This window comes from Perissodus microlepis, chromosome 17 (assembly GCF_051167445.1).
Source record: "Perissodus microlepis isolate ML-2025 ecotype Zambia chromosome 17, ASM5116744v1, whole genome shotgun sequence".
Taxonomy (NCBI): Eukaryota; Metazoa; Chordata; class Actinopteri; order Cichliformes; family Cichlidae; genus Perissodus; species Perissodus microlepis.
The window spans coordinates 18,229,581-18,290,528 of record NC_140477.1 but is presented as its reverse complement, the minus strand read 5'-3'; the positions used below and the strand labels follow the sequence as shown (position 1 = coordinate 18,290,528).

The 60,948-nt window shown below is 39.5% G+C and overlaps 2 long non-coding RNA genes across 2 annotated transcripts; one reads left to right on the top strand and one right to left on the bottom strand.

Annotated features, from left to right (window-relative positions):
* Nucleotides 1-10,113: 10,113 nt before the first annotated feature.
* LOC146369471 (uncharacterized) lies at nt 10,114-15,596 on the bottom strand. The gene is made up of 3 exons (XR_014797442.1): nt 14,914-15,596; nt 14,563-14,766; nt 10,114-12,968 (listed from the first exon to the last, which is right to left on the bottom strand). It is a non-coding gene; the product is annotated as an uncharacterized LOC146369471 (long non-coding RNA).
* LOC146369470 (uncharacterized) lies at nt 14,581-20,557 on the top strand. The gene is made up of 2 exons (XR_014797443.1): nt 14,581-14,666; nt 18,457-20,557. It is a non-coding gene; the product is annotated as an uncharacterized LOC146369470 (long non-coding RNA).
* The last annotated feature ends 40,391 nt before the right edge of the window (nt 20,558-60,948 follow it).

Here is a 60,948-nt window from a genome sequence, read left to right as displayed (position 1 = left end):
ACAATTTAAGTGTTTAGCAAGTTGAATTCTCAAAGAGGCTACAATTACAGATTACAAACACATTGTCCAGCTTCACTTCCATTAGGTTATAGACTGTTGAACAAAAACACTACTACCTCCCAAAGGTGCACTTAAATATTTCTGTCAATGCTAAAAGAAAAAAAAGAAAACAGTTCAATGCACTGAGCCTGATGAAATCGTACAGTCGTCTGTTAAAGGCAAATTAAACCAGCGTGGTATCTATACAGGCCTCCATTGATTCAACTACTTTTAAACTGTTGAACAGTAATATCACTTTATGGCCATCTTTTTTAAGCTTTATGCTTTTTTATGCATGGTGCCAATGTGTTTTAAAGGTAAAATTACCACTTACATCAGCAGCAGCAAGACACTTAAAATCACCACACTTGAATCAGGTCATGAGTACGAGCCAAAATGTCCCCACTTTAGAAAATTTCTCATCTTTCTAATCTTGTTAGGACATTTGGTGCTCGCTGGATAGAATTATAACAGTACACACATTTACTGAGTGCACATGCGAAGCGGGATTCACAAATGCGATTTGGACCAAATTAAAATGCCAGCACTGCCTGAGCACCTCAGTGCGTAGTACACAGTATGTATTTCAGAGAACGAGATAGGCAAACGATAAAAAAAAAAAACGACTTTGAGAGAGGAGTAAAGAGAGCGTAGGAGTTTGTGTGAAGGAGAGAGCTTCATCTGTGCTGTGAAAACATGGCACAGAGAAAAGGAACAGCAAAAAAGAAAACAAGAGCGCGGAGGAAGAGGAGAAGGGGGGACAGGGCGGAGGACGAAGGGCGTACTGGGATATGCGAGTGAATGCCAACCGGACAGTTTTCGTTATTATACTCTACTAGCAGAGGCTGCCAAAACACCACCTACACACACACACACACACTCACACAGATAGGCTCGCATACACATGAGGCACAAACAGTCTCGTACTTTGAGCATGTGTGTGTGAGTGTGCGAAGAGGAGAATTTGAAAGAGCGAGAAGTAGCTTGGGAGAAAAGGGGGAGGGATGAAGACGCCGAGGCCAGATTGCAGGAGCAGCTTTCCGAGCATATCTCAATTCGCCGGCTATATTGACGGCAGCGCACGCCACCGCACACTCCGTCTCTGTCACATTCTCCCTGCCTCTGTTCATCTCCCCCTCTGTCTCCATCTCACACGCACTCACATGCAAAAGATGGACCTCCGGCAATGTGGTGGGAAATGAAAAAGGCGGGACAACTGTGACCTTCGGTGGTCATTATTGAGCAACACAAATCCCAGTATAAGGGAAAAATCATCTTATTGGATGTTTTTAGTCCTTACTTTGAAATGGAGCTGCTCTACAAGCGGACATAAGCTCATTGGCTAAGTTAAAGCTTGACGCAGAGTCAGAGATGTACAGTAGATTGGGCAGAGTATATAAGTATGTATGTTTTTCCGCTTTTAAGTTGAAATAAAAGGCAATTTTGCTTAGCATATGTGAAAGTACAGTGAAGGATGGCTAGACTCAGTAGGAATCAAACAACTTAAATAAATGGACACATCAAATGTGCCTTCTGAATTAGCTTATGGAAGCCTCTGCTGAATAACAAATCCCTCTCCACTCCTACTCAAACCAAGCAGGTCTGAGCATCACTGCTTTATTTTTAGCTAGGCTAGTGAGCAGGTAGCTTTTAGTATGTATTAGCTGGTGTGTTTACTATGAACTTGGGAAACCAGCTTTTTTTTGATGTGTGATAGTCTTTTTCATGTAACTGGTTTATTTTATAACTGGTCACAGCTGCTGTTTGCCCTGAAGAAAGGAATCTTTTACCAGGCATCTTTCAAACCTACAGGTGGTGAGTGATACTTTTAAAAACCTACCTAATTAAATGTCATTCTAGCCTTATCCGAGTTTCTGTTTATTTGAGACACTATCTCTGTGAATCCTCATAAATACAAAATTACTTGCACTCAGACAAGCACAAGCACACCAAGGATATGTTGTCCAGTTGTCAGGAAGAAGCTACAATTTGTCACACAGGGAACAGAGAATAGGACCTGGGAGAGATGGACATCTGGAATGAAAACAGAGAGAGGGAGGGGGAACAAAAGAGGGAAGGAAAATAGCGAGAAAGAGCATGACAGGAAATGAACACCTAGCTATAACACAGGCCCAGAGGGCATATAGCATTTAGCCATTTGTAATGTAAGCACAGAGACTCTCACTATCTGTGCAATGCAACAAGCTTGGCTGCATTCATTATTACAAACAACAAGGTGGTTTAGAGTATGACCAAGGCTGCTGGAGGGAGATTTTCACCTGCAACGAGCTAGTGTCGCAAGAAGCAGTGCAGCTGGGAATGTGCTTTATTCACGTGAATGCCACTTTGAACGAGGGGCAGTGATAGCAAAACATTATTAGTCCATATCGAATAAAGATAAGAAGCCTAAGTTACATCATTCTTTATACAGTAGCACACATTACTGAATTGTACACTTGCAATTTTAAGTTTAGTTTAACACTAGGTGGCAAAAAATTGCTGTTTTTTGGTTAAAATCCAAACATAAAAATTAACTTTGTAGCATTTAGAAAACATAAATATGCAAATTACCTACCAACTTGCACATTACACACAAAGGATTGTCATACAGCTTGTTCTGTCGAAGGCATCTTCCTGTTTAAAGGGAGTTCTTCCTCCTCACTTTTGCCAAATGTTTGCTGGTAGGGAATACTTGGGATCTTTCTCTGGGTCTGAGATATACACGTAAGATTTAATTGATGTATATTAAACATATAGTAAAAAGTTTAAATGTATAATGCTATAGAAGAAACATTATCAACATTTAATCTTTCCAGTAAGGAAAAACAGAAGAAGTGGGCTGTCGAAAAGAAATATAGACAGCCTTAGCTTGGATCATAAAATGTCTAAGCGAATATGCTTATTTTGAGATGTATACAGTCTTGTGCAAAAGTCTCAAGTCTTTTTTTTACCAACAGCCTGTTCCAAAAAACACATAATTTGTTCAAAATTCTTTCGCAACTCTCAGAAAAATGCCAGGGATGACACAGTTTGACAGACATAAAATAGCATTTCTGCACCAACACGATGATTCCCAAACAGGTATTAGTCGAAAACTTGGCATATCTCAGCATGGTGTGTAGTGTGTGCTTAAAAATTTTGACAAATGGACAAGCAGAGGGCAAAATAAGTGGCAGGCCTGAAAAGCTCCTTACAGCAGATGAACAGCATCTGAAAGTCGTGTCCTCAAAACAAAAAAAATGCTCAAAGTGGACCGGAGTGACGCAGATGGTCCTTTAGCTCAGCGGTCCCCAACCTTTTTTGCGCCACGGACCGGATAACAAGACTTTTGCACAGTCTTGAGATAGGTCAAACACACACCTATACAGATAGGTCAAAGACAAGTGTAAATTGGCTAACTGGTGAATGTAATGGCAGCTTACAGCAACTTTGCAGAATAAAATTTTTAAAAATGGTTGCCGCCAGTGCTACCCCTCAGCCTGCTGGCTATAGAGTCTGTAGGTGGGACAAATCCCAGGTCTCTGTAGATCTTAATGGAGTGCACATGAGCCTTAGTGACTTTATTAACCATATCATTTCAAAAATAAATGTCTAAGTAAGAACAAGCAATAAGACATGCTAAAAATCATAAGTAAGATAAACTACTGAGAATACTTTTATGTTTTATGTTTGTTATTATTATGGTAAGAATTACAGTTAGACATTCCTTCATGATCATAGGGTTTTTCGATTAACAGTCTACTCAACTAGAAATCATGTTAGCTTTTATAAGTTACATCAGTGGTCCCCAACCCTGGGGGCATTGACCTGTCTGTGAGTCGTTTAGCACCAGGCCGTGAGAGTTGAGGCTCGGGTGTGAAATTCATGGTTTTCAGGGTTTTTATTGGTTTTTAGCGTCATTTTTTAAATCCTTTTTATCGTTAACTTGGTTTCCCTGGGTCTTTTCCTGTGTATTACGAATAAATCTTCTTTTTTTTGTACTGGTACTGGTTTTATTTTGTTTGTTTTTTTATCTGCGACACCTTGTTTACGTCCAACGAAAATATTGTTGGACGTAAACCGGTCCGTGACGCAAAAGGACTGCTGAGTTACATGCTATGGAAAAAACATTCAAAGGTGAGTCACGACTGTGACTAATTAGATGAGCTATTATATGTATATTCATCAATTCTTAGACCCATTTTACTTATCCCAAGAAAGGCCTGAAGGTTCGTACGTGAAACACCTTTTTAATGTTATTTTTGCTGTGTGGTCATAAAATGAAAAGACATATTACTGGTATATTAGCCGTGTGTCATTTTACCTTAAACAACAGTTCTCGAGTTCTTGTGTTCACAAATTTGGATTTCCACGCTGCCCACTGAGCAGGATGACAGCAATACCTCAAGTCTGTCAGGATGAGGAGTAAAAAGTATTTATTCTCAGTTGTATTTATTAATTCTGACTAGTATCAGCACAACACAGCGCTTCAGTAGATTAGTTGATGGAACCTTGACTCAAAGGTCAGGGCACTGACAAAATAGCTAGCTATCATTTTTCTGTATAATGAGTATCGATGTCTAATTTAGCAATTTTTAATCTATTGGCCTAAGTCCAAACAGAAACTCAACCAAATTCCAGGGCTCAGTGTTCACTTAATTTTCTTTGTTTCACCCCGAGGCAAGATCTGAAGTTACAAAAAAAAAAAACTAGGATAGAAAACGGTGTAATAAAAAAGCATACTTGGAGGCAGTCCAATCAAAATGGATGACTAATTGCATTAATCAGCCTGTTAACAGAAAATGACCGAATGCAATGGTTTTAGCTGAATGTAATAATGAAACCCTTTAAATGTGCATACAGTAGCTCCACTGATTCAACCAGCAGAACAGTTAATCTGCTGCAGCACAGTTACTGTATGGCCTAGTTAGATAATATTTCAACCCATGTCAGGATCCACAGAGTGTTAAAATGTTCCGAACGTCTGTGTTAATATTTACAAAATGAAACTGTGTCACTGCTAAAAGGCATGTAATCTACTGCTTTTGCAGAATACTTCAAGCTGAACCATGACAAAGCTTGAGGGGGCGTGAGTGTTTCAAACCTTAACTTGTTCAGCAGTGTAAATCAACTTCTTTTTTTCTGTATGACTTTGCTTAAATTCATTTCTCATATGGCACGAGGACTCGAATTATGAAGCTGAACTGTTATTACTCTCGCATAAGAAGAAAGGACCAGAGGCAAAGTACAATGTAGATGAAATAAATTTAATTTAATTAAACTGTGGCCCGGTACAGAAACTGTACTCTAGAGCTTACACAAAGTACAACTCTGAGGAAACTTGGTTCAGAAAAAGGTCCGCTGTGTGTTTGAGTCACATTTGTAAAAACTGAAAAAAATAAAAATAACCTTTTACCCAACTGTAGTAGCGGGCATTTGGCTGGCATGGTCTGGCTTCCCTACTCATGCGTTACTACTCCCCAGTCACATTTATATGGGTTATATTATTTTTTTGGCCTACCACTTGATGTCTGAGTCTCATTTAGTAGTGAGTAAATTTCACAGCTGAACTTGTTGCACAGGTGGCATCTTATCACGGTGTCACGCTGGAATTCACTGAGGTGCAGAGAGTGACCTGTTCTTTCACAAATGTTTGCAGAAGCAGTCTGCATACCGAGTGCTTGATTTTATACACCTGTGGCCATGTAAGTGCCTACTGTATTATACTGTACTCAAATGTAACACTGGACCAGTACTAGAGATCCATATATGCCGGCTTTTAGACCCATCTTACAGGCGTATAGTTAACTCGAGGTGAAAATAATCAAGTTGATTAAACCAACTCTGATTAGCTTTTCTGGAACTCAAAACTCAGATTTTCTCATCTCAGAATTTACAGCTATACTAACTGTTTGTTAAACCTGCTAACCAGAACTCTATTTTTCTAGTTGTCCACGAATTTGCAGTATGTAAAAAACATAGATGTAGCTTCTGTATCAGAAAAATGAAGCAGATGTGGAATTGCCTTTCATCCTTCCCTCTTAAAGATGAGATTTGATGACCTCCCTGTACCCCTTGATGACGACTTCTGACACCTCAGTATCTATTTATTTTCAGTATTCTTCCAAGGCTAGCCCTTGAAAGCTTAACCCCAATTCCTTTTCCTTTCCTCCAGCGACTTCATGTGTAAGAAAATGAGTAAATGTAGCGTGTTTTACTTTAAATTTAGCATGAATGCTAAAAAGACACGAAAACTACCTTGTGATCAGGTCTACCATAAAAAATAAGTAACGTGCCCTTTTGACTATGCTTTGCACATCAAGATGATACAAATAACTACCTTCATGTCAGAACCCTGCCCACACTCTCTTCAAACCACTATTCTTGTTTTTCAGTGGAGAAGGAAACGTGCATCAGAAAGGCTCGGCAGTCTATTTGGCTTTCCTTTGGTGTCAACACAACATGCTGCTCCTGTGCTAGATAAATGTACAGAGTTGTGGCAGGCTGCAGATTTGGCAGAGAATATCTCATGGCTTTAGATAAAAATAAATAACAGTAGAAATACAGGGTGCATTTACTGCTGCTCTGAGTCTAAAGATGCTAGGGACACAAAAAAAGCGAAAGAGTGAAAATATGGCCCCGGGGAGAGGAAAGTGAGCAATATACGGGAGCTCAGTGGAGCCTGCTGTTAGAGCCACAACCTTTACACCGTCCTCCCCTGGGACTGGTCAGGTGATGCCTGGTATCAATATTTAACACGCTACATCCTGACTGGACTTATGGCCGCATCAGAGGGAGACAAATGCACAAAGGCACAAAGACACACAGGTAATGGCACACATGAAAGTGCATTACAAAAGGTTTGCACGTACGCATACACATAGTGGTGCTAAAAGGTCACAGTGAGGCTCCACATTTATCCTTTTGAACCAAGTTAACCGAGTCGCAACTGTAACGGGAAAACAGACATATTAATGCAACAATTTACTAAAAAAATTTTAAAAAATAAAATAAGATCAACATGAAATCTTTTAGGCAGCTGGAGGAATGATTTGTGATTTTTCTTTTTCATTTTTCACCACATAACAGTTGAACTGTTTAAAAAAAAAAAGCATCTATTAAATTTTTTTTGTCATTTTAATTTGGTAATTTCTATCAAGTCTTACCCAAAGGTCCATTCGGTGGCTATTTATGGTCATTTTACATGACTGTTCACTGGAACATCTCTGTGCTCATGTAGTAAGGAATGTGGTCTTTTTAAAAATTTATTTGTTTTTTAAACGTTATTTCTGTCTGATCATAGCAACAAGGGCAGTATTTGGATAAAAAGGTAGAATAAGTTACCAACTAATACTAGCTTGATGTAAGTTGCATCATAAATGGTAGAGGTACAATGCACGGACATATATCAGGTAATTAGATTATCCATAAAGGCCAAAAACATTTTTTTTAACAGACTACAATTATGCCTGTAATGCTGTAACACTGGCCATTTTAACATGAGACTCTACAGAGTTGACTCACTATTTGAAGAAGCCTCAAGTGGCTAATAGAAGAACTGCAGGTTTTCCTCACTTAAACATGAAGCTCATTTTTCATCTCTGGAGGCTGCTGCTTAGCTAAACCTTTTCCCCCCTGTTCTGCATTCCTATTCACAATCATGAGCTTGATTTGTCTTTATATTAGTCAACACTGCTCTCACTGTGAATTCAGACCAGGTCTCCCTATCGTGCTGCATACCCTGTCTAAAGTTGAGTAATGAGTAATCCTGTTAAATAACAGTGATCTCAATGCTGATTAAAATAATCGTGATTTTCATGATTAGGACTTTTGCCATAACAGAGCTGCCCTATTTTAATGCAAAAAAAAAAGGATAAAATCCCAATTAAGTGTTAAATTTTAGCAGAGACGGTGAATTAGAATAAGGACAAATCGTTTCTTTGCTGATAAAGATCAGATAATAAGACAGGAATCTTGAGAAGTGCTTTTAAAAGGAAAAACAACAACAGACTGACATCATCGTTCTGGCCTGTAGACATACGCAAACTGCTGCATTTTTTCATTATAAAAATGGGTAGAAGTGACAGTGGAAATGATCATTAGTTGTAGTCATGCTTATGATTTGTCATTCTGATTTTCATGCTGGTTATTACATAATTAATCTTGTTGTTTAACTAAATGAGTCACTGATGTGGAAAAATATTTAGTTTTATAGCCTCTAGCAAAAGTAAAAAGTCCAGTTAAGTGCTGTCACCCAGTTCTTTGTGATCCTGAATTTCTCTGACTCCCATCCCTTCTGTAATTTGTGCAATCAGCCATGCCTGTCCCATCAAAACGGCATCACACTCAGCTGCGCATTACTGTCCTGTTGGACTGTTTGCTCAGTCAAAGCAGGACTTTGAAGGCTTCCTCTTAAGTTAATGGCCCAGTTAAGGAAGCGACGCCTGCTGTTTTTAGATGCTGTCCAGAAAACGATGCTGACAGGAGCCTTGTTTTACCTCATTTCATCTCATTTGAAGCTCATGTCCTCATTATGTCAGCGCTGCGATGGAGCTGTAAATAAAGGTGGAGGAACAGACAACAAGAGACAGAGGTAAAAGAAGAGACTTTGTGTCCTGTGGCTTTCAAAATACAAAGGCTTCAATCAGGATATGAGCTCTAATTTGCCAGGACCTGTCAAGCTGGTGCAATCGCTCACACTCTGAAATGCACACACAAACACACACACGCCATCTATAAAAACACAAGGATGCACAAAGACGGAGCCAAGAATGCAAGTACCCCAGGGCACTGCTGTACATATATATATATATATATATATATATATATATATATATATATATATATATAAGTAAGTATATATAAGTATATATAAAAGTGTGAGGGTTTTGTTATGTTTCAGTGCCTTGTTCCCGTGCCATGGCTTCGTTGTTTTAAATCTCTCAGTGTGTTAGCCCGTGTGTCTTCTAACCATTCTGATTTCCACTGTTTTCATTGCCTCACTAAGCTCCAGCAGATGTTTCTCTGCTTTTCTAAAGACCTTCTCAGCAGCCTGGGCGGAATATCAGAATACCTCTTCCTAATCCACTTTACCCACTAATCCCTGCTCCGTAGACCTGTTGGCTTGCTTTTTATACAACACTAGTTCTTTCTCGCTCTCTCCACCATTCACCGGGGGTCTTAGTGAGATCACTATCGAGGAAACCGGCAGAATTAGTTTGCGTCAACGGGCCAGGGGAGGGATCTTGCTGAAGCTTGATTTACTGATATTCAGAGGAAGTGGAATTGATCGGAGGCTGAGGGGCCCGGTCCACTGTCTGCTGGGGCTTTACAGGAGTGAGTTAACGTTTCCCATTCCACTGTTGGCCCACCGAAGGGATGGGGACTGGATTTAGCTGCCTGACAAAAGCTTGAGAGGGCTGTGATATGTCATCTGCTGCTGTGGGATACAAGGGGATATTCACAGACACAGTGTAAATAAATGCAAAAGGAACAGCTAGTGCTGGAGACGCAGCACAGACAACCCACATCCCACAAGGCTGAATGAATGAATGACTGGAGGGTGAGATTTGATTCAGGTGACTGGCAGTGGGACATCTGCAGGAGGAGAGGGACAGAATTAAGCTAACTGGTGCATTTCAGTGCTTGTATTCTCCGAGCACATGTAGTCAGGGGGGCAGAATCTACGGACTGAATCACTCAGTAGAGGTTGACAAATGGCCAACCTAATTTTTCTGGTCAAGTGTCCTAACTGCTGCAGCCTGAGGAGGACTTGGCTGGACTCCACCCAAAAGTGTTTGTAGCACTCATTTAAACACCATTATTTCCTGTAGTGCAGCGGTAGCAGACTCATTGTAGTTCATGGGCTCAGTTTGTCTCAAGTAAGCCAGACCAGAAAAAACATCACCAAGAAACGCTCCTTTCATGTTTCCTAAAATCGGACCTTTTATGCCTGTCTGGATTTTCTATTTCTGTCTCACTTTGTCTGCTAGGTTTCCTACATTTTCTACTTTCTCTAACAAATGTCCGTGATGCTGGTTATGAACAATAAAAATGAAACACTAGACCAGAAAACAGGACCCAGGCAAGTTTTCCAGATTTAATATGATTCAGTTTTATTCATACAGTTCCAAATCACAGCAGCGATTACCTCAAGGTGGTTAATGTTGTAAGGTAAAGACAAAAATGCAGATAATTCCACATGTCAGGATGATATGGTGGCCCTGAGAGGCCAAACGGACTGCAACTTAAGAAAACACCAGCAATAAGAAAAACACTGCAAAAGCACACAAACACAACGGAAATAGGAAAAACGACAATGGAAATAGGAAAAAACAAAAGAAATAGGAAAAATGAAAACAGAAATAGGAAAAAACAGATTTCCAAAAGCACAAGGGAAGTGTTTCTGGGGGACAATAACCCGACGGACCAGTTGCAGGAACCCAAAACATAGAAGGTGTGTTTCTATCATGATTCATATAATACTGATGACGGATTTTTGGGCTAATAGGCTAACACACTTACCTCTCATCTTTTCTTTCCTCACAAAGATAGATCCTCCACTTCTTTTAAGTGTCTCCCAGCGCAATTCTTCGCATATTTTGGTTCCTGCAACTCGTCCGTCGGGTTATTGTCTCCCCAGAAACACTTCCCTTGTGCTTTTGGAAATCAGTTTTTTCCTATTTCTGTTTTCGTTTTTTCTGCTCAGTTCTCACACAGCGGCTCAGCTACGCTCCAATCCCTCCATATTGTGGCCAATCACATGCGAGGATATAGGATAATATCATTATGTGAAAACAGAGAGGGTGAGAGATGCGACAGTCAAGTGGAGCGTGCGTCTGTCCTCTCATTAAGTGAGTGAGACAGTAGACAGCGGTGAGGAGGGCTGTGTGAGTGCATCGCAAAAACACATAAACATGCCTGACACTGGTCTCGATACCCTCTGGTCTTGGTATTGTCTAGGTCTTGGTTTAGACAGTCTTAACTACAAGTGTAGCAGGTGGGTGATAACTGAAGAGGAGCAGGTGGGTCAGCCAGGTATCACACTCCAGAGAACTACTGGCTGTGTCCATTCATACACGGGGCCTTTTTAAAACAGGAATTTTCTGCTTTGGTTTTGAGGAATAGTTCTCATGAAAATGCAAAGAAAAATCTCAACAAAGTCTGGCTCAGACTGGTGACTCCTTCTTCATGCCGTAACTAAATGGACTGGTTCTTATGTAGAGCTGTTCTACTCTAGTTGAGAAATCAAACCACTTTATTCAACATGCCTCATTTACCCAAGCACTTTTTTCTATATCTAAATGCTTTCTAACATTCACACTCCAATGATGGGAGCAACTCAGGACACAGTATCTTGTTCAGGGAAACTCTGGCATGCAGACTGGAGCAGCCAGTCTGACCTCCTGAGCCACAGCTTCCCCACTGTAGTGGGGACATGCACCGTCAGGTTTTTTTTTTTAATTCTCATGTTTAGTTGTGAGCAATAGTGATCATTTGTTGTCTCACAACCATTTGAATGTAATTTATGTGAAACCTGGAATAAAAGAGCTGCTGAACCTGGAGCAAAAAAACTGAATTTCTGTTACATTTGTTCCCCAAGCAATTTGGCGTCCTTCTTTGCGTGCTTTAAACATCACATGGGTTTGCTCATTGAGCCATATTGTGTTATCATGAGGTTAAATCCTGAGCTGGCTCTGCCATACTTGTTATGGTTGACTGCAACATAGGAATATGTTATTGTTGTTGTTTTTAACAATCAAATTTTATATCCAATGATGACACATTACACATTACATTTTTACCTGTTTTTTGTCCTCAACTTACAAACTGATCACAACTGAGATGTAGACGGTTGTTTGGTTTAACAGGTGGCCTCCATCTGTTACATACTAAAACTAGTGATGAGGACTACTTTGAGAGAATTTGAGGTTTGGGACACCCTCAGCTCACACAAGGAAACTATGAGGTTTAGAAAATAAATGGAAAAAACAAGTTAATAATTCAAGGCCAACAAGCACAAAGTTAAATTCAAGTACTAAATTTTGTATTGCATGTTCTAGTCAAGTCATTTATTAACTGGCTGCCCTGCCAAAGACATTTATACTATAGCTTTACCTAATAGTTTTGGATCTAGTTGAGATTGGGGAGGATAGAAACATGTTACCAGTAAAAAGTCCAGGCAAAACCTTGTGACAGATTCATGGTTGGGCCCCACTTGTCCTGAGAGAGAAATCAATCAGAAGGTCAAGTCAGTAATAAATTGTTATGAATAATAAGCTGAATCCTGTGAGGGAGCATTTCTGTCCTGTAGAGCTGTCTGTCAGGACGTGACCCGAGGACACAGGGGCTCACTAAATGGTTTGCTAAGTATGAAAATCATCTGAATTATATTCCACGGTCTTCACAATCAATAGAGTATCAACCAAAACTGAACTACCTGCTGCCCTACACAACCGTCTTTCTGGGAATACTTTTTGAAATAGTAGCACTCATTCCTCCAGTGGAGTTACACAAACTCGGCAAATGAATTACAAAGCACTTTAAAGCTCGTCTCATGGCACAAGGTAGACTAACAATTTACCAACACACTTTACACTGGTTTTCCTTTTATTGACTCACCACTCTGTAGATTTAAGTTAGTGTTGACTTGTTACCTTTTTTGTTTTGTTGTTGACCCTTGAGTTCTTGCTTCTGATGACACAGCTTTCAGGAACATTAGCTGAGTACTTGAGGTTTCTATATTTGCTTGTCTTTTACTGATTGCCTGAAAATAGCTGCTTTTCATAGTTACCTTTTGTGACATGTGGCAAATAAGTGATTTACAGTAACACAGCCTAGCAACAGTGATGGGGGCAAAAGCGAGGGCAGTTGCTGCCTAAATTTTCATCTTCTGCCTGTTTCCTCAGGTCCTTCGGGAGAAATTGCATTCAGATGTTTCCAAACTTCCCCTGCAGAATAAATGCAACGCAATCAAATGTAAATGTTAACATCTCATAGCAATTAGCCACAGTATATTTCTGCTCAAATTTGAGCAATGAAAGATGAATGGTTCAACTAAATTTATCCCATCTTTTGTCGAAATTAAGCAGAATGAGATATCAAAACAGCCGATAGCTGGAACTTCAGGGTTTAAATGCCAGTATGTTCTGCATATCAGAGTAATCTGTAGGTTTTCTGTTTGTACCATGCTATTTTCTCACTTGTCTCTTAGCAACAGGCACTTTGTCAGCCGTGTCAAAGCATTCAGTATGAGGTGTTACGACAAGGTGTGGGCAGCCGACATGTCTTTAACGGAGGAAGTTTGATTCTCTGAGGTTTTAATCCTCATTAGAGATCAAAAACAAGCAAGACAACACTCCCAGTTAACTTCATCACCAGCTGACACGGGCTTCTTTCCAGCAGAGTTGCTTATGAGTCACAGAAGTCCATTTTTGATTTAAGGTTCTGAGGAAGTTACCGTGGTTCAAACCAACATCATTATGCTCATTTCTAGATGTATTACTCATGATAAATTACGGGATAGTATGCTACTTAGTAATTTATGGTAGCATAGATTCATAGTGTACCTGCCACGATCTCCCATGACTGAATAATAATTATTCATTTTATTGCCGTATAAAATAAAGCAATGAATCACATTTATCTCAGTCTCAGTCAACAAAAGATGGTAACAATTATACCTACATACATTTTGGGGGAAATTCACAGTTAATAATAACTACATCAATAGCTACATCAATGTTTTCAAGAACTAAAATGTACAAATTGCACTTTAAGGTTGTTCAAGTTTTCCAGGCAGCTACATTCAGTCCACAAACTGGCCCGTATAACGCTGACCCTCATACAGATGTTTATGCATGACCCCTGATTCGTTAAGAACTACCAACAAATGGCTAATCTAGCACCAGTGATGGACTAGGCCAACCCCAAATTACTGATATACTTGTCCAGTTGCCCAGTATTTCACCTCCTAGTGCTGTCTCTCTTCTAAAGTCATAGAAAAAAAGAGCAGGGGCAAAAAACATGACAGATGAATTGCAGAGAACCACCTGAGAGTAGTGTTGAAGCAATCAGGCTTTCATGGAAACACGTATAGGCGGTTTTTGATATACCAATTTCCAAAGGCTCATATATTCAAAGTGTCCATTGTACCCCTCCATCCTGACAGTAAGGAAATTGGCAAGTGACTGAATAAAACTGGAAACTTCCTTCGATCCTAAAGTACTCCTTGAAATCACTTTACTACAATATTCTGAAAAATACCACCCATTTTGTTCTCAAACACAAGCCGAATGGCAGTCTAACTTTAAGAAAAAAAATGTGTGCAAAGAAAGTTATGTAAGTTAGCGGAAATTTAAATTGTTAAGTGTAGAAATGTTGTCGAACAATGCAAAAGAAAGGAATCTGATAACCTTCCTTGCAGTTCTATACATAACTTTTTCATGTGGATACTTTTTTACTCTGAAACAATGCTTACTTCAAGCCAACCATTGCAAGGACACCTTTTTCATATTTCAGTCTTTCCATTCATTTGAAACTCACTCAAAATTTCATTTGACAGTTGGACCGAGGCAGAACTGGTGAGAGGGACAGAGACTGGCATCTGACAGGCGGTGATGGACCAAGATCCCAGAGAGAGGCAGAGGGTGAGGAGGAAAAGAAGGGTGGAGGGATGACGAAGCTGAGAGGCAGATGGAGACTCAGCTCTTGCGCTCTCTCCCTGGGGAGACAAACAGCCGATCTGAACTACAGAGAGAAAGTGATGGAAATAAAACAGAGGGAGAGGGAATATAAAGAAATGCCAAGTGATTTTTTTCTCTTTTTTTTGAGTCCCCGGTATCTTATACTAAACATTTATACTAAACATTTCAGCAAACTACAATAGTTTTCTACCTGTAAAATAGTCACTCAGAAGATAAAAGGTGAAAGAAAGATCCAAAGATTAGTTGTGCTGTTTTTAATAAAATATGGTGCTATGGCTCTCAGGCATCTCCGAAAACGTTAGAGCACTTATGCAAATATGTGATGTCTTGATGAATCGAGCAGATATTTGAAGTTTACACAGCACCATTCTCGCATGAAAATATCTTAAAAGTTTATTTTGTGATCCAGAAAGAGTAATATTTCAAACTCCGCCACTCTGTGTTCCTCCGCCACTGCCTCATTTGAGTTTTGGACGAAATGGATTCTGGGATATTGCATTTTGTCATTTCGAGCTGATTGGAGACAAGAACAGCCAATCAGATTTTTTTGCATCCAAGTCTGTGATTGGCTGGTTTTGTGGCACAAATATAACGGTGTAGAGAAAGAGTTGAGCGCGCACGGGCAGAAATGTTGAGAGCGCGAGCAACACATTGCGAGCGAGCGCAAATGAAAAAACTGAGCGAGAGGGGCTGCGAGAGGGGCTGCTGTTGTGTGTGTGTGGATAATAGCAAACACTGAAATACATTTTTTGCACGCAGGAATGAATTTTGTTCACTCAAATTCAGCTTTTCTTCGCTCAAAATAAATTTCTCCTCAAAATACAACACTTGCACCTGCAAACTTTTTTTTACGTGCGCTCAGAATAGTGGCACAAAAATAACGCCATAGTTGGGGAATACACATCTTTCCTGAAGACTTATTGAAGGTTGCCAACCGGGCTCTAGAGCCCATGTGACTGAGGCATTATAGGGATTCCTGTAAAATGTGTAAAAATAACAATTTGTTTGACCTCACAGCAACACAGTGAATCTTCACAGAGCTGCTAACATGGCATAACTCTTAGTCTCGTTCTGTTGTTTGACTAAATTTGCCCCTTTAAGGTATTTTTGGGGCTTCTGTAAGAGTGGAATTTGAGAGAGGACACACATGTGGAAAATAATGAAAAGCAATGATGTGTTTTACAACTGCAAGCAAAGGGAGAAAAGATGAAAAAAATATGAGGACAGAAACTGACAATATAAAGGAAAAGAGAACTAAAAGAAGACACAAAGGAAAAACAAAGCAAAGGCAAAGAAAGAGGAGGGTTGAGCACAGGCTTCCACTGAATGGTAATTAAAGGGGAAAATGTCATTAATTAGCAAACAGGCCAGCTGTGGCGCTCTTTAAAGCTCTGCTTCCTAACATTAAATATAGATTACAGGACATGCAGAACACACACACACATACGTAGAGACAAAATAACAGTGATGCACAGATCTAATTAGTGGGATTGATTTTCTCTAACCCCAGTGGAGAGACAGCAATAGGAGAGTGAGATTCTCCAAATGCCACTCCTCTGCAGGAATCCTCTCACTCTGGGGGTATGAAATGAAAGACAAACTGACAGAAAAAAAGAAAGAAATGGGAGAATGGTGAGAAGGAAAAGGGGAAGATAGGCAGGCAGCTGTCGGTAGACAGAAAAAGCAGTAAGGAAATAAATAAAACCAAGAGGGAAGAAAGTTGGGAGGGGAGAGCAGGAGGAAGACTCAGAGTGCCCTTTAGATTACATGAGTGCGGGGAATAGACCTCACAGCCATGACTTATCAGTGATTTGGCCAAAAGTTTTACATGATACTCCAAATTATTATTTCTCAGTCATCAAGGTAAGGTTTTAATCAACGGTAAGATATATCCTTATCCCTAAAAGCCAAGTCTTTACCCTCCAGCTATCTGTTAAAATGATATCGTCATAACCATCAGATGTCCTCAGAGTGATGGTTGTCAAACTAGGATAGTAAAATACTCCCCCTCACACACAAACATATCATCACAATGAAAGGAATGGTGGCTGGTAAACACAAAATTTGGAGTTCTGCAGCACTTTCTGAATTTATTTTTTTTACTAAACTCTAACAGCCACTAAAGATAATTTGACCTTTTAAGCTTACTAAGGTGAATACTAAAGTGAATACTTACTAAAGTGTGTTAAATGAGATGCAGAAAATCTACAAGAACAAAGACATCTTTTTTCTTTTACCAACTTTCTGTATATTATTTGCACAAACAGCAACAAAAGTGTTTACAATGAGAACTTTTTCCTCTGAGTCATCCCAGGCCGCTCCCTTCTTGTTGTCTGTCAATGCGATGGGATGCTAAACAACCTCCCCTTTCCCCTCTGCAGCATAACAATCTGCTGAAAATAGCCTCCTATTTACAACGGTATTAATAGTATTTCCACTGCTCTCATACAGTTGAAGGGCATTTGTTTGTGTTATTAATAGTTAGGCCTTTGCTGGTTCTGCTTAGATGCTTGGTAAATAAACCCAATCTCTGTGTTAACTGCTGTGAGACTTTGTATGTTCAAACAAATACACGCTGTGCCCAATTTTTTGCACTGTGTGCTCAAAATCCAGCAGCCAATTGTGTGTGTGTTATCAACACAGCATTTCAGTCCATTCAGGGACTTTCAAATGACACCAAAAATATTGCTGAAGACATCTATCAGTCATTAAATGAATAGTGACATGAAGTACGTGGAAAACAAAAAGCAGACATAGACACATTATAAATGGCAGCTTTTGTAGATGTAGATGAAAACCTGTGACACTGGGTTTTACCTTTTATGTACGTGCATTAACACATACATAAAAGGGAATGAAGACAGAACACGTTTTTTCTTGGTTTCTATAAAAAATAATGGTGAAAAATGGCAGGAATGGCATCATTTGGCAAAAGAGATGTACTAGAAATGATCTTGAGCACAAAGAAACTTTTTCTGTTTTACTGTTTGTCCAACACATGGTAGATAAATATAGATATAGAATGGTACAGGAACATAGCAGCAGTTCAGTGTTGCTGTATTTTCACATAGCAGAGCTCAAGATCAGATAAATGACTAACATGCAGATGTTTAGCAGGTATAATATTAAAATTAAGCATGTTAGCACGCTAATATTTGGTAATTAGCATAAGTGATGCGTTTGCTAAACAGCTGAGGCACATTGGAATGTCATAAATCTTGCAGGTATTTTCACAACAATAGTATCACATACACATTCAAATTTTGACTAATGGGTTGATCCGGGGTTACAAGATTAAACCAGTGTAAAAAATTACCCTTAAGAAAAATCCAATAAAAACAAAGCTACGTATATAAAAGATGGGCATAGGGTCTGTGTTTGCAGCCAGTGCATATATTTACCTGCAAAATACCCAGACTATGGCCTCACTGAGCTACAGTCATAATTGCTAATTTTAACTTTTATTTAATGCAGCATAGACTTGTTTGTTTTGTTTTTTCAAATTTGTCATTTGTCAAGTCATCATCATATGCATGCAGTGTCTTTACTTATGAAGTGTGGGTTTAAAAAAGAAACTAAAATAGCACCTATCTAGTTCAGTCATGTGACTGTTTCAACATTTAGTTATGGTTTTCACTTCCTGCTTTATATTATGATAGTTTGTTGTCTCTAGTGTCTTGTGTTTATTTTTCCCCCTCTGTTTTATTTTCTTTGATTATCTTTACCTATCCAGCGCCCGGGGAGCAGTGTGTAGGGACAGCATTGCTCAGAGGTACCTCAGAGCAGCCGTTCAGTGGATTCGACCCCCGACCTTCTGATCATGGGGCAACCACTCTACCATGTGAGCTATCCGCAAAATGCACGAGTCAACATTGTATTCTTTATGATTTGACTGGTCATCACTGATCACTCACAGAAAACACACAGGACAATAGTTACCAGAAGTTACAAGTTACACTCCTATCAGTGGTTGCTTTTGATATGCTAAGTGTTTTCACAGATCTAGAGAAAACAGTTTTCCTACAACGCACCCTGAATGTGCAATAATTTGCAGAAAGACCTAAACTGAAACATACCTATATCTCTTGGTGAATTTACAACCATCATAAGCAATGTGGTGAAGGACACATTCTTGAAAAGCCACTAGAGTATTATGTTGTGGGTATTTGTATGTATTTTATGCATTTTATGTTATATTGAGGACATTTTTGAGATTTGTTTCTGGTTGTTAGCTTGGTCAGGTTTCTTTTGTAAAAGAAATTTGATATCAATGGGGCTTATTGCTTAAAAAAATGGACAAATAATGAAATAAAGACAAGTTTCAAACATACGCATGGATCATCTCTACAAACACCTGAAAAAAACCCAAACCTTCAGCGTGGGCATTAAGGTGAAGCATCAAGTAAGTTTTGCAGTGTGCCATAGGACATAAGGAATAAAGATTAATCCCTCATACGTGGAGATCTTAGGCACTACAGAATAAAATTACTCCTCCCTCAGTTAAAGTATGTTTTCACTCCCAGAAACATTATTGACAATTCCTGGGTACAAGATAATTCTTTCTTTAATATGCTACTCAAACCAGGTGATTGCATGCAAGTGTTTCTGTATGTGTGAGAGTGTGAGAGAGTGTTGGTGGTAGCGCAGTAGCTCCCAGGCTAACAGACTCTGGTGCACTGTGGGAAAACAGGAGGCTTTTGTCTTCTTTCATGGTTTACAGCACTCTTTCGCTGCTCTATCGATCCTTCCCTCCATCTCTCCCACACACTTGGCCCCATCCCCATACCACCACGGTGATGTGTGTGAGTGTGTGGGAGAGGTACAACTCGGTTTTTTCCATCTCTTGCATGCTCGCTGCTATTTACCTCTCAGAAATAGTTTCCCATTGAACAAGATAGCACTCAGTAATGTGCAGGCTTAAACAAAGAATAAAACTTTGCTCATTAATCTTTAATATCACAGTTTATATGTGTGTTATTACAAAGAAGCTGGCGCTAGGGTAATGATCACAAGGTTCACAAAGTCAGTATGGTGTTTTATTTTTCTTTTATTACCACATTACCAATATCTCTGGTGTTATAGTCTAATAGGTCACCAAAATGATTGTGCTTTTAGCACCTTGAAGCATGACTGTGCACAAAATATTCTAGGCCAATCCATTTATCCATTTAGGAGAAAATGTGTTAAACAATTGAACAGAGAGATAAATAGAAGAGGAAACATTATGTCCTCTGCAGGCAGTAAATAAGAGAGAAAAACAAGCTACTGGTGGTCAAGGTTATTTAACAAACAAAATGGGAAAGTACACATGTAAACATTACTTGTCAACTATGATGCTGTGAGATTATTATATTATCTTATGCCATGTTATACCCCTGATTAAGATTGTGAAATTATTATGTAGTTTTAGTTTGCATTATTCTCCTGAATTAGAAGAAGGTGATAACTATTACATTTGTTAAACTGATTTGTATTAAATTAGACTGCTGATTTATTGTGAATGGATGATATTGTTTTATGATGCATTATACTGCTGAGTTATAAGAAATACTGTTTTCAGAGAGTCATCGCCTTATTTGTCTGATTAGAAAAGAACAGAACATACTGCATAGGAAGGCAAGGTCATAACTTGGGCTCACTGAGAGAGAGAAAGAATGTGGATGTTTGGGTTTTTACGATTAGGTGGGGGCCACTAGAGGCTATAAGAGTCTGAGTAACCCTCCACCATTTGTAGATTTGCTGTGACCCTCTGCATGCATGTCTCCCCATCCGGATGGTTTATGCTCATAAAGTGTTGAATTGTATGGAATAAAGGTTTGTTGATTGAGCATTTATACACCGAGTATTGCCCTTCCTTCAGCCCAAAGATCAAAAGAATTGGGAGGATTTAACAATGCTTATATTGAACATCCGTTGCTTATGAAAAGCATAATCTTAGCGAAAGACAGTTATGTAAGTTCAATATTTAACCTGTTTCTCTCCACCGAGAAGTATTTTGGGGGTTATAAGATTCACTTTAGTATTTATGTACCCAAATTAGTCCCTCAGTTTCAACAAATGTATTTTTTAAAAACAGAAATGCACGTGAAACTGATTTTTTATTGAATTTCCTCTTTCAACGTGTGTGCGTCAATTGCTGTAAAAAGTGTGTTTATTTCTATGCATACAAAACCACATACATTGAAGGTCATGAAGGAAGAAAATACTTCCACTACTTTCAAATGCAAAATACTAACCACAGTACTTCCACAACTGCAGTGAACTCTGTCCAATAAAATCTTTATAGAATTCCAACATTTTCTATATGAATCGTTAACAAAAAGGGAGTTTGTCCTATAAATACTGGTACTGTGTTTTCATCAGCTACTTCATTAAATAGGACTGGCTTATAATGTCATTTCCTTGGCCTCAAAATATGAAACATTTTAAATAAAAACAGAAACTTATCGCTAACTAGCCAACTCCATCTAAAAACTAAATGGAAGCAAAATGAAAGTGAAATCATAATTAGAAATAAAAGTGACTGTGAACGACCATGAAGTTTGCGAAATGTGTGTAATTGTGGTTCACATGAGGAGAAGGAAAGAGAATTTTAGCGATTTAGCAAAAGACCGTCTTCAATATTTAAGTTCTTGCACACACACATGCATCCGCACAAACATGGCAAACCCTGATCTTCTTGTGCTTGATGTAGGAATTGACGTTTTTCCCTAAGACCCTCTCTCTAATCTGGCTGATTTGATAAGGAATCTCATTCTCCTTTGCGAAGCCACGCTGAGGGACCATCCGACAGATCTGACTCCACTTCATACTGCCCTGTCAATGCTATCTCCCATTGCTCACGGCAACCAGACAGGAAATAGAGCCCGGACACTGGGGGAGGGAGCGGTGCTGTTGTAGCTATTGCTGCTGCAACACTGGCCCCTCCGGGACCCTCTCTGGGAAGGGGTCTGTGAGACCGAAGACGATCGATTCTTATCGACAAAGGTGGTAATTACATTTCATTAGCTTTCAGTGCTAATCCACATGGCCCTGCTGGGGATGAAGCGGGAGACAAAGAGAATGAGAGAAAGAAAAGAATAATGAAAGGTAAAAAAAAATAGGAGCAAGACAATGATGTCATAAGGTTTAATCACTGGTTGTTTCAAAATGTGTTAAGATGCTCATGCAATTAAAAGTCGTACAATACTGTGAAAAGTCTCGACCCAACCCTTTGGGTTTCGTTATATTTTGCTAAGTAAATAGCTGCAGTGATTTATTGAAATGGGAAAAGTAAATGGAAAAGTTTATACAAGACAAAATATTTGGCATGAACCCTTTATTCTTCCAGATTGACTCAGCTCCCTTATCCAAATTTACTAGTTTTGAGGATTAGTTCTCCAGGTTTCTGGAAGGACATTCAAAGCTCTTCTTTGGATGTTGGCTTCTCTATTACTCTGTTCTCTGTCAAGATGATTTGCTTCAATAATCTTAAGGTTCAGCTCTGGGGAGGCCAATCCATGACTGATACTGTTCAACTGTGTTTTTCCTTAAGAATGGCTTCCTGACAGCCACCATTCCAATGAGACCATCTAAAGAGGCTTCGGTGAACAGCAGATGGGAAGCCAAGAGCTGGGGGAGTGACACTCTAGGCAACTCTCAACCACAAAACACAAGTGTAGGCCAATCTTTTGAACTTTCATCACTTTCATCTCTGGTTATTTTTGTTTTCATTTTCCGTATGATTGGGTGTAGGAACCAAAACTACTAAAGATCATGGTTTTACCAAATGCACTCTGTCGCAACATTTGCTTTGAGGGGTTTATGTGCACCTTTTCCAACAGCTAGATGCCTTCCACTTAATCTGTAATTACACTCTACTTATCCTTGAATGGTTAACAAAAGCCCACCAAGATTGCTAGAAGGTAAAAGAGATTGCGTACTGATAACATGTATTTGACTGATAACAAGTGATAGTGGCCTTTCACTGGGCAGATAATAGAAACGCGTGCCAAAGCTCTAGTTGAGTCGCCAAGTGGATTGGCATGCAAGTTATGCAGGTATTTAGTAGAAGGAGAAGGGATCTTATCGGGGCCCCAGATGGATTGAGGTCAGCTCTTCCAGGACTTGACTTATTAAAACCTTTAAAAACAGAAATATAACGAAGTGAAACCTTCTCAGCCATTTTAATGTACTGAATTATGCAGCTCTGTGGAGTATTAATTTCCAAAGTCTGCATATTCACTTCAAGCTTCTTAAATTTAGTTGTTGCAGGCTTGACTGACAAAATTTTGACATTTCAATTCAATTCAATTTTATTTATATAGCGCCAAATCACAACAAAAGTCGCCTCAAGGCGCTTCATAGATACAGAGAAAAACCCAACAATCATATGACCCCCTATGAGCAAGCACTTTGGCGACAGTGGGAAGGAAAAACTCCCTTTTAACAGGAAGAAACCTCCGGCAGAACCAGGCTCAGGGAGGGGCGGCCATCTGCTGCGACCGGTTGGGGTGAGAGAAGGAAGACAGGATAAAAGACATGCTGTGGAAGAGAGACAGAGGTTAATAACAGATATGATTCAATGCAGAGAGGTCTATTAATACATAGTGAGTGAGAAAGGTGACTGGAAAGGAAAAACTCAATGCATCTTGGGAATCCCCCGGCAGCCTACGTCTATTGCAGCATAACTAAGGGAGGATTCAGGGTCACCTGGTCCAGCCCTAACTATATGCTTTAGCAAAAAGGAAAGTTTTAAGCCTAATCTTAAAAGTAGAGATAGTTTCTGTCTCCCGAATCCAAACTGGAAGCTGGTTCCACAGAAGAGGGGCCTGAAAACTGAAGGCTCTGCCTCCCATTCTACTTTTAAATACTCTAGGAACAACAAGTAGGCCTGCAGAGCGAGAGCGAAGTGCTCTAATAGGGTGATATGGTACTACAAGGTCATTAAGATAAGATGGGGCCTGATTATTTAAGACCTTGTATGTGAGGAGCAGAATTTTGAATTCAATTCTGGATTTAACAGGAAGCCAATGAAGGGAAGCCAAAACAGGAGAAATATGCTCTCTCTTTCTAGTCCCTGTCAGTACTCTTGCTGCAGCATTTTGGATTAGCTGAAGGCTTTTCAGTGAGTTTTTTGGACATCCTAATAATAATGAATTACAGTAGTCCAGCCTGGAAGTAATAAATGCATGAACTAGTTTTTCAGCGTCACTCTGAGACAGGATATTTCTAATTTTAGAGATGTTGCGCAAATGGAAGAAAGCAGTCTTACATATTTGTTTAATATGTGCGTTGAAGGACATGTCCTGGTCAAAAATGACTCCAAGGTTCCTCACAGCGTTACTGGAGGCCAAGGTAATGCCATCCAGAGTATGAATCTGGTTAGATACCATATTTCTAAGATTTTCAGGGCCGAGTACAATAACCTCAGTTTTATCTGAATTAAGAAGCAGAAAGTTAGCGGCCATCCAGGTCTTTATGTCTTTAAGACATTCCTGCAGTTTAACTAATTGGTGTGTGTTATCTGGCTTCATGGACAGATAGAGCTGGGTGTCATCTGCATAGCAGTGAAAATGTATGCTATATCTTCTAATGATGCTGCCTAAGGGAAGCATGTATAATGTAAACAGAATTGGTCCTAGCACTGAACCCTGTGGAGTGGCATTTGAGAATGCACTTTAAAAAAAAAAGTCGATCTGAACCAATTAAATATGAAATCTGCTCTCAGAGGTTGGTGGTCATGTCTCCTGTCATCTTGGCTTGCTGTGTCTGCTTTTTTGCTTTGTGTTTTTTTAAGACTTCTCAACCTGTAGGAGTACAGAAGATGGTTAGCTCCACTGCACTTAACCCTTGGACTAAATATTCTACAATACAGAATTAAATACTAATTCATCTTCTTTTTCCTATCTCCTGTACATCCTCCCTCCCTCCTCTTCTTTTCTCTTATCCCCTCTTCACTTTTTCTCAACCCCTGAGGAGCATGTCAAAATGTTAATTTCCCTTAAATTACTAGCCATTACAGTGCAGATATGGGCAGTGAGGAAGAAAAAGAGTTATTTCTCTGTAAAGGTGAAGTAGTGAAAGAGCTGTAAGTGATTTTTCTTTTCCTCCAGTGTCCTCTTAGATAAAGCTTGTTTTTGCTGCTGCATTCATTTTTTTTTAAAATTTCGCTCATTAGCAGGAAGCTAGGTAATAAGTTCAAGAGCATCGGCAAGCTTTTAATTAACATGCCTGCCCGTGCAGGATGAGCTGTGGAAATAAATTCATTCATCAGCCCAACAAAGAATTTGTGATCTCTCAATCACTACAAACATGGCTCACTCACTCAAGGTTGTGGCTTTTCTTTGGTGAGCACTTTCAAAGCAATTAGTGTTGCTTTTTCAGAAGGATAACTGATGACATTTTCTCTTGGTCAAAGTTGAACTGCTCAGCTTGTTGACAGATGCATATATTAGACTTAAATATATTCAGAGAATGCTCGGACTAAAGTGTTTTTGATTCTTTTAAATTGAAGATTTAAAACAATTACATTATTAAAACTCTAGATTGCATAGTTTGAATTCCTGGACCAATTTTCTCATTTCATTTTGCAATTTTATGGTCACAGTACTTAAAAAAGGGACAACATTATGTCAAATCAAGCTATTCCCAGTACAGTTTTAAATGAACCATAGCGAACATCATGATTTGGTATCGGAGAAAAACAAACTAAAATATTTCTTTATTTCAAAAGCTAGAAACCTTCAGTGATATATCATCCATCTGAGTTCACCTCCAAATGTTTTTGGCAGATTTTATGCCTTAGCTGAAAAGAGTTTGAACTTGACCTCATTTTTTCCCCATACAGGACCTTTTGAGGATTTGCAGCAGTTTCTCTTTTTCTTACAGTGGCTAGTAATCACGCAATACCACACATGCTCGGTGTACAACGGTGAGGGCCAAACTGCTTCTAAGCGCATTACCACCACCATCTGGGAGTAGTAATGTCCATCCATCTTATCCAGTTCAGGGTTGCACGAGCACTGGAGCCTGTCCCAGTTGTCATAGCATGAAATCCGGAGTACACTCTGGACAGGGCGCCAGTCTGTCGCAGGGAGAGAGGCAGACATTCCTACCTATGGGCAATTTTGGATTACCACTTAATCTAATCCACGCATGTGTTTAGACTGTGGGAGGAAGCTTGAGTACCAGGACTTCACACTGAAAGGCCTCCCCTGGCTAGTGCATCTGAACCCAGGACCTTCTTGCTGTGAGAAATTTGCACAGTGCTAACCATTGCCTAGTAATACTGTAATTTCTTTTTCCTTCTTTTTTGCTAATTTATTAAAATATTCTAAAATCACGACTATCCCTATATGCGTTGCTTGGGTCTAGTGGCCTAATACAGACAGTACCCATATGTGACTATGGTCGCACTGCAGACCCTAGTGGCTCTGGCCTGAGTTTATTTTTTTCTCCACAAGAGCACAAATCAAAAGAAAGCTGATCATGTATGATCTTTTGTATATAATGACATTTCTTTGATAATATCAGCGATTCCTCAAACATTTTGATTCAACTGCTCCTACATCCAGCTCTGTATCAGCAGACTGTAAACATGCACACAGAACTGGAAGTCATTGCTCTGCAAAGGGAAGAAGAAGAAAAAAAACACATTATTGATAGACTGTCTTATTATTGTTATCTAGTAAAAATGTTACTAACATCTACTGCAGATCTCAGAAATGAAACTGCTTACGACTTCAGTGGCCTCTGTGTTTACAGTACTACAGCATGCTACGTGGAACATATTCTTCTTTTGCATACATATGTTTGTTCAGAACTGGACTAGATTACAGTGGAATCTGATATTGGCAACAGTTAAAGAAAAATCTGAAAAGCCAAAACCAAAAAACATGACAGTATTTTACCACCCCATCAGCATCTGATTAGTTGCAAGCTGTTATTATTTAAACTGAAACTAGCATCTGGATTTCTATCTAGCAATAGAAACTGTAGGAAAAAAAAAAATCTCAATCACGCCTCCTGATGTCAGGAAGTCCACCAGTCCTCACGTTTAGGAATGCATAGAAATATGGAGTATAAGCTTAAACAGGAAGGAATTCTAAATGTAAACTGGATTTGCAAACAAAGAAAGTAAACTACACAGCATGCGTTAGGGGAGGAGTGATAAGGATTACTCACCTGCATCACTGCAGCCTGTGCTTGGGATCTTTAGTTGCTTACGTTATGTGTGGCTGTGCGTCACCTGCCAGCTCACCTAAACTGCATTTCAATGGGAGACATGGTTCAAACAGGATCCCGGGTAGGAGGTGTTTGCTGGAGCATTTGGAAAGCAGGGGGGGACTGGATGCTGATGGCTTTGGGGAAGAGGTGGTGGTTGGGGGGGGCACAGGAAAATGACAGGTCTGGTGTAGGTGGTGGCTAGCACATCGGAACGCAAACTGCCATCCAATCAGCTTCAAGAGACAGGAGTGTGGGAGGATAATTACAAGTATTTCTGTCAGAGGCATCACGTTGCCATTGATGCACTGGGGTGAAACCAAGAGCAATGTAAGAAGGCGAGTGGGCGAGTTATAAAGACAGGAGAGACATGAGAGGTTGGATTACTAAGAGCAATTAATTAAAGTGTGTTTTTGTCCTTTTATGTTCTTTATTTGCTCAGTGCCGGCATTATATACTCAGAAACAAATAGCATCATTTTTATCTGACTTTTCTCCAATATGTGATGGAAACAGAGGATGAAATAAAAATTTGTACTTTGATGTTAAAAAAAAAATCCAAAACAAAACAAGGCAAAAGAGAAGGAATTGGTGTGCTGCTAACATTTTTTGTTTCGCCTGAACAAAGAACGACAGAACTTGCAGACTAAATTGCAGAAAAGCTTCCGTATGCATCTGTGTATTAATGGAGTTGAACACAGCATGTGAGTGCTGGCACTCATGTGTGTGGGTGCTGATGATGTAGCATGGAAAAGCCCTGAAATAGCCACCCCAAGCTAACAGTGTCACTCTCCCACACAGACGAACCACTAGACTCCATCAGTGTTACTACTTATCGTGATTAGACTAACACATGCCATTACTGGACAGACAGGTTTTTATTTTTGTCAAGAGTTTCAAAAAGGCACCGCACATCGTCAGCGGCATAAATAATTTGATAGCACAAAAAATGGAGACCTTCCATTGACAAAATGGTCCCAACCTCAACCCCCCAAGGCTGATTTATATGAGGCCCAAGTTGATAGTGGTGTTCAAACATAATCCTGACCTTACTCTGTCAGAATGTATTTGGTCCTGCAAATCTTAGCGAAAAAAAATATTAAAACAGAAATGCACCAAAAAGTGCTTTTGCTTGTCTCCAAAATATGGGGTCATGATTGGTGTCTGGGGCAACAAGTCAGGGTCACCACCAGTCATACTTGCCAACCTTGGAACCTCAGAATTAGGGAGACATTCAAAAAGAGGGGGGGGGGGGGGGGGGGGGGGGGGGGGAAGGTAGGTATACATATACATATAAATACACATTTACAAAAAACTTGAACATTACACTGTTTATTTATTTAAAATGATTTATTTAAAATAAGTTGTCACCGTTATTACTGTCCCCCAGCCGGGGCTGTCCAAATTCAGAGGCTGCATCCACCCAAGGACCCGGCCTTCGTAGGCCGGATCCTCCGACAGCCGGGTAGGCCAGAAGTGAGCGACTGTGATGGCCTTCAGAATTACGTCACAAGCTCTCTCGGTGGAGTGAAACTCTGCCGTCTGCTCCTTGCTATCTAATCCAGAGGGATTAATAAAGTTTTATTTAATCTAATCTAATCTAATAACTTTAATCTCAGCCAAACCGATTTACTGAGGAACAAATAAAACACTGAAAAAAGTCAAACAATAACAAAGAAAACTGGGGTTGCAATACACAAACTAGCAACAAGTAACAAATGCTATGCCATCTTTTATATACAGTTAGTGCTCTTGTCAGGTCAACTCACAGGACGGACAAGTCAAATCCACTGTACACGTCAAAAACACACTGACAAGCATCCATCATATGAATGTTTTTAAGCAAGCGATTTCTAAAAATCCAGACATTTCCTTCAGAAGTCAGAATAGTTAAAAACCATAGCTAAAAGATTTAATGTTACAATTTACACTCGTGTTCCTATTAATATTGTTACTGTTGCAGGTTGTGATCAGTGGAATCAGATCATGGATGCAAGCAGCAGAAACCTACCTCCAAAACTTGTCTGCCCTCAAGCTGACAGAAAGAGGAGTGCCGTCATCTGAGATTGGTTCAGATTGACGGGTCCTCTACATCAAGAGGAACAGGGTGAGGTGGTTCAGGCATCTGACTACGATGCCTCTTGGGCACCTCCTGGTGAGGTGTTTTGGGTACGTCCACCAGGGAGGAGACCCTCTGGTCTGACCCAGGACACCCTGGAGAGATTATGTTTCTTGGCTGCTTCTTCAGGAATGCCTTGTATATCCCCTGGAGACAGGAGCTGGGGAGAGGCAAGATCTGGGAATTTCTGTTTACAAATGCTACACGAACACACCCAGACCTAGATAAGCAGCAGGAGATGGATGGATGGGCACTTAAGGTTGCTTTAACAGCAATGCATTTCCTTGATTAAAAAGTCCAATATTTTAATCACAGAACATTTTCTATACTCTTTATAAAACACTTTGCCGATAACTGAAAGGTGAAAAGTACATGTAAGCCCAGAAAATAAAACACGAATCCTCTTACTGTCCGTTACACCCCTGAAAGCAAAGTGGTGGATGAATCATGGGCCATAGGAGAAATTTTGATTTAACCTATTATGAGGTAAATGTTTACTGCACATTGCAATCGCTATGGAGTAATGACAACATCAGCGTTTAGATTGGCTGTCTATAACCCTCAATATAACTATATTGTATGTCAATCATGCATCCCCTGGGAAAAGTCAAGGCTTGAATGTGCTACCAACACACAAAGAAAAAAAAAGATGGCTTTTGTTTTCCCAGTAGTAATAGTTGGCTTTCTTCTGGAAGCTGATGAAGTGGATGCCAAAACATCTTAAGTAAAAAGAGTTTCTTTGTAAGAGGAGGCAAACAAGGACAGTGAAGTAGCCTAAAAGAAAGAAAAAGGACCTTGGATAAACAGACATTGATGGAAGTATCTCTGATAAGATACAAAAAACACCATTCATTTGGTATCATTTCTACTAGATAAGTAAGGAAACAAAATCCTACCAACTTATCAGACTAATATGCACCATTGTACCATTTAAACTGAGATGAACATATCTTCTCCTTTGTGCTGCTTCTTTTAGCAGATGATCTGCCTCCTCACCCCACCGTTAGCATCCTCCTCTGTTGCACCAACTGTGTACAGATCCTCCTTCACTACATTCATAAAGGTGCCTTCCTCTTTTCCTCCCGCCTGGCACCTCCATATTCAACATCCTTTGTCCAATATATCCACTATCCCTCCTCTGCACATGTCCAAACATTGCCTCTCTAACCTCATCTCCAAACCTGAGCTGTCCCTCTGATGTATTCATTTCTAATCTTGTCCATCCTGGTCACTCACAATGGAAATCTTAACGTCTTCATTTCTGCGTCCTGTTTTATGTTAGTGATTTTGTCCCCAAACCATCCATCATAGCAGGTCTTACTACCGTCTTGTAGACCTTCCCTTTCAAATCACGACTGACACTTGTCTCCGCCCACTCCACCCTCCCTACGCTCTCCTCTTCATGTCTCGTGTGTGCTGTCAGTTGCTTTGGATGGCTGACCCCAGATATTTAAGCTCATCTACCTTCAACACCCCCCGCCACCCCCACACACATGCATTCTGTCTCGTCTCTCCAGAGCATGTCTCCACTTCTCCAGGTTCTCCTCCACCTGCTCCCTTTTCTCACTACAGATCAACATGTCATTTGCGAACATCATAGTCCATGGAGACTCGTGCATGACCTCATCAAGCTGACGATACATGGTCATGTTTTTACAGGTGAAGATTGTTGATAGATTTTCTTTCTCTGTTGAGACATGTGGGGTTTATTAATTCTGATTATTTCCGTCCAGAAACAGTTGCTTTCTGACATTTTTTTAAAGGTATTTCACACTTAACAAACTGAATATGGGATGTTGGTGTAAAATATTTGTTTTCCTTAAAAGACTTTTCAGTAAATATTAGGTGCATCATGAGTTAGAATTATTTTACAGTTTCTTGTTTTTATTTTTGTTGATTATGTGCACCTCCAGCTCTCTTTATTTCACAGCTCTTGCTGACATTATTCAAATTTAGTGTTAAACCTCAGTTCCATTTGTCTTTTCTGTTCAAAGCAAAGTGTTGCTGAAGGATTTTTTTCCTATGTTGTTTCAGGAACACAAAAGAATTTGTCTTCTCTGTTTTATTACTTTAATTTTGCCCTGATTTCTAGGATTTAAACTCTATTTAGCTATGGTGAATCTTACAAGCTGTCCAGAGTCTTTGCTACAACATTAAACCACCTGCCCAAGACTGTGAAGGACCAGTGATACTGCTAAAAAAAAAAAAAAGTCTTTTACCTGATTGGTATGGGAACTGGACCTCTGGGATTGTGCTTTACTGTCTTGAACAAAAATGCTGACAGTGGATCCTTTGAGTCCTGTTTGCAGAATGAGGAATCCCTGTGACACATCTATCATAAACAAATGTACACATGGGTGGCAGACTCCAAAAAGCAAGAAAAAAAAAGAATCACAGACACTTTAACAAAGAATAGAAGAGCAGGGCTATAACGACACACAAGCTAATCATGGGAAGTGAACACGACTGAGGAAATGAGACACAGGTTAACAGAATCTAGATAATTAGAGAAAGGGGAAGTAAATGCAGTACAAGACAGAAGAGACAAACGACTACCAACGTAAACAGAAATGAACTTAAACAGAATTCCAAGTGAAGTGGGGTTTTTTATGCCCAAAGAGAAATAAGAACAGTCAGGAAAAAGATTTTCACTGAGGTTCTCATAACTCATGCATGAAAGGGTTACATTTGTTTATTTAGTTTTTCAGACAAGTTCAACGTTACTGAGATTTGACCTCGTCAGAGATTTTTTTTGTAGATGCACCTATGGTATAAATTTCAAAATCCAGTCTTTTATGGCTGAGGGGTAAAAATTTGAAAACTATAAAGGAAGAACTAAGAACAGCCAAAATCATGACCAAAACAGAAAATCCTTCATAATAACCAAAAAATCAAAGCACAAAATCCAAAACTCAGTTATCTGATCTTTATTAGGCCTTAAAAATATTGAAATACAACCTCAGATACACAGCAGCACACAACAGGGACTTACATCATATTATACCACGTCATCAGTTCTTTAACAAATACTAAGTCAAAACAGAAAAGTCTGTGGAAAAATTAAGTACACTTCAAAAATTACAGAATTATTATTATTTTTGTTACTAAGGCGTGCCAGGAGAAAGTCTCTAAAAAGGACATGGTAACATGGTTTAGGTTGGCAACTGGTAAAATAAACATCTGTTTTTTCATGTAGGTTATTGTTTAGTTTCGCCTTTGCCCTTTTATTTTGGACTGTTTAACCAGCCTTATATAAATGTCTCGTCCTTAGTAAAATCGAAGTTTCGTTTTTCGTGTCTGTACTTGTGTCCTCCTCCGCAGTCCGCACAGTCAGCTTCTCCGCTAACTGCAACAAGATTTTAGAACCTGGTAAAGACCAGATGATTTTTGTGTATTATGTAAAACCTTGAAACAAGTGAAAGAGGTTGTACTTTCTTTTTCACATGGCTGGCAGTCAACACTTGGTCAGTTTATGAACTGCACTCCTGGGGAAGCTGCAGCAGTCAGGGAGTGCCATTAGTCTGCAAAGGTGTGGTTGACCTGACAAATGTTTGTGGATATAATGGTGTGGTTTTCTGTCATACATGTGAGTGCATGCTGCTGCAGTTAATGTGAGTGCTGTCAACAAGGAACTCGTCTCTCGGGAAAACACGGCCAAAAAACATCAGCAGTCAAAATATGTCCAAATATAAAAATCCACATCACATTGTATCTAAATAGAGTTTAATAGCATTCACAATAATAACAGCATGCAGTTAAAATGGCAAGGCCAGAATCCCAAACTGCTGCTGTCAGCAGTATCACAGATAGCCTGCTGTAGCACCATTTACCTCACACACAATTTAATAAGAGCGAGGTACATGCCGTCGCTCAATACAGCTTTATTCTGTCATGGATAATGATCGCAAGAGGTGTGAATGGGAACAACTCTGAGGCACAGTGTTGTCTGAGATAGATGAATTGTAAATAAACCTCAAACATCAATATGAACCATGCTGGATGGCCTGATTTCATACACTGGCACACGTGGAATGAAAAACACTTCAAAGGCAGTCCTTTAAAAATACCAGATTGCTTGTAGTCTTTTTTTCCCCCAAGGTGGTTCATTTCACTGTACTTTGAAATAGAAGTAAAATTTACATCTCTATATGTGTAGAAAAATGGGTACGACTCATGATATTATCTAAAATTTACAAAACAAAATGCAGCATGTATTTCACAAATAAAAGAATGTTAGCAAAATGCACATTTCCAGAAAATTATTTACATCAGTAAAACAATTTAGTTTAATACATTTTTCAAGAAATTCTATAAAGCTGGTTTGAATATCTTATAATAAAAGTCTGCAAAAAATAAAATGAAAATAAACTCATGGCAACTCCTGGAAGGTTTTTCGCCTTTTTCAGTCTCAATTCAGTAGATTTTTAATGCTTTTAACTGTATCTTAAACAACATTCAATGACCTATAAAAGTAGTTATGCTGATATTTCATATTACACTGCTTTGCTACAAAAACTTAATTCTGGTTCTCTAGTTTTTTCAAATGAAGGCAAAATTGCAATTAAATAGGGACACAAACTAATTAAGAAAATAAAAACACACTGTCTTACCATCTTCTGGAGAAACATTTCTTGGTTTCCTCCATTTTTGTCATTCATTCTCAATTAAGCATCTTTGGGCATTGGACTAGTTCCAGGATAAATCAAAAGCAGATCTGCTATAAGAAGTAAAGAAGTAACAGAATTATGAAGCCAAGAGACATTATAAATCATGCAGACTGAAGATGAGATTGACCCCTGTGACTAGATTTAATCAGGAAATAATAAGCTGTGGCTTTTCATTAAGGCTATGCTGACAAAGACAGAGAGAAGTTACAGGAGGCCTTCTGAGACTTTGTCAGGTGATGTCGGGGCCTCGTTTATACAAACATATACAATATTTTCTCAGCAAACTGACTCGACTAACCCCACAGCTACATTTCAGCTCCCTGGGACACACAAGTCGAGGCTGAAATTCCACTCTGGCCTTATCGATAGGTAGCCATCTAATCAGCAGGCGCTTCAATTTAGCCCAATACACCTCTGGCCAGTCACCGCGGCAAACAGCTTAGCACTGAGCATCGAGCCGCAAAAATGGCCCACACCCATCGCCTCACAATGAGCCCAGCCAGACACCGGCCAGAGCATAGTCTGTGTGTGTGTGTGTGTGTGTGTGTGTGTGTGTGTGTGTGTGTGTGTTAAAAGAGGTGAGAGGCCGAGAGAGTGATAGCACATTCCTGAACTGTATGTCTGTTCAAATGTATCAAAAATCACTGCACGGATGGGTATGACTTGCCTTGTATTCGTTGACTCTGGGCAATATCACAGCTAAGTGGTGCAGCGGGGTTGTGGGTGATCGGAGGAGGGGGGCCGAGGTGGAGGGATGGAGGATATCTAAGACGAATTAGAGAGACATGATGAATGACGCAATATTTTCATGCCAGAGGGAAACTATTGCACTTCAAATTAGAGGGGGTGACAGAGAGAGGGAAGGAGGCAGAGGAGGAATGAAATAAATCCGCAGGAATAAAGGGCTAATGAGAGGGGAGAGCATTTTTACTGCTGGTGGGGGAAATAAAAGGGGTTGGGAAATCAGAGTAATAGCAGTTTACTAATACAAATATTGGCCTTTTACTGAAATGTAACGTTTTTTGTGAATATTTTCAGTCTCATTGTCTCTAATATGACAGACAAGACATAGCTTGACTGACAGGAGAGGTATTAGACTTATTTGAGGGCTGGACAGTTGGACGGGTAGAGTAGTGATTGGCCAAAGCCATTTTCCATCTTGGATGAAAAAAAAAAAAACTGTATCTGGGGCCACTTATTATTTTTGTTATGTGTGCAAGTACAGGGTTAGACGTGCACTTATCATTAATAATAAGAGACCTGACCTTGTATGGTCGATGTTAAGAATTGTATGAAGCACCAATATGGAAGTCTCTAATCCCCTTGACAGCACATTTCTGAGCTAACAATCTATCCTGGTGTCATTGTCTTCCTTGTCCTCCAGGTGCCTCTTGTTCCTCTCTGTATTTTTCCTCTATCAGTGTGTATGAAGGCATGAGCGGCATTAACCAGTCCAGCCATTCTCAAAGTCAAAAGTACTGCAGTCCACTTAAAAACCAAACAATCCCGTGGGGCTCCCCTGATCTTAAATCTTCAATCTAACCCAAACACAAGAGTAAGTGATGTGTTTCCTTAAAAATTGTATTCAAAAAACATCAACAACACAGGCTGTTGGCTATAAATTGTTAATACTACTAGTGATATGCAAAGTGTTCAGGGCAGTGTGTGATCAACCTTAAACTGGGACACAAAGATCAATACAAAAACAGGAAATTTAAGACAGGATAATGATTAATAGTAAGTAACCAATCAAGCCACTTTTAATATAAATAAAGAAACCTACAGTACTTTCACAGCCCGCCAGGGGGCCTGGCCCACACTTTGGGAGTCAACTGACCAGTCTGTTGCAGTTGTGGACATGGCCTTGGCACACCTTCTCTGTCTTTGGTCAGTGCAGTACTCAAATCTGACTTCCACCATCAAATTCTTTGTAGGTTTTACATGTCGCCTGTTTGCGGACTCAGTTAGTCCTTCCTAATCTCTAAGTACGTGCATATTTATCATGCTTTCTTCTTTTAGATCAAACAATGTTTATATTGAACAAATATAGGTTAAGTAAATATGCAAGTTTTTAAATTGTTGTATTTATGACGGGGGGGGAACACTATCCAAACTTGTCTGGCCTGTGTGAAAAAGTGTAAAACTAACACAGCGTTTCTTAAAAAGGACATCATAGTCAAACATGGTGGTGGTGGTGGTGGTGTGATGGCCTGGGCTGCTTCACTGTTTCAGGGACCCGATAACTGTAACTGATGGAACCATGAATTCTGCTCTCTACCAGAAAATCCTGAAGGTTTGTGTCCTGAAGCTCAAGAGTAATTGTGGTATGCAGCAGGAAAACGATTTGAAGCAAACCTCTAAATGGCTCAAAATAAGAAAATGTAGTTTTTAAAGTGGTCTTTCAAAAATCAGATTGAGAATTAGATCGAGATGCTTTACCATGGCCTCAAACAGACCATTCATACTTGAAAATCCTCAGATGTTGCTGAATCAAAACAATTCTGCAAAGAAGAGTGTAACAAAATTCCTCGACAGTGATGTGAAAAACTCGTTGGCGGTTACCACAAATACTTGATTGCAGTTGTTGCTGCCAAGGTTGACACAACAAGTTATTAGGTTTAGAGGGCAATTACTTTTTCACACAGAGCAGGTAGGTTTGAAAATGAAATCATTTAAGTGATGCTTTTTGCATTTACTCTGGTTGTCTTTGTCTAATACAAACATTTGTTTGTCTGAAACATGTCAATGTGACAAATAAGCAAAAAAACCTAAGAAATCAAGTTTTTATGGCACTGTACCTGAGCATCGCTCTAGCCTATGATCGTGCCTTAGATAGTTGCCTGAAAATACTACCCAATCTCAGCTCCTGCAGAAATATTTACTATGATGGAATTAGGTATTTTCTGTTCTGCAGTTTGCCCTCTAGTGGTTGTTTTGTGTATTTTACTCTGCAAGATCTAGCCAGGGGCAGTTTCACCTGTGTTAATCTGTTGCCATCCATGCCTTCACAAGTTGATAAACAGCATCATCTGTAAGTAATACTGTTTGTTATCATTGAAACGACTTGTGTGCATTATTATTTGTTGTGAAAGCGTGATATAGTTTGTAGTTTGAATCTAATTTGAATGGGTGTATAACCTAAGCTGGTAAGGTTAAGTTAGCTCATATGCCATGTGGTTTCTTTAAAATTTTGATCATAAGCATGATTTCATTTCATGTTTTATTCGGGGACTCACTAAGCAGATAAATATTGCGCTCATATTTTTGAACATGTGACTTACTGCTGTGTTTGTTATATTGTATATTAATGCAACATTTTTATTGGTTTATTTCTGGTTTTGTCAACAGTTTCACACTATTTCCTTATTAAATCATCCAACTCAACACATCGGCCTGTTCCTTAGATTTTGATTAGGAGAGTATTTATCTCTCTGTATAGCTGAGTCTACGTTCATGAGGACAACACTCAGTGAGGACAGAACATTTACTGTGACATACATTGTTGTTCATCCTAAAAATACTTTTCAACTTTGTCCTTCATTTTGAGTCCCTCAGGTTAACCTTGCCACACAGGTTTCTTGCCTTGTGCTCTACCCACACTAAATAGGCTAAAAGTGGATGGTTTGAATTTTTTTAAAATATTGTCCAATGTATTGAATTCAAATCCCACCTCCCACTTTTATGCTTTACTTCAATAAATACTAAAAGTACATGTGTGGTGTGTTTATAGCCTTTCCACTTGAAAAACAAAACAGGTGTATTTTGGAAGGAGCTATTTCTCAGGACAAACAGTTCCTCAAGGAATACTTCTTGTTCCCAACCAGCAGTGTAGATCCACAGTTAAGGCCAGCGGTTCTTAAACAAAAATAAACTAGAGTTTGCTGGAGCTATCGTGCTTTGATAAATATCAATTTTGGTCATTTTTTATTGTTAATGATAAGAATTGTGACGTGGGAACCTTGATCTCCTTGGAGTGGAGTGTGCTAGAAAACGATTGAGACCTAGTTTAAGCTTAAATCACCATGAAATTCCAAAGTGAATCATCAGTCCAAAAGATTAACAGCTGTGTTATAAAATGTCCAGTTCTTTAAAAGGTATAAGTCCAGGGCTCTAGACTAACTTTTTGCCATGGGCGTACCGGTACGCCTAACTTTTTAAAGTTAGGCGTACCGGCACAAAAGTTAGGCGCACACAAATTTTATAATAATTTATATAATATAATGTGTTTTTCTGGATACACTGTGCTTTTTCAGCATTCAAAGATTGATGACACCGTGTCAGAGCACTGGCTATGAATTTCAGAAGGATCAGGCCTTAACTTAACAGAAAAGTTAGCAATAGTTCTTTTCCTATTACAGCTACATCCACTTCTGTCATGCCTAGGCTGCTCACTAGGGCTGGGTATCATCACTGATTTCTATAATCCATTCGATTCTGGTTTTCAAAGTCCCGATTCGATTCAACTTAGCCTCAGACAGTCAGAAATATTATAATTCTGATCATTTATCAGTACTGACTTCATCAGAATTGTGAACATCACAGCAGATGCCTTTGTGTGAAAGTAACTGAGAATAAAACACAGAAAAACATGAAGGAGATTTTCCTGGTCTGGCTTTTTATAGCAGATAACCTTAAAAATATTCTACAATGTTCTGCATATAAAGTTTAAATTACTTCAGTATTGAACAACAGAAAAAATAGGCTTTCTTGTCCGAGGTCATTTAAGTGAAAAAAAGAAAAAAAAGAAAAAGACAGCAGCCGACAGCGCTGTAAACAACGGTAGACTGGTGGGTAATAAGCGAATGAATAATACAGAAAACAGAGATTGGAGACGGGAAACTGTTCTTGAAGTATAGAGAGAGAGCTAGCTGTGCATGGAGTGTGATTTTAATTGTCGTGGAAGCAAAACAGCAAAATTCATGACGACATTGATCAAATGTGAAGCGCAGTTTGCTGCTTCTTTTGCTGCTGGCTCGGTGAATTTTGGTTGGAGAGAGACAAAACCTGCAGCTCAGAATCAGCGCAAAAAGACGTAATCACAGCGCGGACCGGACGCATCAGAATCGCTAAGCTCCGACAGCGTGTCCGTCTACGGGCCGTCGGGTGAGAAAGCCGAGAAAGACAAAGCTGATTCTGATGCGTCGGTTCCGCTCCGTGTTTACGTCTTTGTGTGGAATCCGTGTACCTGCTCTCATCTGCTGTTTGGTTGTTGTTGAAATGGTTTTGTGAGCTTTGATCTGAGAATCTGGCGTTTCTGGCAAAACAAAGTTATATTTAAAAGTCGATTCAGGATTTAATGAATTGATATCGCTTTATTCAAGCTACTCACCTCCCACTTCCACCTGCACTTTCAACTGGACCACGGCCAATCAGAGAGGTCCCGCCCCTTACTATCTCTGATTGGTTTAGTCCACGATAGGGGCAAAATGTGTGTCTGTTATTGACCACAGGGAAGGTTGCAGATTTTTTTTTTTTTCGCTACCCGAACAGTTGGTCGCACAGGTGCAACCAAATATTTTTTTTTAGTCGCACCACTGAAAAATTTGGTCGCATTTGCGACCAAATTGGTCGCACTCTAGAGCCCTGAAGTCTCTGCAAAAAGAAAAAACGGGCCATTAGCAACAAGCAAAGCTGAAAATCATGCTGCTGAGCATTCTGACAGTTCAATCCGTAACACAAACCAGCAACAGGTTTTTTGTGATTGTCCAAGGTAGCACCTATAGAATAATATCATTTCCAGCACACCACCTGCAGTTTCATCACTTTGTCTTCAGCTAATGCTGCTCTCAGGAAATACCTGGAAAGTTTGGGCATTTTTATGAGGTATTATTCCATTTGACAAAATGCAGTTGGATCATTTTTCAATAAAACCTCCCACCGTCTTTTATGTATTTGTTTTTTTTTCCAGCCTGTACTACTTCTTGTAACTTTTATGAAACTCTGAACAAGCCCCCCCAAAAATAAAAAGCCTTTTCTACCTTAAAACAATTCCAACTAAGATTCATCTCCAGTCTGGCAAAGATGACCTTTTTTCACCAATGGTCCTTCACACCAGCAATTTTCATCCAGATCAAACAGAAACAAACAGACAACTATATGCTGTAACACAGGTGGAGAGGTGTGACGGGTAAAAAGCAACTGAAGAAGATGGGCATGCGAACGAAGATGAAGAGAAAGCTGTCAGACATAAGCACACACACAGACACACAGAGGTCTCGCTTACACATGCTAAGATTAAAGTACTCCTCAAGATGAGCTGTGCTGTGGATTATTCAAGCTTCCGGACCACTGATCAGCCAGTCCAGGGGTCCAATCAGACTGACAGCCAACAGTCCATTTCTCCCTTGCTCTCCCCCTTCTCACTTCACTGGTTTGATTGCACACACATCGATATAGACAGATGGATGAGTAATAAATTAAAGGGATTTAATAAAGGGAGGGGACACTATTCTTTCAAAAGACGGTTTTTCAAGATGCTGGTAGAGCGCCCTGTCTAATATGCAATCTCCCACAGATAAAACACATCAAAACATTTTCATAGTCATTAAACCATTCAGTGCCCACCTCTGTTCACTTAAGGATGGGGGCATTGTCATTCTTGAAAAGACCACTTATATCAGGACAAAAGTGTTGCATCATAGCACAAGTTTTTAATGATATTTTATTAGCTACAGACTCTGTGGATTCTGTTATTTTAATGCTTTTAGGTGCTTTTGATACTGTTGACCACAATATTCTTATTTCTCGCATTAAGCACTGTGTGGAGATAGCAGGAACAGCTATGGTTCAGGTCATACTTGTCAGAAAAAAGTTTTATGGTCAGTTTTGGACGCATAAATTCTACTTCTGCACTGCACCTATGTGGAGTTCCACAAGGTTCTATTCTGGAGCTCTATTCTTTTCTCTTTATATTTACTTCCTCTAGGACCAATTCTGAAAAGATACGGCATCTCATTCCACTTCTATGCTGATGATTCCCAAATCTATTTGTTCCTGAAAGGAAATGATGGCAGCTCATTAAAGTTTTATTAGAATTAGTGCTGTCAGCGTTAATCTCATTAAAATGACGTTAGCGCCATAATCGCATTAACGCAGCAAATCTCCGTTAGCGAGTGAGCAGATTGCCCCACGCGTGGGGCTGCACAGCATCAACGCGTTAGTGTGGTTAGCTCGTTAACATCCACGGAGATTTGCTGCGTTAATGCGGTTATGGCGCTAACGTCATTTTAACGAGATTAACGCCGACAGCACTAATTAGAATGTTTTGATGACATCAAAGCCTCAATGGCCTTGAATTGTTTTAACCCTCTCAGACTCAAATTAAACTTTTTTGTTGCTAATGCACAACCAAGTCCTGCAGTGGTACTTCTGAGTAAAAAAAACTCATAAAATATGTATGTGAGGTAATCAGGTTGTTAGTTTTTAACTGTTGCAAATCGGCCTGCCTTGAGAGGGTTAAACTTTATTGAGAGCCAGACTGAGGTCATGATACATAGACCCATTTGTTCCAGCAGTGCTCCAAAATTGGATCTGGGCCCAGTGGATACTTATGTAAATAACCCTAGTGTAAAAATGGACTGTGACTTAAATATGGACAAACAGATTAATTCTGTTGTGAAGTCAGGTTTTTACCAAACAAGGCTTCTTTCTAAGGTCAAGCCCTCCTTATCTTTTAATCATTTTGATAGAGTTATGCATACTTTTATTTCAACCTGACTTGACTCTTATAATGCCCTTTACGTTGGTATAAATCAGGCCTGTTCTAAAATCCTGCAGCTCGCCTTCATAGCAGAATCCATTTGTAAAAGATGTAAAGGAAATAGAAATTGAATGAAAATATGAACTGATATGTTTTGATAATAATGACCAGCTAGAAATAGGAACTGAATCACTGATTTCAATGAAAAGAGACTAATTGCAGACTAGTAATCAAAAACTAAAGAAGAGTGGACGCAGTTAAAAGAATGAGTCATCCCTTGAAAGTTTTATAAAGTGACCTGATTTGGGGGAAAAAAAGAATTGGGTAGGAAAAGATTTGGTCGGCTTGTTAAAATGTGGCACCTTGTCAAAAATTACCCTTAAGTGAGAAGAAGAGGAAGTCAAGACCTGACGAACACGTTTCTTCCCCAAACTGTCTCTTTCTTTCTTATCAGTGCTTCACCTTCCATTTCACCTACCTGACTGACATCACAAACCAAGACAAGGCTCCAATTGATGTTTGAGCCCAATGTACCACGTTTCACTTCCCCATCCATTTCACTTGTAAGATGGATGGTAAAGCTGAGGCCCATTACCTCCAAAACTGTCCCCTAGGACAAGCCTGAACGGTCCGTGGAGATCAAGTTTTTACTTAGGTGACCAAAACATCTATTTTCTGTTGGGTTAAAGAGCATGATTCTTTTTTTTACATTTTGTAAAGAGAAACTATGAATAGAAATCACTGAAGCAAATACACACTCATGATGAGTCCTGAACAAATGTGGCATGGCCTGCAAACTGCAGTGGGTGGATTGGGGTTTCTTTTCTCTCCCAAGACAATTCTTGTTTGTCTGCACAAGTCTTTTCCTTCCGTTTTACCTGCAAGAGCCAGGTCAGCATCTGTTTTCCCATGGTGAACGTCTTGTTTCCAGTGTGGTGGGATAGAGAGAGGAGAGGGAGAGTTTTTGATGCGAGACAGAAATGGGAACAAAATGTAAACACGGCAAACGCCCATTTCCCCTTGGGAAATCAGGCCTTGTGAAGACGGGGTGTCAGAACATATTCAAACGTGGTGTATTGCTTGCCTTGGTGTGCCTGCTTTAACTTGTAAAACATAACAGCAGGAAGAAGGGGAAAAAGAAAAGAAATTGGAGATATACTCAAGAAATAGAGGAGGAAGACTCAGTTGTACAAAACAAACAGATGGAGAGCCAAACAAAAGCAAAAACCTCATCAAGTTTTAAAGTGAATGTCAGTAGCAAGGCGCAGGCATTTAGTGCTTGTGACAGCACCTTGAGGTTTTATTTTCTCACCAAATGCTGTCGTACACGTTGAATAACTTTTGCTGTTGCTTTAATACCAGCCATGTGCACATTTTCCTTCTGAGGTCTCACACTGTAGCAGCGCTTACAGCTATCAGCGTACTTATAAAAGCCAAAATCTATTTTATTAATAAATTAGCATGTTATTATTATTTCAATTTGTAATGTGCAACAGTAATGGTGCTTTAGTTTAGAGCAGGACTATCAAACATAAGGCCCAGGGACCAGAATCGGCCCAGTAAAGACTCTAATCTGACCCACTGGAAAATGTATAGGAGGGCACAGACTTGTTAACAGGAGAATGAAGCTTGATGTTTTACAGTTTTTCCTATATGGAACCTCCCCTATTGTCATTCACACCGAAGTAATTAATTAAAAGGTAAACAATAACAACTGAAAAAACACTGTTTTTTTCCCCACTATCTAATGCAGATATCGATATTTCTTACAATAGGCCCATATTTCATGGATCTGTAATTTTAGACATGCTGAGAAATGTCTTTCATTTACTACAGCAGCATTTCTTTATCATTTAGAAAAACTGAATAGGATTAAAGGTGTAGTTAAACGTCTTTACTCTGACAGAAAGAGTTTTGGCCCACTTTAGATAAAAGTGTGGGCTGTCATCAAAAGAGAATCTTTATATACACAGTAATACTATTGTTGAGCAGTGTTTGTCCCATGATCATGTTTGTGTGCGCTCATGCCGCACCACATATCCAGTATATGTTATGTTTCTCTCCATAATTATCTCAGCGCAAATGTGACCGTACAATGAAAGCCACCTGCAAAGCAGAATCAAATAAATTACAGTGTACCCAATTTTTTGATAAAGCAGATGTTTGTAACAGTTGGATCACTTATTCACGATACCACTTTTGCTCTGTCATGTAACATTTCTGCTCATTTTCCTTTAAACGTAATATATTTCATAAAAGTGTTACACTTTCTGCTTAAATTGATCCCGTAGTGTAGTGACGGAGAGGCAAAGGTGACTTTGCCTGAAAATCAAATCAAATAACCTGGAAGAAACAGTGTGAAAGGGATGGAGGATAGAAGGAGGATTGCAGTAGGTGTGAATGGCAAGGTTTACAAGACGGTAGTGAGACTATGATGTTGTGATGTATGGTTTGGGCATGGTGGGATTCACAAAGGCAGAGGTGAAGATGAAGATTTTCATTGGGAGTGAGCAGGATGGACAACATTAGATATAAGTATATCAGAGGGACAGCTCAAGCTGAGCGCTTTGGAGACATAGCCAGAGAAGGACACTGGATATGTAGGCCAAAGGATGCTAAAGATGGATCAAGTCTGGACACATCTACTCAGGATTTATTGTAATCAACAGTTTGTTAGATTCTGCTACTCTCTCTCAGTTTTGGCTTATCCACCGTTATCTACAGTTAAAGAAGCATTTTGAGTTTATAGTGCAGGGAAAGTGGTTACAATGACCAAAATTGTCTATATATATTATTATAGATAAGGTAAACCTTTTAGAATTCAAGTTTAGAAGTCTAAAATTACTCTGATTTTTTTTAATAACTTGGTAACAACGGTGTAAGGTTTAGCAGTGCAGATAATACTTTTGGTTTCGCTCACATCTTGTGGCTGGACCCATTACACTCCTCACTAGTTATCCACTTCTTCCCCTCCAAAAGGTAATTTATTTTTCGCTTGGGATTTAAAGCGGGTTATCTACTTTTTAGAAGGTTGGTGGTTGGATTACTTGCTCCTCAACTGTTAAAGTGTTCTTGGGAAAGATACCCACCTACCCCAGATGCATCCATGTGGGTATGCCTCTGTGCATTGAAAGGGTATCTGTGGATGCCACTTGCAGTTTAAAAAGTGCTTTGAGTGTGAGGTGAGAGTTAAAAAGTGATATATAAATAACAGTCCATTTAACATCGACTAAAGTAGGAGAGGGTAGCACCCAGACAATAAACAAAGGGAAATAAATTCTCAAAGAAGATTAAACACAGGTGATCACTGCTGTGAAACTCAGCTTGAGGCTTATTGATGGAGTATTTAGATCAGTTACATGATTAAGCCAATAAAACAAATAAATGGGCAGCACAGGCTGGTGCAATGGTCGCCTTGTATAAAGCAGGCTCTTGGTTTGAACCTACACAAACAAGTGCTGGTCAGGTTAATAGGTCAGTGTAAAGTGGGTGTTTATGTTATGGTCTGGGGTGTACTCCATATCTCCCATGAATTGGATGAGAACTGGCAGCTAAGAGAGCTGAGCCAAGGTTACAGGAGCCTTTGTTCATGAAATACTTGAAATTTGTGAAGATGGACCTGAATAAATTGTCCCTGTAAGAATGTCTGAACAAGCGCTATCAAGGGGGTCAAAAGGTAATCTCTTACAGACCACTCTATTACTGGACTGGACTACTGGAGGAACATGTGACATATGTTATTGCAATTATCCTAAAGATGCTCCAAAGAAGTTTAAGTTATAAATGTAACTTAGTTATACTTAAAAAAAAAAAAAAAAATTTAAAAAGTAAAATCTCTATAATTTGTTCAGTGGTTTAAATTATGCAATAAAACAGCTGTTTCCTGAGATGGAAATGATGGCCATATTGAAAAACTTTGAGAACTCGGGGAAACTCAAAGTAATGGCTCCAGAGCGACAAACATGCATTTTTTTATACTTATATCCACTTTGGCATAACTGAACTGAAGCAATCTTTCCAATCTTGCAAGTATGTATTTGGGTCCAAAACCTGTGATTCAAGACACGGATGAAAGGACCCTACAGAAAACATGAAAGACTTCTGAGGTGTGGTGTTTTTATTAGGTGTAGAGTCAATGCTGTACTGATTGAACATGGTTATTTAATACTTTAAATCCATCCATCTTTAAATCCATGTGACCAAAGCATTTAGGTCGGTCACCTAAAAGCCATTGCTGGCTTATTTTTAACCAACTTGCCAAATTAATTTAATTGGACCCTAACCAAACACCCCTTCACCTGGGTTGGATTTAGCAGAACCACTGCCAAACGTACATTTTGATTTATTTGCTAACAGAAAACTTATAAAATAATCAGGGTTGTTCTTCAAAATATATTATATTTGTATTTTACAATGATCTTAATTAAAAACTGAAGTAGCAAAGTATGAAACACAAAATGTGTGTACTGCCAAAACATTTAAGCACATCCACAGCCTGGCTGAAAAGACTGAGCATTTGACATCTGCCTCTGATTTTCTTCTCTGTTACTGCTTTAAATGCACTGTAACCATTGCATTCATATAAAAAACTATTTCAATCTGAAGTTTTTTGCTGACTTTTGTGTTGTATTAAACAGATTGGACAAAGACTCTGGACTGATAATAACCAGATCTTTTTTAGATTTGAGGGTACTTGATTATGATTCAGCACTACAAAACATATCTTCGGCACATCACCTTTCATAACTTTAAACATGCGCCAAACCTGAGTGTGTGCCAGCTGGGTCGTGATTTCTTTGAGACACTGAAGGACACCAAATATACTCTGACAAGTTATACGATTACTCTGCACACTCTGCCTTCTTTAGTGCTTCTTTGTGGCTTTGTGTTGGAGGCAGTCAGGCTCAAAGAGGAGGCAGGTCTGTCACCACTCGACTAATTGCTTACAAAGCGCCCACTTAGCTCTCTTCTCCCCAGCCGGTGTGGCATGTTTAGGTTTGTTTCTGGGTTTAATTTCCTTTTGTTAAAAGATTTAGTCAGTGTATATTTTCAGTTTAATTAAACTAACTAACTGGTATGTCATAGAACACCACTGGTCTGTATGTTTCTTTAACTTTGAGTCTGCTAAGGGTTTAGCAGGTTTTCACAAGGGGATGGGTGGAGCGAGGCATATATTGATAGTATTAGTAACAACACTGGTATTGGAGTGATACTAGCATGATGGGATCTATACTTTGGATTGTTTCTCTCCCCTAAGTATCGTATGTTTCTCCTGCTCATGAGCAATTAGACATGTCTGCGTAAACACTGCTCCTCTCATGCAGGCACACTTTAGATGTCTTGAAGTGACATAACTCAGTGCAGAGCAGAGCATCGGGTGGAGGTACTGTGCAGCTGTAAATGAAAACACTGCAAACAGAGATCCTTGTTGGCAAAAATGTTGATAAAAACTTTACCCCAGAACGAGCGGCAAGAGAAATGAAGAGGGGAGGAAGGGAATCCCTGAGATGGAACCAGACCACAAATGTTTCAGAAAATGTTGTGTTTTGTTTGTTTTTTAAAATTTCAGATATTGTATAACAAGACAAAACTGAGAACGTGAATGCATTTTTTCCCCCTCACTCTTAACTAACTGAAGCCTTTCACTGAACTACAAATTGGTACTTTCTTTCTGGTCAGACATGCGGCAGCACTTCTGCTATCATTTTGTTCGTATTTAAAAAAAAATAAAAATGCAGACATAAGTGTGCACATTAGTTTTTGACTGCTAGTGAAAACTGTTTTCTTTACAAATAACTCTCTCACTGAACTACCAACGCCAATCCCTCAACATGTTTGTACTCTCTGCTCATATTTCCTTCACATTAAATAACTTTTTGCTTTTTAAAGAACTTATTTGAACATGGTTTGTGTGATGGTCTCCCAATTTTGTCCGACCTTTAAGCCCGTTCATGACAAACCTCCCTTTTTCTCAGACTTTTCCTCAGCTGCTGGAGCACAAAACAATGAACTATTGAGTCAGCTGTTTAACTGTAAGATTGCCTTGACAACTGATTAAACTTGCATTTTCTTTTCAAATACACAAAAATCATTACCTGGAGCAACATATCATTAACAGTTCAAGTCCCCTTGGCAGTGGTCAATGTACCTACCCAGCAAGAAGACAACATGGAACACAGCCGGCACCAGTTCAGGGCGTTATTCTAAACAAACTGCTCATGATTAATGCAATGGATCACCACAAGAATGGGAATTATCATTCTGCAGAGCTGGGCAGCTGATTGGAGTAATGATTAGGGTGGAGAGACAGAAGGGGGTATGTGCGGGTGGGGTTGGAGGTGAGGGGGGACACGCCAACGCCATGGTCCTGATTTCTTTCTAGCAGGGGGCCACTGCTCCAGTAGCATGGCACTGAGCCAAACACACTGGATTTAGTTTGTTATTGAGGGAAGGCAAAGCAATCAATCTGGAGGCTGGAAGGAAAGGAGAGTGAAGAATTATTTTTGATAAGTCGTCTGAGGAAAACATAATCATGGCTGTGCGGTGTGAGCTTGTGATGGGCATTAAAAAAAAGAAAAATGATTTTTGTTTCCTCCATAGCTTTTCAGTTCTTTATTTTATTCTTTCTTTTAGTACGGTGTGTGCTGAAATTTTCTGCACTTGTGTGAAAGCCTGAAAGGTGTTCCTTCCTCAGCTAGTGACAGATGTGTCAAACCATGAGACAACATGAAGATCTCAAGGGACTTCTTTAAGTGTCACTGAGTAGCTTTACCGCACAGACACACACACACACACACACACACACATATATATATATATATACACACAACATTTTTTTCATCAGAAGTGCTGAATAATAGTGCTGTACTAAGCAGACTGGGCCAATTAGGCCCGCTGGGACTGGGAACAGGCACCAGCCTATTCGTATGTATGTGTAAGTGTTGCATGTGCGCACGTGGACTTTCCTTGAGTCGTAGGCAGACAGCAGGAGTGGATGTTAGAATATTGTCATCTGCCTGCTACTACACACACACATGCACACATATACCTACATATCACAACAGCAGGGGAGGAAGACTGAAAAAGAATGGCAGGAGCACTGGAACAAATGAATGTTTAGACATGCTGCTGTGTAGACAAGCTTGTGAGGATGTGACCCAGCAGCTGTAGAGTCAGCACGCTGTTGCATATGTTTTCTAACTTCCCACACATGGTCTAACAAGGAGCTGTGAGTGATTTGTATAAAATCTGAGACTGTATAGAAAATATGTTTTATTATAGACAATATAATAGCTTAAAGGAAAACCTGAACACCGAGAGTGAGAGGATCCAAGAGCTCGTCATGCTGGTATGGGTTCCCTTAGAGGAAAAGGGTCATTGATGAAATGCCAACGGCACGAGTATATATCAAGTGCTGAAAGTGCTTTTTACACTACATACAGCTTTACTTTAAGTGCTTCTTATCTATCATGCACATACACGGATGGATAAATCAGCCACAATTTGGAGTTCGGTATATTGCCCTTGGTTGCTTTGACACACAGACTGAAGGAACAGGGTAATGAAACCACTGAACGTCTGATTAGCAGGCAACCCGTTCAGTCTCCTGAGCAACAATGGGAGTGGTCTCCTCACGCCCCTAGAGTATGTCCCGAGGGTTTGCTGAATAGTTTGATGAAGATGAAAATGATATGAATCATGTGCTATCACAGTCAGCAGATCTCAACCCAACCTGTTGGATATTTTGGACCTGCACAACATCAAAACACCAAATGAGGGAAAAGCTTAAAGATGAACGTCCAGAAAGTCTCTAGAAAGAAAAAGATCAAGATCATAGAGCACAGCATGACAACACAGCCAGCCTAGTGGCATATTTACCCTGTGTTGTTTCTTTCATTCCTAGATTAATTTTTATATTTCTTGGAGTGATTGGTGGCTCTTGTCAGATTTAAATGTATGCCACGACTCCCAAGCCTGGAGAACCAATGTCTAGATGTGGCCTTGGTTAATTGTTATTTTAAATATTTGTTAATTTTTTTTTGAATTTGAGCTTTTTACTACATATTGCATACTTCTAATCAAAATGACATGGCTGCAGGTTTTAGATCCCTTAGTTCATGTGCCTGTGTGATCCATATTGGACTTCCTGCAGTGTGTCATAATAGTCTTTTATGCTGATTGTCAGGACACAAATAAAGTCACATGGATGCAAATCTGGTGAATAGCAGGTGGAAAGAACAAATGTGTCAGTGCGGGCATGTGACACTTGGATTTTCAAAGTGATCTCCGGTGGAGCACAATGGCAGTAAAACACATACACCATTGTTCTGTGGGGAAATCTCCAGAATCTCCAGAAATCCAGCCACCAACATCACTAATGATTCTCTACATGAAATTCATGTCACTTTGAAATAGAGAAGTTGGTGTGTGCAAATTTAAAGTGAGTGGTGATATTGCTCATACCTGATGCAAGAAAATCAGCAGGAGTGACGTGAGGATAGAAGGAGAGAGAGCGGAGGATAAGAAATGAATGACGAGAATCTGTCAATGAAGTAAAATGGAAGGTAAACGTAGAAAGAAGTATCTAAAAAGTGGGACAAACATGGGAAAGGTTTGTCCAGAATGATTAGTGTTGGTGGACTGTTACGACAGTCCAGTCATATGCAACATTTATGTTTCTGTTTATTATGCTGCACTGAGCTGTGCTCATCACCAGCCACTCGCCTCCAGAATCCCATACCTGTAAGGAGAAGGACTTAAATTTCTTTAGTTTCACTCTGTCTCCTTGCTGAAAACTGGTTGCTTTTTAATAAAAAGCCAAAGCCAAAGTGTCCTGAGTCTGAATCTAGAGTCCAACTTTGACATTAATATGACTGTATTGGCTATTCTGTCATTTCCTGCTCTGTGTTATGTGCTGCATGGATTGTGGGTGCCAGCTAGAAACACCAGGACCCTGTGCTCACAGTCTTTAACACTTAAACTATTGCTGGTACTCTTTCTCTCACTGTCCTGCCCAGGAACCAACTGTAGTTCCACCTTAGTTATTTCTATGCTTTTATTTTATTGCCTTGCTTCTCATGCACATCCTACAGTGTTGATTCTACTGATCGTCACGCTCCATTTGCTTTGTCCTTTAAGTAATCTCTGTATGTTTTATGAATTATTTTTGCCTGACTGTTGAAAATGGCTTCTCTTCCCCAGATTTATAAGCTTCTTGTAAGGAATTCACATTTTCTGTTTTTTTTAAATAAGCGTCACATACAGAAAAGAGGGATTTAAAGAATCAAGGGTAAGATTAAACAAAAAAAAAGTAGATAGCATTGACTAGCTAGAATGAAGGAGATTAAGGATAAAATATATGGAGAGCTGCTACAAGCAAACCAACAGGAGGGATGGAAGGATAGAAGGAAAGAGAATTATTGGAAGTGGGGGGAGGAAAAAATAAATGGCAAGAATCTGGCAATGAACTAAAATGGAAGGTAAAAGTAGAAAGAAACAGAAGTATCTAAAAAGTTGGGGACACATGGGAAATCATGGCTCTCATGGAAGGTTTACCCAAAATGATTAGTGTTTATTAATAAGCTCTGGAAGGCGCAGTTGCCTGTTGCTACAGTCCAGTCATATATGAGGTTTTCCTCCAACACTCCAGAAGGTTCCACCTACACAACACACACCGCCTCACACATCTACGAAGGCCCGTCTGTGAGGATGCACACAAGCATGCAATACGCTCACAGACACACATATATTGGACAGGCTTCTCTGCAAATCCATTCAAAATAGACTTCAGGGGGAAAACAGTGTGTTCTTTCACACATTGCAACTCATTCTGAAGTACATCTGTCTGCTCTGTCGCAGAAGGACGGCAACTTGTCTATGATCACAACATCCTGATATTTACAGTCTATGGCCAATAACAGTTTTTCACAATTCTTAAGATACATTTCCTGAAGCCTTCTCTCTTTTTCCCTCAAAGCTGTAAACACCAACCCCAATGTATAAAAGTACATTCGCTAAACCTCTGACTCTTCTGGTTTTAGCTCTGCTCAGAACCAAACTGTTTTTCAAATCAAATTTAGTATAGGATATTTTATACCCTCCATCCCAGAATTTCCATGTTCATTCAGACATACCATAACAAGAAGACCTCTGTCCGGGTAGTATTTCATTCATTAATTTCAAATTCATTTTGTTTTCTTTGCTCTTTTTAAATGTGCTTTAAGAATTTTTTGGTTCAGTCAAAACAAGCGCAGAGTCACGGCGGGGTGCGCCGATAATTTTAGTTTACAGGACCCAGAAGCAGACACTGAAAGGTGGAGTTGCTGGGTGAACAGAAGACGATCCTTTATTTGGATGTTGGCACATGAAAAAGCATGAAGCTATGAAAACTAAGAAAACTGTGAACACTCATAAACTAAAGGACTAAGAAACTCAGTGAAAATACTATGACAAATTATGAACACTGAGTAAACTATGACAAAACACTATGGGGATGCAAACAGAAGACCTGACAACGAAACATAGAAAACAGAGGTCTTAAATACACACATGAGGTGATCAGGGGAAGTCGAGACACATGAGGAAATAGCTGACAAGGATGAACATAACCATGCACAGGAAATGTAAACTCAAACACAATGACATGAAAACTGGACTTTCAAAATTAACAGAAAAACATGACAAGACAGGCATGACAGCATCAACCAGAAACATGACACAATAAACAACAATGGGAACATTAACACATCGGAACACCACTGACACACATGAACCTAATAACAAGGCAGGGGAAGGGAACCTAAATACAATGAACAAAGAACATACTGGCCTCGTACAACATAACACAGGAAACATGATGAGGCAGACCAAACAACATGGGCTTGACATATGAGACATGACACACAAAGGGCAGGTGAGACCAAAGCCCAGGGAAAAGGGGAAATGCGGGGATCAATAACAGAACTACGGCTGAACCACTTAGGGGTTTTACGGGAGCTGGATGAGCTTAACCCAAACGATAAATGACAAAAAAATGAAGCCTCAAGTTCTAACTAATAATACAAAACAAGAACTTAACATTTCCCCATACTAATAAAAGAAATACACAATATATCATGAACTCAAAATGCTGGGTCACAGACCCAGCCCATGACACGCAGAGTGAAGACTTTTGTTATTTTCCCTGTTCTGACCCATTTTTAATGTACTTGACATGATTTTGAGGACAATTATTGTTTAATTTTTTTGTATTCATGTGCCTGTGGTACATGTGTACCATTTATTTCACTGAAGAGTAAAATTCTTATAAATGTTAGTAATGAAAGTGAAAAAAGTTTTGGATTACAATGTTAGTTGTTATTTTTTTAAATGAAATAAAATAATTATTCAACATATTTTACATAATGGGTATTAAACTCTTCCGTATTAAAACAGTTATAAGCTGTTACTGTTATGTACATGACAACTCATAATAAAATGATATTATTTTATTTTTACATTTTATTTTGTAATAATATTTAGAATCACATATATTATTACCTAGCTTTATATTCTGTTGTTCTCATTTTGACCATCAGCTCAATCTATCAAACTTAAAGAAGAGGTCAGAGGTCAAATGTGACATGATATTTGGTATTTTTCTACACACAGCATCCTACCAAACACTACCAAAAACATACCCTACTTGGCGTATGCAAATATAACTGATTGTGTAAATGTTAAATATGACTTAATACAATGTTTTGAATTTTTATCAGCAGCCTATGTTGACACTGCAGCTGAACGCTGAAAACTCTGCCGCTGTAATAACGTCTGCTTCCTATCAAGTTGTTGCCTTATGTGAAGAACATAGATGTAGCTCCCTCTACGTCAGCATGCAGCAGTTATATATAATGTTGCACTGCCAGCATTTAGGATTATGATTATATTATTTTTTGCATCAGGCCAGATGGGCTCCATGTTTCCTCCCAACCATCTGTGGGAGCACCACCCTGGATGGATGGAGGGAATTTTAATTCGGGCATAGAAAGCCGTAACAGATAAGAGGAAATGAGTCACTTTGGCTCATCTCTCCAGCATAAGGAATGAGAAAACAAGATTTGTTTTGCTTTGTAGCTTGTATGCTCATTTTTCTTTAAAATTCGAAACTTAATAGTAAAATGAAGTTTTTTATAAAAAGTGCTTATGATTCATATGACCTACATGAACCAACCTGGTAAGAAGACAGCAGACGTCCGTGATCTGGACATTGTAGCTTCAATATTGCAGAAATCCGCAGTCAAATTTTATTAAGGATCCTAAAAAAGTCCTTATGAATGGTCCTTGACACCTTTCCAAAACTGTTAATACACATGTGTGATTGGACACAAGTGAAAACAGATACATGCTGCTGAGAAAGTATTGAATGTGGAGCAGACAATCACAGAAAAGGAAAAACAAAGGAAGCAAAGCAACCAGAGATGCATGAAGACAGCAGTTACTGAAATAAAAATAAGAAATTTGTAACAGAGAAACAAAGTAAACAGATAAAGACGAGGAAACAGAAGAAGCGTGAGGAAAAGACAAACACTAAGAAATGCAAGAAAGGATACTTAATGAAGACAAAAGCCAAAGCTCAAACTTCACACTAAACCTGATACGAGGAAAAATTATGAAAACATGTTTTATATGCCTTGTGCAACATACGCCTCATTTGTGAGCAAATAAGCCATAAGTGGTACAAGTTTCATATATTTCTTTTGCAACTTAATTATACGACTTAATTATAATTAAATTATTTATTTTCTATACTCAAAATGGTCAGTTTCTGCAGTAAATCTCATCAGATAATGTCAAAAGACAAATGCAAATGAAATGAAGATATTTATCAATGGAAATGTCAGTAAATTGCTATTTTTCTCGAACTCTTTTCCACATACTGTTGGTTTTCATATCGCGAGAAAGAACATAGCCTATCACAGGTGGTTAAATTTCAAGTCAAGTCAAGTCAAGTTGGCTTTATTGTCACTTCAACCATATACAGTTAGTACACAGTGAGGCGAAACAACGTTCCTCCAGGAACCAAGGTGCTACATGCAACATAAATTTACAACATAAATTAACAGAAAACACTAAACTAGCTAACTAAGAGGCCTAGTTAGCTGGCTAGCAGAGACAAGACAGACTGACCTAACATAATTACAACATAAATTAACAAAAAAAACTATCTAACTATCTAAGGGAGACTTTTTTTTTTTGTTATCAGACAGCAGACAACAAAGTGCACGTGCAAATGTGCAAACAAGAGCAGCAAAGTGACAGAATGATAGAAAAACACAACGTAACATAATAATAAGGTTTTGTGATGATGAGTTGAGGTAGTGGAGGAACAGTAAACATTCCTTAGTGTAGCAGCAAAAATTAGGAAGTGCAGAAGTTAGTGCAAAAAGTCCAGTAATAATATTGTGCAAAAGAGCATTTACAGGTTGGTGTGTACGATGGTTTGGTGGTGTAGGTCAGTGTGTTTGCGCTTGTGTTGATTAGTCAGTCCAGTCTCAATGTTTTGAGGTAGTTGAGTTAAGCTGAGTGATAATGTTTGTGTGTGTGTGTGTGTGCGTGTTTATCAGTCAGTCCCTTTTTGCTGAGGAGACGGATGGCTTGTGGAAAAAAGCTGTTGCACAGTCTGGATGTGTGTCCCCGAATGCTTCGGTACCTTTTTCCAGATGGCAGGAGTGTGAAGAGTGTGTGAGAGGGGTGTGTCCGATCAGCCACAATGCTGGTGGCTTTGCGAATGCATCGTGTGGTGTAGATGTCCTCAATAGAGGGGAGAGAGACCCCGATGATCTTCTCTGCTGTTCCCACTATCCACTATCAGTAAAAGAGATCTTCCAATAAGCTTTGGTTCATAGGATTTTCTGTTTTAGTGTATTAGATAAGCTCCAACAAGAGCCTGTATAGAAGGCTCTTCACAAGAGAGATTCTTCCTCTTGACCCATGTTCGATAAAATTATATGTCTTTACGACAATCAGGAATGTGTCAAGAGGACTGAACTGGATTTATTCTTCACTAGTCTTTCACATGTGTGGTCTGACCTCTGTATAATAGAAATCAGGCAAGTGTGGGGCACAATTTAAGAAAAGAGGACCTTTAAAACCATTTAAATAATAAAGGCCTCCATTAGCAAGTCTTAATTGGTTTTGGTTCATCTCTGGTTCCAGAAAACAACACAAAGTACCACCTTTTAAAAACACTTTCTTGCCTTTCCCTCCAATCTCTCTCTCTTTATGCCTCTTCCTCTCCTTTTCTTCTCTCCATCTCCATTCTCAGTCAGCCAGCTTCCCTATGAGATTGTTAATCTAATGCCACTAGCACAGGAGTTGATGCTGCTCATCTGATACCACAAAGTCTCAGATGACACACTCGCACTCAGGTACAATCAGACGGGGACAGGCCCAGGAGCCCTGCAGCTTCACTAACGTTTTTTAGCACTTTCAGAAGCCCTGGTCCCAGAGTGGATCATTAAACTGGAGAATACCAGTTGCAGATGAACCAAAGGCGCAAGAGCTTGTTGGATCATTCCCAAAACAGAGTTGGAGAAGAAAAGGAAGCAAAGAATTGGATGAGAAGAAAGTTCTCCCTTCGTCTAAACACCGCTCATTAGCAGAAACAGGTATGTCGCCGAATGAATGATAGTGTGAATGGTTTAAAGAAAAAAAATGTCATGGGAAGTTGGAAGAAAGACGCAGGGGTGCTGACAATGAGGAAATGACAGTTTCATGCTGAATAGGCAGGAGTGTCTAATCTATTGTTAGACATCCGCATCAAAAAATGTCTCTACTCCAACAACTGTTCCGCTTCCTGTCAATTAGGCACCAGGAAATTGCACGCACATTTGTCCAAGCGGCAAAACACACACACACACGCGCGTACACACTGCATAGTCGAAAGCATATGCACACACACCCCTGCATGCAACACACACCTCATCAAGCTGCAACGAGCGCGCCGTGATTAGTCTATCCGGGGCACAGCATGCAGCACATGTGGCTATGCATTTGCTTGACAGAATGTGTGCGTGACACAACTATTCTCTATAATTTGTTTGACAAATAGAAAGCGAAGGCACGGAAACCGTAATTACACTTCTCGAGGTCGGAGTGAATTTTGAAAAAGTAAAAGGAAATAAAGGTTAGGAAGCAGCAAAAGTGAGGCCTTTAGACGGGGACGCGGAGGACCAATGTTACCAGAATATTGATGACAAGCTGAAATTATCAGGCATACAGAGTCGAACCAAGTGGAGAGCTGCCGTGAGCTGGCAATTAGTACCCACCATTCAACAACGCATGCTGCTAGCCTACTTTCAAGTGAGACAAGCCGTTCTTTTCCCCCCAAAAATTGGCCATGACATGTGAGATTCTGCTGCTGGTGTCATTTTCCGAATTAAACCTCATTAAGTTAATTCTGGCAGAGGCAGACTTCAGGTACATTGCACGTATTTTGATGGCAATTATACCAGTGTGTGCTGGAGTTTGTCGCTGCCCTTTGCTACCTCCTCAGCCCTAAACACCAATCTGCCATGTTGTACTTAGCCATAACAAGCTCACTGAGAAATGCTGCAACTTTTCTGCCACTTACCTCTCTCCTGCGACATTTTTTTAATGAGGTAAAGGGTCAGTGTCCGATTTTTACCTCAGGATGTTTGTATACCACAGAAATGATATTTATATAGGAATGCTGTAGCACAAGGAGCCAGAGAGGCAGACGTGATGGAGAATGATGTCAGAGGCAGGCGGGGGGAGGATTTGCAGACTTTTTTCTGCATGAGCTGACTGGTTGCGGCAGTAGAAGGGTAGACGCTGTTTATTTCATTGGGTGCATGTTAAGCGCAATGTGTTGGATAGTCTGTTCTCACCGCCTGGCTGCTCTGATCTCATCCCCTCACAGAGGGGTTTTATATAAGCCTCAACATCAACATAGCTCTCAGTGATGATTACTTCAATGAAGAGAGGAGCAGGAGGAGAGGAGCAAGAAAAAAAGCGTGACTTGTGTAAGAGAAGAGGGGCAGTGATGACAGGAGGCGAAGGGGTAAATGGAAAAATATAGGGGCAGAGAAGAAAGGTGGAGAAGGGAAAGGGAGGTAGGATGAAAAATAAGAGGGAAGAAGAGAGGGGAAATATGTGAGGAGTGGAGGAAAGAGAGTGAAAAGGAAGGAAATGAGCATGATTAAGAAAGAGCAGTGGGTGAGGTGAGGAAGTAAAGAAACTTTACTAAATTAGGGGAGAGATGCGAGTGAAGATTAGACCAACAAGAAGTTGAAGAGTGTTATGGCCCGTCTTGACGTGGCCAGACCATAACATAAGGGTGATCCATCCCAATCCGACCCCAGGCAGCACATCACACAACTAATCCGGTTTTATGGTAGTTTATTTACAAAGAACGAATGTAAAATAAAGGAAGGGAGGAAATTATAACGTTGGGGTGGACCAAAGGCCAAAATAACAAACAGAGAGAGCCTATCTCAAAGATAAATCGAACTTTCCTTTTCAAAAGAATTAAACCATACGACAATGACTTACCTCCCTAACTAACAAAAACAGGAGAAAACTGTAATCAACAAAAAGGCGGTCCACCCCTACATGCTCCAGTAGCAACAAACATTAGTGAACACACACAGTCTGCCAGCTGGGATGGGCCGAGGATGAATGACTGGCCGTCCATAGCGGTGTCTTCTTATATGCTGCCTCCTGGTCATTAGCCAATCGGTACGATCCGTCCCCCTGGATGCACCAATCATGGAGAGGCACCTGCACACTCAGATTTACGTATTAAATAAAATTACGACAACAGTCGTAACAAAGAAACATTGAGAAAAGATCCTAAAGAGAAACAGAAAGAAGACAGGAAGGAGGAAAGAATGAGGAGAGGAGCAATAGAAAGATAGGAAATAAGAAGATAACATGAAACAGCCAAGAGAGGAAAAGTGGAAGAGAGAGGATGAAGGGGGAAAAGGCTGCAAGTAAAAAAAAATAAAATCAGGAGAAAAAGCAGTAGGGAAAAAATAGGCGAGGGGAGAAGGAACGAGTGAAGCAGAGGAAGAGAGCTAAAGATGCAGGAGGAAGAAAAATGTAAAAGTAAACGGAAGGAAAGGAGAGGAAGAGATGAGCAAAGGGAAGAGGGAGGAGAGGAATCTGAGGATAGCAGGATGAAGAAGACAGACAAAAGAAAAAGAAGGAAAGAAATGGTTCCTTTAGCAGAGGGAGGAAAGAAGAGGAAGGGCTGGATCTGGAAACACACACACACACATACTGTACTCTGCCTAAAATGTCAGTCAATCATCGGGAATACTCGGTGTTCTCTGTGTTCGTCTTATCTCCCCTGACAGAGTCGACAGTTTGTGTTTGCTCAAACAGCAGATCAGGAGGCCGTCATTAAGAGACTATTGACTCCCTCCAAGTGCTTAAATAAACACATATCTGCATGCCTGTCAGCCATCCAGAGTCTGGAGGATGTGCCGTAAGAACGATCAGAGACCAAGGTGTCTGAGTCAGGAGGTTGTGCACACTTTCAACCAACATGTTTTTGAAAGGAAATACTTTGCTTTTGGTATAACGCAGATTTTTGCACTGATAACTTTAAAGGTGAGACTTAATGCGGCGGGACTATGGAACATGATTTGTATTACAGCAGTGCTTTTATGCAGGGTTAAAGTGGGCTTTAGCAGGTGGGGGAAACTGGGCGTAGCAGTGTAGCACGGGGGAAAGAATTGAAATCGAATTGAAAAAAGTCACATAATAATTTGTTTTGTGAGCTTGAGTAGATTTTTCTTTGTGTACAAACTGTGATCAGCTGACCTGTGCTGCTACTCCAATATTCACTGCTCTGGTAGCAGACGCTATGCAGGCTATCTGGCTGATTTTTAACCCCTAGACAAGATAAATTTAGTATAAGAGATATAATTCAGTGAGTGAATCACTTAACAGCATAAGCACTTAAATATAAATTGGTTTCGGCCACCCTTGATGTAACCTAGCAGCAGTATCCTGGATCTAACCAATCAAAATAGCTTAATCTGCACTAAACTGCCTTGTATTTTAATGCAACATTTAAATAACACATTAGTCTTCTTCCGTTTGTTTTGCATAAAGATTCACAAAAACAGTCCAACAAAACATCATGTATAGAGCCAATATCTTATTTAAAACCTCTAAAATAAATTAGGACAGTATATAAAATTTCACTTGCTGAGCAGTGCTTACCTTTAAAAATAATCTCTCATCTTCCTCTCTATTCCTCTATTGGGTTGCACATTAATGTTTTTTTTCATCTCCATGGGAAACACAACATTAGCTAGTGGACACATTTTGTGACGCATTGTGCAGAAACAGTTTTTGTGTTTGGTGACATTTGTTGAGGCGTTGAAAAAAGTTGCATTTGAAATTACCTGGCACTTTGAACTCATCACAGGGATGAGAACGCGTTGAAGAAATAAGGGTCCATAGGATGTCATTATTTTCTTATTACTGAGCAAGTATCTCCATGCTGTCACTGGAAGCAATGCCAGGCTGCAGCACACAGACAATTAAACAAATTCAATGATAATATGCATTTATCTGTCTATTAGATTTAATTACTCATTAACTGAAAGTGCCAGAACACTGTTGTGGATAGTTCTGGCCCACTTTACTGCCTATTTCTACAGGTGTTCTACTGAATAATCGCAAGTGCATAATGTATTTCGATAGTGAACACTGTTGATTTTCCTGCTCTTTCAATAGTTTAAAGAAAAGCCTAATCTGAAAATAAACCACACAAGTTGGGGAACCCACAGGTAAGACTCAGCAGATGCCATGACAAAGACTAAAGGGAACGATTTGAATATTTATACACATATGAGGCGATCTGGGTCAGTAGAGACACAGCTAAAGACAATTAAGACAGTGAGACAAGAGGATTAAAAACTGAAAAACTAAACACAGGTGACAAAACTGCCACAGGAAGTCAGAAATGATAACTAAACATGGGAAATTAAGACACATGAACAAACTTCACAGCTAAAAAATCAATATACCAAGAAAGCATGAAAATATAAAACAGATAATAAGCAAACTAAAAATTGAACAGGGAACATTTAAAAGTCCAAAAACTCAACATACTGAGTCTGAGACTCAGCAAAATTACAATTACTGTAGGCGAACAAATGGAAATTAAAGTTAAATACTTGTTTCAAGCTGGCATCATTTGTAATATATATGTATATTATATGTAAGAGAGATGAATTTACCATTTAAAAGTTTCAGGTCATCTACAAAAGGCTTTTTTTTTCATAAAAACCTTTCCTTTTGTTTTTTTCACTAAGGATAAGAATATAGCGATAACACTGAAAAGGAAAGCAATAATATAACATCTCCTTTTAGACTTTTGTGTCGAACAGCAGAATACCTTTGGAAGTATTTGTCAGTTAGTAAATATCTATTGTTTGAGGGAACTGTGATTACTTACAAGGTCGACTGGAATTCACGTTTAACCTATACAAGCTTGTTCTTGTTCCTGGAGGTTTCA